Source organism: Phoenix dactylifera, chromosome 1 (assembly GCF_009389715.1).
Source record: "Phoenix dactylifera cultivar Barhee BC4 chromosome 1, palm_55x_up_171113_PBpolish2nd_filt_p, whole genome shotgun sequence".
NCBI classification, from domain to species: Eukaryota; Viridiplantae; Streptophyta; class Magnoliopsida; order Arecales; family Arecaceae; genus Phoenix; species Phoenix dactylifera.
The window spans coordinates 13,407,341-13,477,477 of NC_052392.1; the positions used below are offsets into that span (position 1 = coordinate 13,407,341).

Here is a 70,137-nt window from a genome sequence, read left to right on the forward strand (position 1 = left end):
ATCTCGGTAAGCATGGTCTCGGCGAACGTGATCTCGGTAAGCATGATCTCGACGAACATGGTCTCGGTAAGCATGGTCTCGGCGAGCGTGATCTCGGTCTCGGCTAAGCAAAGCTTGATTGACCTTGAGGCCAAAAAAGACCTAATCAGAAGCTGAGACCAACCCCAACTCCACCGAAAGTCAAGCTTGTCTTTAAATCGGAGCGTCTGCATAAAGAAAGGGTCACCAAATCCACCATATTCAGGATCAAATCCCACAGTCTCCGCCATAACAGCTGTCAAATTTGAATCTTTACAATCTCAACCGATTGCCAGCTTGTCTGAAATTCCGTGCCATCTAAGGTAATTTATTTAACCCCAGATTTGCGCAATCACATCCGATGGCGAATAACCGCCACACCTTCTCCTATAAGGAGGGGAGAACTCCGGGGAGAGAGGAACTTCTCCTCCTCGATAAAAAGATTTCTCCATTAAAATATCTATAAATCCTCTTTGACTTAAGCATCGGAGGGCTTTCGCCGGATCTTCCAGCCTGGGCTTCTTGCAGGTCTGCCGAAGACAGCCATCCGCCACCGCCTGTGGCAAAAGCTCCTCCTTCTGGTTCGCAATCACCCCGGGTCCGATTTTCAGCAATAACACTATTTATAATTAATACAATAGGGAGGGGGTCAGAAGTATAAAATTAGTTTAAAGAGTGGAGGATATTTGGCTGTTTATATACTATCTTTCCATGTTAAATGACTCAGCTTCATATTAGAAGGCTTTCATTATGATGACTGGCACAACTTTACAAAGAATTTTGAAATACTTTCTCTTCTTTGTTAGAAAACTTACTTGTGGGTCTAGCTACAATTAATATAGGGTAGAAAACCGGATGAGTAAAAACATCTAAAAAATAGATTCTTATGTTTGTTTTCATTTACTGCCATATTAAGCAACTCAATTTACCATGCAAGGATTAATCATGATGACCGACATAACTACGCAAGATAACAGTGGGAATTTAAAGCAATTATTTTTTCATATCAAAAGTTTACTCTTTACTCTAGTTATAAACAATATGAAATGGCAAGTGGCACAAGGATGACCCTATTTAAAAAGTTATGTATTTTTATCAATTTTCATTTCTTTTTGCCATGCGAAGCAACTCCTAGCTTTGCAATCAAAGGTTCAACTATCGTCAACATAACTTTACGTAACATTGTCATTGTACGTAGTGGTAGGATTTTAAAGCAAGTCACATTTTTTTTTAAAAATAAAGTAAGAAAGTCAATTCATTCTATTTGGCTAGAAGAACGATCCATGGATCTAACTATTGTTACCAAGGAGGGGGTTTCAAACTTGAAACTGTTTTAAAAAAGTTGAGGATATTTGTCGGTTTCCGTTTTCTTATGCCATGTTGACGGACGCATGGCTTCACGATAAAAGGCTTCATTATGATGATCGCTAACGTGATATCATGATGGAAATGATACATAATGTAAAATTTTGAAATATTTCACTTACTAGCTTGGAAAACTAATCCATGGGTCTAGCTACAATTAATGCACACAAGCATAAACTTATTTAGAGAGTTGAGTGTTTATAATTTGTCTGGTTTCTTCATTTTTTTTTCTTTCATGTTAAGATCCTTAAAGTCTTGCAGTGCAAATTTTTAATAGAATGGTCAATATAATTATGAGAACCCGTGCGGGAGTATGTTTAGTCCCACATTTATTATTCGCCGAGAAGATCTTGGGTACTTATACAAGACTAAAAAATTCAAATAATATCTTGTAGCCAGCCATTTTGGATGAGGTCCAAGGGTTGTTACAGTAACTTAACAAGAAGTTGTTGTTCTACATGATAGCAAAATTTTAAAGTAATTTACTTTACCAGATGAGAATATTGACTTATCCAGACATGAATTTATTCAGGGGGGAGGAAGGCACAATTTTGATCTTATTAAAAAATATTGTATTAATCCATTTTGATTTTTATTTGCCAAAATTAGCAACTTATGGCTTTATGTTGAAAGGCTCCACGATGAATGATGTCAAGACTTCGGTCCCCAGTGCTGAGCTGAAGGCTGCATGGGAGGGTCTTTGATATGTGCGGCGAGTGTTGCAGGCCAGATCCATTATTATGAAGGATGACTTGACTACTAATATAGGGTGGATCCAAGAGGGTTCGAATGTATCAAGGTGGGACCATCCCCTACTTCAAGATATTTGGGCTATGTGCAGGAATGGGAAAGCCTTATTGGCCAAGCATGTTTATTGGAAGGCCAATGGGCCGCGAATTGGCGGTCTCTTACGTGGCTAGTCATTCAAGCGACACTCTATGGATGCCGGGTAGAGAGCTGCCTAGGGCTCCCCACGATATTTTATTTTTAGATTTTATTGGGTGCATCCGTACTCATGTACCGTGAGATATCCACCTAAAAAAAAGAAAAAAAAGCTACCAAGACTTCGTATTTATACACTTTACCATTTTGGAAGTCTAAACTCATTTAGATCTCCACATTGTCAATACAAGGAGAATAGGTTACAAGTAATTTTTAACACAAGGGAGGGGTGGAAATAAAAAAAATCCAGCAATTGTCTACAAAATAATTAATAAATTAATAAATCATATATTAGCAGAAAAATTCATCATTCTTTGTACCTTTTGCTGCCCAAACTCCATCCTTAATTAAAGTATTGTTCTTTTTATTGACAAAGGAGAATAAGATCCAAAGATATTATAATAATTCATTTTTTATATTTTCCAATGAATTAAAAATGTAACCATATTAGATATTCATCCATGCCAAATATTACCCTCCTACTCATAAGTGTAACCTGATTGGCCCTTTTGGAAAAAGTGAGTATTGCAAAAGATTATGAAGCTGCTGGAGATGCCAACCTTCTTTTTCATGTTTCTTAATGCTATATTAATCAAATTTAGAAAAATATTGTCTTTGGTTTCGTGGGGATAAAATGTCTATTTTCTAATAACATTGTAGTCCTGTGCATATTAATTGTAGACGAACGCTTTTTACTGGTTGTAGAAGATAAATTAACTCGAAGCATGTTGATGATGAAGAATCTTCTCCATCATTCAGGAAAAAATGTGGTAGGACACAATTGAGACACTCGATCATATGAAAATATATACATCAAATGGTAGCTTATATAACGATAAGGTCTTTATTTAGTCATGACATACCCTTATAGGGCTTACAGATTATTAACATAAGGTTATATCTACTGTGCAACATAAATTACATGTAAGACTCCCTTAAAAAAAAGATAAGCATAGATTTCTCAAATACAAATCTACAAGCATCATCACCAATGCACTATATTTGATTGTGCAACGATGCAAGTTTGGGCAGATGTCTACATTGCTAAGTAAAATGTTCGGAAATAAGTTTATGCAATACCAACTTTGTGACCGATAATAGATTATTCTTTCTCTATCAAAATATTAGCAGACAGTACTAATAAGATAATTCTAAAAAATAGATATAATATAGTATAATTATAGACCTGCATCATTATTTTGAACCTCTTACTTTTTAAGTTACATGGATTTATATTCCATGCAAATGAAATAGATTCTAAAAATAGTTCTGAAAACAAAATAAAAGTATCATAATTTGAAATAAATAAGAAACTCGCTGTGATATTCAATTGCATATTCCTTCATGATATGTTGTAATATTCGATCGCATTTTCTTTTCTGATATACCATGTTACTTAATGGCATTGTTTTTTAAATATACAATGATATTAAATTGCACCTCATCTTATAATTATATACAAGAGATATTTGATTACTTCTTTTTTTTCAAATACATTATTATATTTTATTTCTTTTACAATTGAGAGATTTTTTTGGAGTTAAAACAAATATAATTTTGTCAAAAAAAAATGATAAACAGAACCAATTCAAGAATATTCGAAAAATTTTAGACTACTTTTCTAATACGTTATAATTTATTTTATTTTCAACTTTACCGGATGTAATTAAGGTAAATGCCGCAATCAGCTGTTATATTCGCCGGTTTGTGAGAGCGGTAACATCTCCCATGCCTCGCACCGACACTGCTCTGGGCACCGACCGGAAGCGGCAGCGGACCGATAAAATAGCTGAAATTTCTAAAATGCCCCTCCCACGTGGGAAAAGACCTGGGCGATATATAGCGTGCGGTCTGTTGTTTCTAACGTTCGGCTCTTCGGACGCGGCAAGAGGAGAGAGCCGGCGGTCTTCTAGAGAGCGGCCATGGAAGAAAAGACCCCAAGCTTCAAGAATCCGATCTGCAGAGAGTACCAGGGCTACAAGAAGAAGGTATGTGGAGCGAAAAAACAATCTTTTCTTGATTAGATTCCTCATAAATTCTAGAATTGGTGATTTCTCTCCCTTTCCTTTTATTTATCGTGGAATTCACGGAAAACCCTAGGGTTTTTTTTTTCTTTCTTTCTTTCTTTCTTTTTTTTCTAACAGGGTGATGTCTTCTTCTAACGGTAAGGTTCACTTGGTGGCGTGGAGTTGTTTGGGCACCAAGCTCGCGTCTGGCTTTGCTGATCACAGCGGCTATGGAAGAGAAGACCCCAATCTTCAAGAACCGGATCTGCAGAGAGCACCAGGGCCACAAGAAGAAGGTACGTGGGGAGGAAAAACAATCTTTTCGTGATTAGATCCCTCAGAAACCCTAGAATTGGTGATTTCTTTCCCTTTGCTTTTATTTATCGTGGGATCCACGGAAAACCCTGGTTTTTTTCTTTTCTTTTTTTTCTAACAGGGTGATGTCTTCTTCTAACGGTAAGGTTCGCTTGGTGGCGTGGAATTGTTTGGGCACCAAGTTCGCGTTTGGCTTTGACGATCACAGCGGCTATGGAAAAGAAGACCCCAAGCTTCAGGAACCCGATCTGCAGAGAGTACCAGGGCCACAACAAGAAGGTACGTGGAGAGAAAAAACAATCTTTCCTTGATTAGATTCCTCAGAATTCAGAAACACTAGAATTGGTGACGTCTTTCCCTTCCGTTTTATTTATCGGGGGTCCCACGGAAAATCCTAAGTTTTTTATTTTTTTTTGCCTAACTGGTTGATGCCTTCTTCTAACAGTAACCCTCCGTTTGGGGGTTCTGGGGAGAAAAGAAAAGAAAGGAAAACTTTAATGAGGAGGGAAAAGAAAAGAAAGGAATAGAATAGACTTTCCTCTTCTCTTGTTTGGGAGTTTTAGGAGGGAAGAGAAAGTACTTTTCTTCCTCTTATTTGAAAGTTTGGAGGAAAAGAAAAGAAAACATACCTTTTTTAACACTTTTACTAAAATACCCTTATTATAAAGGGGCATGCTTATGAGTAGGGGTGTAAATGAATTGGGTCAGACCGGGTCATGAGTGACCCCGACCCACCCTGGATCCTTGTTTAGGTCCTAATTTTAGACCCACACCCAACCCACTAGAAAATTAGGTTGGGTCGGGTTGGGTCCACGGCTACAATTTTTGACCCAAAGAGTCGAAATTTCATTTTCTCTGATTATTCTAGTTATACTAATGTCTATTTGATAAATTTGATTAAAGTAACCCAACGAGAAAGACTGGATATCCATACAATCAAATAAGCATACGAGATCTATACAATCAAATAAGCAAACAAGCATATCAGTTTTTTTAGTTTTTACAACTTTTTCAAAATGACTTGTCCAAAATGAGAATGCTTAACTAATAAGTACAAAGTAAAATAAGAGGTTCATTCAATGCTATCTAAAGAAATTAGTCATTGCTTCTTACTACTACTAATATAGACTTTTTATAATGGGCTAAGAGGTTATACTTTTTTTTCAACCACTATGGGAGTCTTTCATCATCTTCTCCAAAATGTGCTTCCTTCTACTAAATGGACAGCCAAACATGGTTCTTGCACAATCTGGATGTTTAGTGAGAAAAAGGTATGCTTCATTAAGTAAATCACCCTCCATTCCAATGCCCAACAATTCATTAAAAATTTCTTTCTCCGAATATACATGTGCTCGACTTTTCTCCCAAACATAATTTCCTTTCTCAAGAATAGCACTTTCTACTTTGAGGGCATTAGCAACTTCTGTAATTACATGTTTTATACCTTTAAATGGTTCATCACTCTCTTTTATAGACTTTCTTTTTTTTTCTTTTGAGGATGCTTCACTTTGAGAAGGTGCTTGAAATGGCGGGTCCATGGACATCATATCAACTTCATTATCAAAATTATCAAATCGCTCTATTGTAACTTCATTTTGTGAAACAAATTCATCAATATCTTGAATAGACTCTAAATTATTCACACTCTTTGAAGCATCCAATTGTCTTCGTCTCTCCTTAGCTGTGATGGCACCTTCTCCTGTTGCCCTATCTTTTGCATATAACTCTAACAGCTTCTCATAATTCTCAATAGGTGTAGTCATCCACTTTTCTACTTTAGGATTTGCCTAATACAAATAGAAGACAAAAGTAAATAAGCATAATTTGGACAAGAAAAAATATTTTAAATTAAGAATCAAGACAAAGTAATGAATTCCAAGTAACTAGTTTTGAAAACATACTTCTATCAATGGCTTCCAAACTTCAACATCAGCACTCAACAACTCTGTCACTGAGTTCTAAGAAAAACCACTAAATTTTGTCGCCTTGAACACATCATACCACTCATTGAAATGATTTTTTAAAGTTTTCATATGATTCTTCACATGGTTCTTGTTCAAGTCTATCTCAAGATTTTCCTTCAATTCTTTAAGCACTTTATCATATGCAGTTGTTGTGAAAGTTCCATCATCCCTATTTTCCATTCGTTGTTGCTGAAGTAATGCTTCGATTAAGAAGTAATCCATACGAGCAGTCCATTTCAAGTGTTCCTTCTTACTACCTTCACCTGGATTTGATTTATTGTTCATTGATTATATCTATGTGACAATGAACATAAAAGAGAGTGTAATGATACGTGCTTCAATATAATATAAAAAAGAACTACAATCAATTGCATTAATAAAGCCAACATATATAAAATCAAAATAAGATATACAACTAATTCCAATGAGTTTGACATATATGAAAATTGTTCACACATACAACAATAAAATAAATATGTTTGAAGAAAATATAGAATTAATTAGCACATCATAGAGCTCCTATGGAATCCTATTATGTACATAATCAAGCCACATGTTAACTGCTATAGAGTCCCTAATGAATTCTCCTCGTGCAGCATCTTCATTCATGCTTCTTGGAGCGTGAAACTCTTCTTCAGTTGGAGACTGATTTAGAATCTCTTGATCTACTTCATCAATAAGTCTTTGATCAGGATCTACCTCCATTAAGTAATTATGCAAGATGCAACATGCCAAAATAATATTTGTTTGTGTCTCACATGAGTAAGTGGGCTTAGTTGTGCTTCGTATGATGGAAAACCGTTTCTTTAGTATGCCAAATGCTCTCTCAATTGCATTACGTAATGATGCATGCCGAAGATTAAACAATTCTCTAGGATTCTCTGGAGCTCGAGTAGAATACTCTTTCAAGTGATAACGCACGCCTCTGTAAGGTGCGATAAGTGTACTTCTTAGCATGTAACCCGCATCAACCAGATAGTATTTACCTATTAAGAATGAAATTTAGTACTATATGATACTATAAGTATCGTGCTTGTATTTATTTTGTTATATTTAGCAAAAACTTACCAATAGGAATATGCAGCTTATCTTCTCTTGTAAGCGCATTTTTTATTATCCTTGATTCGGATGCAGTCCCTTCCCAACCAGGCAAGACATATGTAAATTTTAAGTCAAATGAACAAGCAGCCAACACATTTTGCGTCGGGTAACCCTTCCTACCATGATATCTCAGAGCATCCTTATTGAACACTTTCACACGGACATGTGTCCCATCAATTGCCCCCACACAATCCTGACATATACATGTTAGATGAATATATGCATATTTTCTTCAAAATTTAGATAAAGTATTTGAAATAAAAAATATTTTATCTTGAAGTATGGATAGAACCTACTATTGTTAAGTATTTCTGAAGGCACTAATGTTCCAATGGGTTAACGAAGAAATTGCTCCTCCAATGATATTAATGCTCTTAATACTCGATGAAAATGATGACTTATGGTATATCCGGAGCGATGGAGAAAGAATGACACTGTACGATTCCTCACATTGTGTGATACTATGTGAAGAAATACAAAAACTTGCTCCTCAATCGTCACTCGTTGAGTGGATTGCAAACCCACATCTTTTTCTAGAATCTCACATAAATTTTTAAAAGCTTCCGTTCCCATACGAATAATATAACGACATCTTTCAGTTGTGTTTATTTGGCACATTATTTCATCTCGTACTAGTTGTCTTTCAAAGCCTACGATCCATAAAATTTGTACGTTGAAACCTTTGGTGCACAATGAAACAAATCACACGAAGATTAACTTGAATAACAGCTTTTTGCCGATTTCTTTGCCAAATGCGAATGTCATGCTGTCGCCTATCCATCTAGGACTTAATTTTTAATTCAAATAAGTTATAAAAATCAAATGAATCTGAATATATAAAAATAAATATATATATATTATAGAAGTTCTATTGAATGGTTAGCCGAACTATATGTAGCAATCTAAATTAAAATGTCAAGAGGTTTCATACATAATCATGTCCAAATTTATTAAAATATTTCAATTGTGCATCAGAAAAAGTTCATAAATGAATTATATATGTTAACCAATAAATAATCAAAATTAATCAAATGGTTCAGATTTTGCTACCCTCGGCGCCGACCTGTCAAACCGGAGCTCCCTCACCCACCGGCTCCCCAGGTCTACCGTCACCACCCGCCCGTCCACCCACAGCACCACCTTGAGATTCACACTCTGGAATCTCAGCGGCCGCGATGCCTCGCGACACACGATCGGCTCCCTGCCCTCCCACTTGTCCCCGCTGTTCGCACCCGCCGCCACAGCGAACAACCCAAGAAGGGTCCACCGGTCCGATGGCCCAGGGCGTGGATCTTCACAGCGGACTCCGTCATGCGTGAGCAGCATAGCCGCCCGCCGTCGGCCTCCCCGAGTTGCCAAACGTCGCCGCACCCGGGGGGCGTCGGGACAATCCGGGCAGCGCCGGCGGCCGGATCGTAGGCGAGCACCGCCGTCGAGGCTGTCCTCCAGCAGGCCATCCTGGCGGCCGAGACGCCTGAGCCGGGGACGATCGGGTCGGTGGGGATAGGCGCCGGGTCGGACCACCATTCGCTAGTCGTGGAGGTGTCGAAACGATAGGCGGTGGCGCCGCCGGTGCCTGACTCGAGAAGGCAGACGAGGTGGAAGAGGGAAGGGGAATCGGGCCGGGAGACGAGGATGAGGGCAGGAGAAGAGAGGAAGGGATGGGGCGGGGAATTGGGATCCAGCACGCGGTGGCGGGGTTGCAGATGTAGTAGGAGGACCAAACCCCATAAATCATCACAAATCCAAACCCCATAAATCAGAAGACAACAGATCAAATCCAAAAGAAGTAAAAGAGACGCCTTTATCACATCCGCAGCAATATAATCATCACAGATCCAAAAGCCATAAATCAGACAATAGATCACATCCAAAAACAAGTTAATGAAAAAAATAATTATTTTAATTTTTTCTATTGAGAGAATAAGCTTACCTTTGAAGCTTAACAATCATTGCTTCTCCAAGAAAGTGCAGCTGTGGAGATGGAGCTTCGTAGAGGTGCAGCAGATGGGTATATGGAGATGGAGATGACATATGAAAAGTTAAAACAAAAGATGCTCTAGGATATATTTGTCCTTTTAATTTGGTATTTCTTTAATTTAAGGGTAAAATAGGTATTATAAAAAATTATTAAGTTTCAATTCCTTTCTCTCGAAATCCTTCCACTTATGGGAGAAAAGAAAGGAGAGAATTGGAGCCCAAAATTTTTCTCCTATTCCCTCCTTTTCTTTTCTTTCCTTCCTCTTGGAGAAAGGAACGAAATGGAAGGAAAAGTTAAAAGTTTTGATGTTTGGGAGGAGAAAGGAATGGAATGGAAGGGAAAATTGAAAATTTTGATGTTTGGGAGTTTTTTAGTGGAGGGAAAGGAAAAGAAAAGGAGGGAATAGGAGGAAAAATTTTGGGCTCCAATTCTCTTCTTTCTTTCCTCCCATAAGTGGAAGGATTTAGAGAGAAAGGAATTGGAACTTAATAAATTTTTTATAATACCTATTTTACCCTTAAATTAAAGAAGTACCAAATTAAAAGGACAAATATATCCTGGGCATCTTTTGTTTTAACCTTTTATATGTCATCTCCATCTCCATATACCCATTTGCTGCACCTCTACGGAGCTCCATCTCCACAGCTGCACTTTCTTGAAGGAGCAACGGTTGTTAAGCTTTAAAGGTAAGCTTATTCTCTCAATAGAAAAAATTAAAATAATTATTTTTTTCGTTAACTTGTTTTTGGATGTGATCTATTGTCTGATTTATAGTTTTTGGATCTGTGATGATTATATGGCTGTGGATGTGATAAAGGCGTCTCTTTTACTTGTTTTGGATATGATCTGTTGTCTTCTGATTTATGGGGTTTGGATCTGTGATGATTGTATAGCGGTGGATTTGATAAAAGCGTCTCTTTTACTTGTTTTTGGATGTAATTTGTTGTTTTCTGATTTTTTGTTTGTTTGTTTGTTTCTTCTTCCGTTATTCGTTTTCTTCACTTATTTTTTTTCTGCTTGTTTTTTTTTTGCAGTGGTAGGTATTGATCTCTTCAAGCTGTTTTGGATCCGTTAAAAAAGAAAGTATGTTTCCTATATCATTTATTTTGAAAAAAATGAAGGATAAGATCTATTTTTTGAACCAGTTTTTGGTTGTTATCCTTGAATCTTTGTGGATCTACTTGATGTCTTCAAGATTGGAGGTCCTGGTTTTTTGAGTGGATCCACTTGTTTCTTTGTTTCGTTTTTAATGAATTATAATTGTTCTTGCTGCTAAGCTATGTTTTATTTGATTTTTTTTGCAATCATACTGTAATAATGGACTTGCTCGTAGATGAGGTTGGATCTTAATAAAGTTTGACTTGATTAGATTCAGTGATCCTAGCAATTATTCGCCTTAAGGTTGTGAATTTATATGTCCTGTATTAATTATCCTCCAAATTGCCTGTGGGCATATATTTATTTTTTCCTATTTTGACTATCTTGGAAGTAATAAAGAGGGTTTTCTGTTCTCTGTTACTCCAATTTTTTTTTTTTTTTTTTTTTAAGCTCTATGTTCTCTTTGATCTGTGCAATTCAGTTGCAGACTTGCTTTTGGGTCTCTTTGTGCGGCCGAATTTGGCACTAATAGAATTTCAATTTTGTATACTCTACTTGTTTTGCTGCCCTTTTCAGTTTGGATGATTTGATGCAATTAGCACACCATCTGATCATGACAAATAGTCGTTATTTTTTCTGGAGAGTCTCATTCGTGTGGCTATCATTCAAGACTTCCTATAAGTTGCATCAGCATTAGTGCATCGGATTAGATGCATCTTTTGCCCATGATTTTGTTTAGTTCCTTATTCTGGACCATGTTTCCACTATGCTCAGTTTTGGTTAGATTGCTCCTTGATCTTCATATCTAATTGTCAAAGAAATCGGCAACAAGTTGTTATTCAAAAATTAGGTCCTAGATGGATAGGCGACAACATGACATTCGCATTTGGCAAAGAAATCGGCAACAAGCTGTTATTCAAGTTATTTTTCGTGTGATTTGTTTCATTGTGCACCAACGGTTTCAATGTACAAATTTTGTGGATCGTAGGCAATTAGGCTTTGAAAGACAACTAGTACGAGATAAAATAATATTGTGCCAAATAAACACAATTGAAAGATGTTGTGATATTATTCGTATGGGAACGGAAGCTTTTAAAAATTTATGTGAGATTCTAAAAAAAGATGGGGATTTGCAATCCATTCAACGAGCGACGGTTGAGGGTTACCTGACGCATACTTCAAGGTAAAATATTTTTTATTTCAAATACTTTATCTAAATTTTGAAGAAAATATGCATATATTCATCTAACATGTATATGTCAGGATTGTGTGGGGGCAATTGATGGGACACATGTTCGTGTGAAAGTGTCCAATAAGGATGCTCCGAGGTATTGTGGTAGGAAGGGTTACCCGATGCAAAATGTGTTGGCTGCTTGTTCATTTGACTTAAAATTTACATATGTTTTGCTTGGTTGGGAAGGGACTGCATTCGACTCGAGGATAATAAAAAATGTGCTTACAAGAGAAGATAAGCTGCATATTCCTACTGGTAAGTTTTTGCTAAATATAATAAAATAAATACAAGCACGATACTTATAGTATCATATAGTACTAAATTTCATTCTTAATAGGTAAATACTATCTGGTTGATGCGGGTTACATGCTAAGAAGTACACTTATCGCACCTTACAGAGGCGTGCGTTATCACTTGAAAGAGTATTCTACTCGAGCTCCAGAGAATCCTAGAGAATTGTTTAATCTTCGGCATGCATCATTACATAATGCAATTGAGAGAGCATTTGGCATACTAAAGAAACGTTTTTCCATCATACGAAGCACAACTATGCCCACTTACTCATGTGAGACACAAACAAATATTATTTTGGCATGTTGCATCTTGCATAATTATTTAATGGAGGTAGATCTTGATCAAAGACTTATTGATGAAGTAGATCAAGAGATTCTAAATCAGTCTCCAACTGAAAAAGAGTTTCACGCTCCAAGAAGCATGAATGAAGATGCTGCACGAGGAGAATTCATTAGGGACTCTATAGCAGTTAACATGTGGCTTGATTATGTACATAATAGGATTCCATAGGAGCTCTATGATGTGCTAATTAAGTCTATATTTTCTTCAAACATATTTATTTTATTGTTGTATGTGTGAACAATTTTCATATATGTCAAACTCATTGGAATTAGTTGTATATCTCGTTTTGATTTTATATATGTTGGCTTTATTAATGCAATTGATTGTAGTTCTTTTTTATATTATATTGAAGCACGTATCATTACACTCTCTTTTATGTTCATTGTCACATAGATATAACCAATGAACAATAAATCAAATCAGGTGAAGGTAGTAAGAAGGAACACTTGAAATGGACTGCTCGTATGGATTACTTCTTAATCGAAGCATTACTTCAGCAACAATGAATGGAAAATAGGGATGATGGAACTTTCACAACAACTGCATATGATAAAGTGCTTAAAGAATTGAAGGAAAATCTTGAGATGGACTTGAACAAGAACCATGTGAAGAATCATATGAAAACTTTAAAAAAATCATTTCAATGAGTGGTATGATGTGTTCAAGGCGACAAAATTTAGTGGTTTTTCTTAGAACTCAGTGACAGAGTTGTTGAGTGCTGATGTTGAAGTTTGGAAGCCATTGATAGAAGTATGTTTTCAAAACTAGTTACTTGGAATTCATTACTTTGTCTTGATTCTTAATTTAAAATATTTTTTCTTGTCCAAATTATGCTTATTTACTTTTTTCTTCTATTTGTATTAGGCAAATCCTAAAGTAGAAAAGTGGATGACTACACCTATTGAGAATTATGAGAACCTGTTAGAGTTATTTGCAAAAGATAGGGCAACAGAAGAAGGTGCCATCACAGCTAAGGAGAGACGAAGACAATTGGATGCTTCAAAGAGTGTGAATAATTTAGAGTCTATTCAAGATATTGATGAATTTGTTTCACAAAATGAAGTTACAATAGAGGGATTTGATAATTTTGATAATGAAGTTGATATGATGTCCATGGAACTGCCATTTCAAGCACCTTCTCAAAGTGAAGCATCCTCAAAAGAAAAAAAAGAAAGTCTATAAAAGAGAGTGATGAACCATTTGAAGGTATAAAACATGCATTTACAGAAGTTGCTAATGCCCTCAAAGTAGGAAATGCTATTCTTGAGAAAGAAAATTATGTTTGGGAGAAAGGTCGAGCACATGTATATTCGGAGGAAGAAATTTTTAATGAATTGTTGGGCATTGGAATGGAGGATGATTTACTTGATGAATCATACCTTTTTCTCACTAAACATCCAGATTGTGCAAGAATCATGTTTGGCTGTCCATCTAGTAGAAGAAAGCACATTTTGGAGAAAATGATGAAAGACTCCTATGGTGGTTGATGCTTTGGAGAAAAAAAGGTATAACCTCTTAGCCCATTATAAAAAGTCTATATTAGTAGTAGTAAGTAGCAATGACTAATTTTTTTAGATAGCATTGAATGAACCTCTTATTTTACTTTGTACTTATTTCAGGTGTGGCTGGATAGTGGTTACTTTCTCTACAGTGAGAATGAACATTTTGCAGGCCGCTTTGATGTATTTTTTGTGGGCAAGTTTTATTAGTTAAGCATTCTCATTTTGGACAAGTTATTTTGAAAAAGTTGTAAAAACTAAAAAAACTAATATGCTTGTTTGCTTATTTGATTGTATAGATCTCGTATGCTTATTTGATTGTATGGATATTCAGTCTTTCTCGTTGGATTACTTTAACTAAATTTATCAAACAAACATTAGTATAGCTAGAATAAACAGAGGAAATGAAATTTCGACTCTTTGGGTCAAAAATTATAGCCGTGGACCCAACCCGACCCGACCTGATTTTCTAGTGGGTTGGGTCTGGGTCTAAAATTAGGACCCGAACAAGGATCCAGATTGGGTCGGGGTCACTCATGACCCGGTCCAACCCGATCCATTTGCACCTCTACTCATAAGCATGCCCTTTTTATAATAAGGGTATTTTAGTAAAAGTGTTAAAAAGGTATGTTTTCTTTTCTTTTCTCTCCAAACTTCCAAATAAGAGGAAGGAAAGTACTTTCTCTTTTCTTCTAAAACTCCTAAACAAGAGAAGAGAAAAATCTATTCTATTCCTTTCTTTTTCTTTCCCTCATTAAAGTTTTTCTTTCTTTTCTTTTCTCCCCAAAACTCCCAAACGGAGGATAAAGTTCACTTGGTGGCGTGGAATTGTTTGGGCACCAAGCTCGCGTTTGGCTTTGTTGATCACAGCGGCTATGGAAGAGAAGACCCAAGCTTCAAGAACCCGATCTGAAGAGAGTACCAGGGCCACAAGAAGAACGTATGTGGAGAGAAAAAACAATCTTTTCGTGATTCGATCCCTCAGAAACCCTAGAAGTGGTGATCACTTCCAACAGTAAGGTTCACTTGGTGGCGTGGAATTGTTTGGGCACCAAGCTCGCGTTTGGCTTTGTTGATCACACTGCTTGCTTTTGGAACATCTATCCTCATGGTCATGTAATCTTGCTCCCTATCTGGTTCGCGTCGCTTCAGTTCTTCTTTGACCCCCACCCCAACAAGTTGTTAGGAGGAAAAATAGAGTTGGATTGAAAAGTTTTGATCTTTCTGTTCTTTCTGGGTTTGGTGCTTCTGAGAACCAAGAAACATATTAAAATTTCAAAATTTTCTTTCAAATTAGTAGTCAACACAGTATTCTAGAAGAAGAAATTTTGATTCTTATGGGGTTATTTCTACAGTAGGATGAAAATTAGACCTAAATTGGCAGTTCCCTTTTCCGTTTTTTCAAATTTTGTGCATATGTGGAATAAAAAGTCATGATGATGTTTTAGGATTTCTTGAACAAGTGATAGTTGGAAAATGGTTTTATGCTGGATAGAGAATCTTGTTACGTGAATTAAATTGCATTTTTGCAGTTTTGAGATTGAGAGATTGGTTGTGTTCTGCTAAACAAAGAAGATAAATGAGGAAAGAAGAAAGAGTAAAGTGTACCTAAGCTTCAAGGTTGTATCTTTTTTTTTTCCTTTAATGAAGGAAATTTTGTAACAAGTGGGTAAACTCTAGTTAACGAGCATAAGCAATATTATAACCAAAATATTGTCTAATAGGAAAGTAGTTAGTACAATAACAGAGTTAGTTATATACCATGCTTGTTCAAAAACCATTATGGGGGAGACATCTGTTCCATGTTCATTTTTCTCTAACAAGTATTTCTGGAGATTGATTGCCCAAGGCCTCCAGTGGTATATAGCACATTTTGCTATGTCATCAAGGTGAAAGCTCAGTCCAACTATGGCCTGCTCATAGCAATTTGTGGTGCTTTTTTTGTTGATCATTTTTTTTAATGAATATTGATTTTATCATTCTACAAATATAATTCTATCCTTAGTAGTGTCAGTATCTGCAGTTATTCATTGGAAGGAATCTAATCTCAACAACATTTAACACTGGTCATACTTAAATTTTAGTGAAGAACCAGATGCTGCACAGTTTCAACCTTGTTGGGCGAATGCCAATTTTCTCTTTATTTTGATACCTCTCTTTCTCATAGCATTGCTATATGAGGAGTTTTGCAAAAGTGACCAGACAGCTGAACTTTTAGACATATCTACCCAATAATTCCATTCGATCACCATCAAAGTAACTAATGCTGCAATGCTTCTCTTTAGCTTTGCACCTTTATATTTTAGTATTACCTATTCTAGTCAAAATCCAGTGATTCATTATCACTAAAATCTCAATTAACCTTCTCCACTCTCCTCACTCCTACGGCATTAGTTTGAGGCTATGGAGGATGGGCAAGGATATAGGATACATAGATGATACGGTATGGATATAACTGATAAAACAAATCTTGAAAAAAAGTAGGATATGATATGACTAGGATGCATATGCATGTATATATGTATATATACATGTGCGTACATATATACATGCGCGTGCAAGTATACATATATACATTTATTTTGTACGTATGTACATGCATATATACATATTTATGTATATAAAAAAGTATCAATAAAGCATATAGTCTTATCAAAATAACAAAGTCCGTACTTTATATGGTAGCATTAACTTCTATAGGCTCATCGTTAGTCGTTATTTAATAAACCATAATCCATGCTTTCTATCTTAATATTAATATCACTAAGCTACAGAATTGACCCTCTCCATTTTTGGAGTTATCATGAAAGTATATAAGGTGTATCAGATTTTTTTTTAAAAAAAAATGGAAACATAAGATATTTAACATAAGTGTCGGACATGTATTTGAGAAGTACCTGAAGAGAATGGGTATCTGATATGGACACATGCAGATTAAAAATATCCGTGATTCCTAGGTTCAAGGCTATAACCTCCATTCTAGGAAAGAACTTTTGTTTTTTTCCCCTTCCTAATTAATAAATTCTTCCCCACAAATTCTATATATATCACTTCCGTGGCAAATGTCTTTTTGGACTTAGGAACACATTCAGGAACTTTTTACTGTCTAAGACTCTTAGTTATCCTTAGCTCTGCAGTATCCAATCCTCATGAGTTGCTTCCATGAATACTCATGAAATTCAATATCACATCCCCTCATAGTGAGCATCCATTTTTTTGATCTGAAACTGTCACTACACTCTACCTGATGAAGACTTTGATTATCATCCACAATCTATAATGGGCATCCAACCATGTTCTAGAATTGCCCTTCCCCCACCTTTGGATATTATACCTATAAACATTAATTTTGGTCATTACCCTGCTATTTCTTATTGCCTACAAAAAATATTACCATAAGAATGCTCAACCTACGTAACGTTAATTAAAAATTATGAACAAGGATAAATGGGGAAATTGGACATAGCGACGTGTGCAAACTTCTTCAACAAGTCTGGTCCCAGCTGAATTTTTTTAGAGAAACATGCCAACCTCAATGTCATTACTAACCCCTTTGGTTCAAGATTGAGACAGTTAAGACATTTCTCTGCTATTTTGTCTGGATAATTGAGTTCCCAACCATTTCTCTGAACATCCTAAACCAAATGACATCACCAACTATTTGATAGGAAGCTCCAGCCATAGATATTTATTTTGATTCCAGTTGAGGTGCTTGTCATGATTAATTGAAGTAAACTAAAGAAATTAATGCATTCACCAATCTCAAAGTTGTACCCCCCCCCCCCCCCCCCCCCCCAAAAAAAAAAAAAAAAAAAAAAAATCGCTCAACCATCTCATTGGCCTTCACATGACCTAATGAATGACTAGTTGATGAAAAAAGACTAACTAGAATCAACTTTCTTAGTCCCTTTCTATTCATTAGTAATCCTTTGGGACCTATACTCTAGTATATTGAGACAAAAAATAATTCTCCAATTCCATTATGACTCAATCAATCAAGCCCCAAAACCATTATGAGCTGGCCCACACTATCCTAAACTCTATGGATTTTAGGATATCTGAGGTACATGCTTTAATTTATATGCCAAATACTAGTAAATAGATATGGAACCATTCAATTTTTCTTATTTGTTTAAATTTATAAGATAAGGAAACATCTGCTTTTATCACATTGATTTTGTGCATTGGATGCTTCCCCTTTCACTCTTAACTAACTACAGATTTTTCCCCCTCTTTTGCTATAATTGAAAAATTTATTGGATGACTGCATCATAACCTCTCAAAGGATCTTCTCCCTTTCCCACTTATTTCTTCCTAAGAAAGTGCTTTGCTACATAAACATTTCCACTATCTATACTATATCAAAGAGAAAAAAATGGTATTTTTGAAATCAGAGAATGTTACTTGTAGATTCCATTTGTCATTTTTTAGACTGGAAATACCCTCCTATTTTTCTATAATCTATAACTTATCCCCCTCATTAATTCCTGTAGTTAAACAAAAAGAAAAAAATATTGAATGATTTTGGATTGTTGAGGGCAATAACCCAATAAAGTGATCCAAACTGACATGAAGTAGAGGGTTTGGGTCTGAAAAATGGATCATATAAGCTATTGGGTGAGGTTTTGGTCCCGAAATCAGACCCTAATTACTCTTGGATTGGGTTTGTATTTAGGTAGATTCATACTTGAAACCGGACCTGATTTTACGCACACGTGAACACATTTTTATCATAAAAAAAAATCAAGTAGACAATAGTCAAACTGCAAATGATCTTGTTACATCAAATTTCTATCCATGGCATATGAGTAAGGTACGTCGTACGGTTCCAATTTGGACCGGTTTGAACCGGTACCGATAGAGTTAAACGCGCGCGGTTCCCAGCGTCTGGAACCATGTAGGTGCCTTGCCCCGCGCACGGGCGCTCTTCCCCGTGGCTGAAATTTTTCAGTTCGCACCGGTACGCAGCGGAAACTGGTCGCCGGAACCGTTTTCCATGGCTGAACTGTACTGGTTGGCATTGGTACCAGTACAGTATGTGCTGAACCGGTCGGTATGGGCCGGTTCAACAGACCATGCATATGACTTCATGGCAAAAATGTTTATGGGCATGTAATGTATGGTTGTGGCTAATAGTTACTGCAAAAAGTTTAATCTTTACTATATATTTGTTGTAACTTAAAACATTTATACTGAGATTGATTATTGTAGATTCTTTTCTTTTTTGTCTCTTTTGGTTGCCGTGTAATAGAAGTAATAACATGGAGATATCCTCTTTTAGATCCATCTTTTGCTCTTTTTTAATATCAATTTTTACCCTCATGTTTCATAGTTCATGAAATAACATTTTGGGTACATGAAAAGATAGTCCAAAAGTGTAACAAATATGTTATTAAACATCGGATGACGACCCAATATATGACCTGATACCTGTTTTTCTTTCTTTCTTTCTTTCTTTCTCTATTTCTTTTCTTTTCTTTTTGTGTGGGGTTGGGTGTCTGGTACTGGGTAGGGACATGGAGTTTTAATCGAATCTAGCTTTGGATCTGCATCTAATACGTATAGTTGGGATTTAGGAATGGATACGTGAAACCCAATCCAAACATAAACCATGGACACCCCTACTTTTGAAAACACAACCTGATAAAAATACAAAAAGACTTCATTACAAAAAAAGAAAATATTCTTCCAAATCAAGTCGTACTTGTGGAGATTTACTTTTTAAAACTGATTTGAAGAAAATAATATTTGATAAAATATGGAAGATTTTCGATTGCTTTTGAAAACCCAATTTGGTGTGTGTGTATATATAGTTAATAATTCTTTCAGATCTAATCCTATTTGTTAATAATCACTTCAAAAATATATTGTCGTTTTTTCTAAATGTTCTCTTTTATAGGTTGTAGATAATGTAGCTTACAATTTTAGTTTCATTTTTTTTCATGAAACATGCATTGCACGTGCCTTGTTGCTAGGAGTTTTATAAAATAAATTTTGACCAAGTAGGGAAAAGGACTATAAAGTTATTCCTTAAGAGCTTGAGTACTTATTGATATTACGCATTTTATGCATGTGTTTCTTTCTACTTCTAACTGGTTTCTTCTTTTTAAAAAAGTCAGAGGACGTTAGATAAGCATATACAAAAAAAAAAAGATATATGAAAACTGGCAATATGGTCACTTTGAATATATCTTCAGTTTCGTACTAGAAAATACTATGTGAACATTCTATATTCCTGGTGATTAGCAACTATACATTGCAGTGTTTCATGGGCTAATTATGCAAGGTGTGTGTGTAGTGGAGGTATACTTTAACAACCTTTTTTGTTCAAATTTCATCATTATCAAGGTATGTTGTCTCGGTACCGGGCCTCGTATCGGTGCCATCCTATTACTTTATCGTACTTCCGGTATGGAGGCCAGTTTAGCGTATCGAGTTTCAGTACGCCCTCTATTTTGTGTACTGGTTTGGTATGGTATGCCTCATATCATCTGGTATGGTACGATATGGCATACCTTGATCACTACATTGTTGCTACGAGGAAGAAATAATGAGGGAATGTAAATTGGATATGGTTTCCGCTGAGGTATTCATGAGTTCCGAACATCTAAATGCAGGGCAAAGTCCAAGATATTGAGTTAAAGGGTGTGCGGACAGCATAGATCAAGTATGCTGGGACCCCAAGCATCCTGATTTACTGCAGCAGGGGACAAGACTGTATGTCTTTGGGATGCTTGTAGTGAGTAAATTTATCGTAATTTCAATAAATCAGACACTATTTGGACTTCTTTATTAGTGTCATGCCCAAAGCAATGCTTAAATTCGTGATTCCTGCTTTGTGCTTTCTGCATCAAGGTCTTTTTTCATATGAATGCAACCTATTTCCATTTTCTTTATCGTTAACTTTTCTTTATAACTTTTGAGTATTAGAGACTAATGTTGTGTATTCACATATGCATTCATGTGAATTTTCTTGTGTTTCATATATTTCTGTATAATCTGTTTTTCTTCTTAACTTTACCATAGTAGGTCAACAGTTCTACCATTTTACATTCAAGGAGTTACTTGAGGTGTGATGTCAGTAAATTTGCTTGATGATATGTTGTATCTATTGAAGTGTTGATAGGTTCTTAAGCAGTGTCTGAATGTAATGTATTAACTTAAATGACTAGTATAAGAACCTTTCTACTTCAGTGCTGAGAATAGGAGCTATTTCTTCGTTGTTCAGGGAACTGTATTAACTTAAATGACTAGTATCCTAAAATCTCCCCTGATAGAATTTTGTTTTCTTTCAGCAGGTACAGTTGAGGTACTGGCTTATCAATCTCTTAAGGTGCTTCACACCTTGGTGGATTATACAGCAGGTTGCTATAATATCGCAACTGATCCCATTGGAAGGTGATCAAGATATTCTTATTTAAATTTTCTTTTATCTGCATCTCATTCTTATATCTACAGTTTGTGACAGTGGGTTTTTTTAATGGATGAAAGAAAATAGAATCATTACAAAAAGAAAAATGCTAGGCACTTTCTTCCTTTCACTGAGTTTATGCTTTGGTCTCATTTCATTTTTCATTCGCATTGAGCAGAACATGCCCACGTTAGTTCTCAGACCAGGAAATACTAAAATTAGTACCTCGCTTTTTGGGGAGGTGATCAAAATATCGCTAGAAGAAGTTCCCATGTTTTGCACGAACATCAGCTGTCTCAAATTCAAAGTAGAGTTGCATTTACTTGAACTTCGCCAAGAAAATGGTAGCATTTTATTCTTCTGAAACTCCGTGAAATAATAAACATATATTTCGTTTTAAAGTCTTGGTTGTATTTCATTTTCTGCTCAGTCGCTTGAGAACTTGAATATATATTAGTTGCCACTAAATTCAAATGTTCATTCTCATTGTGTACACTTGATCCTAAATGAGCTTTCTATTTTAGGTTGCGTCCATAATGAGGTTTTATGTGCACCAACTGCAAACTTTTGGAGTTGGGTTGGAAAACAGTATACAGGGGCAGTTGCAAACCAAGGTTAGGATTAAGATTCCTGGATTCTGATGATCATCATGATTCCATCCCTCAACAAAATTATTAGGCTAGGACTTTAGCCAACTGAAGCAGAAATTTAAATGCCCAGCCGAAAGCTTGACTGTTTAAATTTGGGATCCACCACTTTTGGATCTGTAATTGTTTTGTTTGGCATATGAAATGGCAACTCCACTGTTAAGGCTAAGTTTGCTTTGGCTGTATGCTTTCTTCAGCCCAAAATTCTTTCTAGCCTAAAATTTAGCCCAGGCAAGACCAGTTCACATGACAATAGAATTTAGACTTCCTCCGTCATGGCTTTTAGTATTTGAAAAATAAATGGTAAATGTTTTTAGTCATGGGAAACCCCACTATAATGTTGTACTAGTTGAGATCATTCAGAAAAAGGTAATTGAAATCTGTTGCTTCTCAATGCTATACATTTCTAAGATATCTTGTTAGATTGCTTGGTAAAATTGGGATATAATTCTTGTCATTGTGTTTTTGTCCAGTCTAAAATTTGGAACTTTCATTTCATTAAGTATTCTTTCTATAATATTGTCAATTTGAGCTAAAATTTCCAAACATCTCTTTGTTATTCGACACATCTTAAACTATTGAAGACTAAAGGTTGGCTGTTGGACACTGTAGCAAATTCAGTAAGGTTACTTAACAGCAGTGATTAGAACATACGACTCCCTAGGAGACCATGTATGTGCTTTCACTTTCACAATGAGGAGGCTTGTTTCTAGATGTGTCTGCATATGGCCAGCATCTGTTGAATTTTCAGAAAGGATCCAACACAGCATGAATACGATCCTTTTCAACTATGTCTATGATTATAGAAACTTTTCTGTTGGAAGCGCTGATTCATTGGTCAGCCTCTGGAATATTTCAGAGATGTTGTGCGTCCAAACAATCACAAAGCTTGGGTAAGCTTCTCTGACTCCTCATTTCTTTAGGCATTCTACAAGTTTTTCATCAAAACAAAGCTGCTTGAACTAAATATTAATTCAAGCATTGATATCGGAGCCATCTGGAGTTAAAAACATCTCGTAAACTTGAATTATTATCTACATGGAAGCAAGACAAAAGCTGATGAAGTTCTATGGGAAATTGCTTTTTAGCTGCATGTCATAAGCTTTTCTATATAAGGCAATGTCTACATTTCAGATAGCCTGTGAGAACCGTTAGCTTTAATTACACCGGAAAATATATTGCTTCAACTTATGAAGATCCTTTTATCGATATTGTCTATAGCCGCTGGGAACCTTTGTCTCTTGGCTTTGTTTTTGGAATTTTTGGTTAGCAATAGTTTGATTGATAATCTTTTCCGGTCTCTAGTACAGTGTTCAGACTGGATGGTAGGTGCATTAGATCTTCCGTAAGGCTGCAATGAACAGTGTGGAGTGGAACCCTAAATATAATTTGCTGGCATATGCAGGAGACCATAAGAACAAATACCAAGCTGACGAAGGTTCGCTTTAATGTGTCCTTTTTCTTTTCCTTTCACCTTTTCACTCTGTTTCTGTATGTATTTTTTTTCCAAATCTAGGAGAACGAATGGTTGCTTCTTGAGTTTTCTAGGGAAGAAGGGGAGGGAAGGATGCAAACAAGCAGTGTCAAGCTGAGTATCAGGCTGCTTGGCTCCAGGGGTGCTGGCTCCAGGGGTGCTATGGATTTAGGTCAACCTGAACCAATTTTGTTGGGTTGGTTTTGTTCTGGTTTTAGATGGATTGGGTCATTCTAGTGCTGATTTTTTTTCGAAACCTGGTTGGATTAGGTCTGGTCCAGGTTGAGGGGTTGGGTAGCTTGACCCAACCTGATCCACGTATGCAAACTATTTGTTGGATTGGAGTTTGTGAAATTGGAGAATTTCCTTCATTATTATTCTCTTTTACTTTCCTTTCCATTTTGCATGGGTTGATGATTAAATATGTGCTTGTTCTTGTATTATACATCTGCATAATCTTAGGGTCATCTATAACTCTTCCCCTGTATATCTCTGAGATTCTCTATTGACTTTTTGTCGTATAAAAATAAGGTTGTGGTTAAATTGATAGACATGGAATTTTTCTTTATTTGTTAGTTTGTAATTTGTATTAGACAGTTTATAACTTTATATATTTTTTCTGTTTTTATAAATTATTAGGTTGTTAGTCTTGGATTTTTTTTTTTTGTTATTTTTTTTTTGCTAAGCTAAGCAATTCACACTGTTTTAATATGAATGCATCCACAAAAAAAAAAAAAATGTCCCGGAAGGCCCCTAGAGCAAGCATCAAGTCGAATTGGCGTATATAATCCGAGTAATGAGTCACGAAGGATGCCATCCAATTCGTAGCTCTGATCGCTTCGTGGTAGGTTTGTCTTGTAACGAATGAGGTGACCCCTCTCATTAGACTCCAAAAGTCCTATACCAAATACCTCATCCCCTCGGCCTGCTTCTGGATCCAACTGGTTATCGTAGCAGAGGTGCCCCTTAACTAAGTAGAGTTAGCTCACAGAGTGCGCTGCATATAGTTGATGCCTGCTCAATCAGCCTTCAACTTCGCTCTTGGGATTGAGGTGTTAAAAATTGGACTTCCGTCGGCTGCTATGAAACTGAAGTTCGAGCCTTTGACCATAAATCCAGCTTCGCCTCTGCAACTACTGTCCAATGCAGTCGTCAAAGTTAAGCTTGAGAAAATTCGGAGGTGGTGGGTTTCCAAGAGATGAATACCATTTGGGATGCTGCAAGAGTTGAAGAGTTCCATGTGCCTCGAGTTGTTAAAAGTTTTTTAGCAACATATGAATGGGTGATCTTAGTAGCTTAGACTGTGGCTCTCTTCAATATGAATTTTGGCAGCTGACAGCTCTCTTCGAATATCTAGATATTCTGGGTCAGCCATATATATGATAGGCCACATGAGTAGTTGTAATAATGACAGATTTGGATGGCATTATGATAGAACTGAAGCACCTCCTAAGGGACGCCGGCCAGTCTCCACACTCAAACTGCTCTCACATTGAAAGAGGATATTGTCGATACACCACCTCGCAGTTCGGGCAAGTTGGTGGAATGCTTGGCCTCAGTCTACTTAGAACATCCTTGGTTTGAAGACGATCCCATGTTAGCTTTCAAATAAATAGGGCAATTCTCGGATGGACACCAAGCCTCTAAATTCAAACGTAATTCCTTTCGCCCCTGTGCAGGCTTTCCCTTGGAGAGATGATCCTTAGTCTTGAGTTGCAAGTAGATGTCTAAACCCTCTCACTGTGCCCGGGAATCACGAGAGGCTTCATCTGTTATTTTTCCTTATCATATTCTATGATAACTTCATCTTTTCCATGTATTTTGGCTAAGCTTCATTTTTGTTATTGGGTTGGGTCGGGTTGGGTCCTGACATTGGTTGGCTTGGTTCCTATTCCAAAAATAAAGAATCAATTGGGATTGAATCGGGTCCCTTTAAGCCAAACCAACACGACCTATGTGTACCCTAATTGGCTTGGCTTTGTATATTTGAGCAGCTGCTCGAGCTTAAGTCGAGCTTCAGATAAAATGATCAACCTCAGCTTGGCTAATCTCTGAGCCAAGTGACATAAGCTGGAGGGTCTAGCACAAACTTTAGAATCATCCAACGGAACTGCAAAAGACTCAAACAAACTCTATAATAAAAGTACATCTAATCATAGAATAGAATTTTGAATGTGATTATCAATTTGAAAACTAAAAATTAAGAATTTGGATGCTAAGAAAAACTAGAAGGGATAAAAATGGCTACACGGATGTCTTCGAGACAATATGACTAAGGACTCTACCAAGTAGCTGCTGCATTGCCAATCCCAGTGTTGGGTAGAATTCACCGTATAGAAAGAGAGAACAATAGAGTAGAAGAGAAGCTTTATTGATTTTTCCATTTTTATCAAAAGAGAGCACACGGGGGTATTTAACTATTTATAGTGATGGTTCCCCAAGACACTGAGAAATCTTATTTTCCTATGGAATCAATTTTTCTAAAAAGAAAATAAAGGATAATAACAAAAATATGTTTTCTATGTTCAACAAATTAACAAGTGTTTTGAAAAGAGAAATGAGAAAAGCTGACCAAAAATCTGAAAAATCATTCTTAATTCTATAAGACTGCGGAATGGCATTTCATAATTAGGTGAAACTTCAGCAGCAGCACATCATCACAACAGGAATTCAAATAGAATGGTAATTTAAGATGCTTTGGAAAGCAATCTTGATGTCAGATATTTTGGCAGTGGTTTGAGCTTGGAAGATGATTGATGTGTGATGCACTGCAACTTTGATCTATTATTGTCTTATTTGCAAGACACTTACAAATCAAATGTCACATCTTCCATTATTAAGCCTGAGAGATGTGCAGGAGGCCGCCAGGCTGACTTGTGGTTGTGGAGGCCGCCAGGCGTGTTCCGGATAGGGATGAAATAGCCTTCAACCGAGCATGTATTTAAATAAAATAAATAATACAATATATAAATATTTTAAAAAATAAATAATATCATAAACCATTTACGTGGCGAATCACTCTGAATGTATCATGTAGGCCAAAGAGAAAAAATTGCTTCGGACATTCTGGGACCTTTTATGTTTTAATTTTATTAATTATATCCATAATCATATAGTATGAAATACCTATTTTAGTATTATAAAAAAAAAAAAGCTGACCTCATCAAGTCATGCATGTAATTTTTCCCTCTGAGGCATGGATAGCAAAATAGTTCAATTTCTGTGCTTCTACCACTAAGATTTCATTCTTGGCATGTGCTTCTGGTTCTATCATAATATCTGTAATACATTTAAATCTTTATTCAACTAGCTAAGTCTTAGACTTCATATAATTTAATGTTAGTACTTTTTTTTTTTTTTTTGGTGAAAACGGCAATTCATATAGCTCTAAGTTGAGTACATCCAGTCATATCAAAATAAAGTAAAGAGTGCAAGGTGGGAGGAATATCTCCTAACGATGTCCAAATGACCTCTCCGGAGTGCCGAGCGGCAAATGAGGCGACCCAGTCTGCTGCACTGTTCGCCTTCCGAAAAACATGTGAAGCCTGGAAAACGCTCGACTCCTGAGCCAATCTCCGAATCTCACGGATGAGAGGATGATCATCTCCATATCTGTCCACTCTCCGAATCCACTCTATCACCACAGAGGAGTCTCCCTCAAGGCATATGTGCTCAGCACGAAGTACCCGCCTCGCATAGGATATCCCCTCCCAGGCTGCCCGCAGCTCCGCACCGACTACAGTCAATCCCGGCGCGCGGCAGCCACCGGCTGCTATCAAACTGCCGAGATGGTCCCTGATAACAAAGCTAACTCCTCCTGACACCCCGTCCGCCGGCCTACTACCATCAAAATTCACTTTGAGATGACCAAGGGGTGGGGGTACCCAAGAGACTAGGGCAAACCTGGGCGCTGTGACAGCAGAAAGAGTACCCCAGGTGTCCCTGGCCATCTCAGAAGAGAAAGTAATAGCAATGGTAGAAACCTCCCTGGTAAGACGCATGGCTCTGTCCACCACCATCCGCGGGGATAACCGCCTGCCCTCAAATATACCCGCGTTCCTGTCCAGCCAAATAGAATGAGCCAAATATGCCCACCGGATCCCGGCCTCAACAGTGCTGGGCCGCCGCATGGCCACTCTCAACCAATGAATCAAATCCTGTGTCGACTCGACTGAATGGGGCAGCAATGTGGGCGATCGGCTCCAAATGCCCCTAGCTCTGGGGCACTGCAAAAGAACATGATCCATCGTCTCCTCAGTCTCCGTACACTCATCACAACACTGAGTGATCCTCACCCCTCGCCGTGCTAGTAAGCTCCTGGTCGGTAGGCAACCCCACGCTACCTTCCAGATGAAGAGCGCCACACGCGGGTGAATCCGCATCCTCCAGATCCATCCTCCCTCTATCTGTTGGGCTGGCTCTCGGCTCAATAACATGTGGATATCCCTTGCTCGCACCTGCGATCGCCCTGTCGGCATCCAGACTAATCTATCCGCCCCTCCCTGGGCAAAAACAGGTAGGGCCAGGATCCTCTCCGCCAACTGCTCCTCGAAAGCCTTCCTAATCAGCTCCACCCTCCAGCGGTCCCCCCCAGGCTCCATCAAGTCACTGACCCTGAGACCGGCTAACCTCGATGTGTCCACTGTAACCGGAAGTCTACTCATAGGCTGCTCCGTCACCCAACGGTCCTCCAACACATCAATAGATCGACCATCACCAATGGCCCATCTAATCGCAGGAAACACCAACCCTGCTCTAGCACAAATCTCCCTCCAGATCGGTGAGTGGCGCCGCCCAGACCGGGCCCCCGGCACTGGATCGCCATACTTGGCCCTCATAAGTGAAGACCACATGCCATCAGGCTCCAACACCACTCTAGCGGCGTGTCGTGCCGCTAGAACCTCCCGCCTCGCCACCAAAGACTGCACACCCAAACCACCATATCTCGTCGACTGACATACAACCTCCCATGCCATAAGATGGATACCCCCTCTGCCTCCAGTCCTCCCCCAAATAAAATCCCTAAAGATCTGCTCAATATTCCTAACTGTCGCTGCCGGTATAAGAGAGTTAGATAATAGGTAAATCGGGATCGAGGAAAGAACTGACCGTACTAGTATAATCCTGCCCATCATGGAGAGAGAATGTATCTGCCACCCCTCCAACTTATGCCGGATACTGATCTCAAGAGAGGTGCAATCACTGCTACGCAGACGCTGACCAGAGATCGGGACTCCCAAATACCTTAACGTGCCCTCCTGCTCTCCCACCCCCAAAATCTCCACTATAGCGGTCTTCACATCTGGTTTGGTCTTCGGGCTAAAACAAATTGCTAACTTAGATGAATTAACCCGTTGACCAGACATAGAACAATAATCCCGCAAGATCGTCTAAATGATCCCTGCTGCCTGTCTAGTCGCACGGACTAACAGAAGACAATCATCGGCAAATAGTAGATGAGAAATCGGTGAGGCATCCGGCACAGGCCTATAAACCTCCAGCTCCTGGGTGATCACTGCATGCCGCAAGGTCCTGGAAAGCGCATCTGCACATATAATAAACAGTAATAGGGAGAGGGGACAACCCTGACGCAGCCCACCAGAGGACACAAAATACCGTGATAGCGTTCCATTTACCAAAATGGCAAAGGAAGAGCCTCTGATACATCCCATGACCCATTTGATCCATGCCTCGGAAAATCCAAACTCCTGCAGAGACTGCTGTACAAAATCCCATCTCATCCTATCGTATGCCCTCTCCATGTCAAGCTTGACCCCCATCAAACTCCTCCTACTCGACGTCCTGCCAAGATCATACATGAACTCCTGGGCAATAAGAACATTATCTGTGATACTCCGTCCTCCCACAAAAGCCCCCTGCTCCGGACTGATCAATTTCGGAAGTATATCCCTCAATCTGACAGCTAGTAACTTCGCCGTCGCTTTGTACAAGGTAGTACAGAGACTGATCGGGCGAAAGTGACCCAGGAAAGAAAAAAAAGGAATTATAAAATATAAGTTTTAGAAAGGAACCTGTGAAACAAGATATTGCATACGAAGCCTGCTTTTACAAAAAAAAAAAAAAAGGAAAAAAGAAATCCACACTCACACGGTAGTTAAAATAATAGAGAAATGGGGGAAGGAATACAAGAAAGAAAAGACTACATGCAGTTTGGTGGAAGAAGAAAATTAGAAACTGATGTGGATGGGAGATTTTCCATGGATAGAGGCCGAAATCCTTCTGAAGTTGAGTTGCATGATAAAATTTCAGAGTGCAGGGATGAACCTTTGGTGGTGTTTATGGCCAGTACTTCAAACCGTTCTCGAAACATTTCAGCATCCTCAAGCCTTGTATCCATGCAAATGCTTCGCCCATCGTCGTGCCATGAACGGGTCGAGGTAGTCCCATCGCTCAACACAGCTGCTCCTCCTCCCTCCAATGCTCAGATCTCTCCCACCCAACTCACAACCTACATGGCTTCTTTCACTCTTCTCCCCTATCCCTACCACCACTTCCCCTGTCTTCAGCCTCTCATCTGCTCCTCCTTCGATGAAGCTATAACCAACAGTGATGAACCCACAATCACGCATCAAATCCAATGGAATCCTTTTTTCTTCCCCACCCCTTAGCTCTCCAAGCCTGACCACTCCTCCCTCCCCTCCTATCCTCACCTGGGTCTCTCTGATCGCGCCTCCAAGCAATCTCACCAAGAATTCTTCGAACTCGTGCATCACAAACCCATTCGACATCCCAAACCCAAGCCCGACATGGAACCGGTGGATTGGGACGTTGACCTGCAGATCATTGGCTCGGGTGGGGCTGTCCGAGAGGTGCAGGATGCAAGAGAGTGGATTCTGGTGCGCCCGATCCTCGAGTATCCTGATCCCCTTGCGAAGCCCTTCATCGGGGTCGGCTTCACCTAGGTAGTAGAGGCGATCGATGACCTGAAGGGCAGACCGCTTTCCGTGCGACGTCATCCGCCTCAGGGGGAAGGCACGGGTGGCGGCAGCCGAGTTGGTGACGATGGCCAACCGATCAACGGCACGCAGCGAGAAGACCACAAGCGCCATGGACTGCTTGAGGAGCCTCAGATGAGGCCCGTTGGGGCTCGCCACCAGCACGAGATCAGTAGCTCGCTGGTGCGATAGCTTTACCGAGAGGTAGACCCTCTTCTGCTTGCATGGCGACGTACCGGGCGGAACCAGCACGGAAGTAGAAGGGCTGGTGAAATGATACTGGTGGTGCAACGACATCAAGTGCCCGCATGGAGAATGAGCGTGGAGACCGTGGCTGCACGGCACCGGGGCCGCGATGAGGGCGAAGAGGAGGCGAGGGTGGGTGGATTCGGCGACGGTGTCCGGATCGATGGGGTCGTCGTCGTCGTAGCGGGTGGTGCGGATGGAGGAGCGGCGGTTGATGCGGGATGTGGCGATGGAGTCGTCGAGGATGCGGATGATGGGATCCGCATGGTGGGAGGAGGGGATGGTGAGATCGCGCGGGAGCTGGGACCAGTGAGCTCGACAGATGGGGCACGTCACGCTCCCATGCCGGACATTGGATGCGATGCACACGAAGTGAAACGCATGCATGCACTGGGCTGTGAAGATCGCCTGACCACCGCTGTCATCGCCGCCGCCGCCTCCACCTCCGCCGCCGCTGCTGAGAGGCTCGAGGCATATGGCACATAGACTCTGCAATTAGAAGACGCGGCAAGCTTCAATACTGCCGGGCTCAGGAAGAGAATAAAAAAGGAAAAGAAAAGAAGAAGAAAGTAGAAAGAAGGATGGGAGTGAGTGATCTTAGTTGTCTTTGCAGATGCAATGCTTTTCTAAGTTCAAATCGTATGTAAGAAGTAGGCTATTTTCTAGTGCCAATTATGATCTGGACAACGTTATCTTGAGTTCTTGACCAAATGATGATGGCTATTGTCTATTGACTTGAATCATTGAGTTGCTGTATAAAGCTATGGCTGTTATGAGTCCTAATACCATGTAATGGCTTATGATAGTAGTATAACGACACTAAATACACATACTCGGATATATACGTATGTGAGTGTACTGCATGGATATGTAATTGTACTTATAAATAATAATATGGATTTTTTACATAAATATCTTCTTAAAAATTTAAATTTGCGTAAATATTCTCTTAAAATTTATATTTATTTCTGCAAACATTATTTTTGCACAAATATTTCTAATATAACAGTTCTTCTAACATCATTAACCATATTTATGCTAATAAAAAATAAAATAAAATATTTTCTTCCATCATGAGCTTCTTTTTTTTTTTTTAGCATATACCTATTAAAAATATTTTAGCTATTTAATTTATAACCGTTAATTTTTTTTGACTATACAAAAATAAGAATAAAAGAAATATAATAGTACAATAAATATTTTATGAAGGTATATATATAGATATTAATTTAAAGAGGATATACATGCAAAATTTTATATTTAGAAGAATATTTATGAAATTTTTTAATAATATTAAATTGAATGCTGATCTAAAAAGTCACCGAAATATTTGTAAGTAGTGCCGCCATACATCTGTTGACACGTGAGAGAGTACCGGGAAGGCGGGAATATTATAGCCCACGCGTAATCATTGCCTTTCTTGATCCGGTATAACGTATACAGTGAGTTTATACCGCAAGAGCCGTGAAAACCGGGAACGCTCCATCTTCCTTTTGCGACGAGGCTGTTCATCAGAACCGTCCAATCGAGGGGGATGAACCGTCCAAAGGAGGACTATTTCTGGAATGGAAGGTCGGGATGGTCCGATCCCATGGTCCCACCGAAAGGACTAATTTTGACTCGCACCACGGCTGGGGCGCACTGCAAGCGACCGTGGGTAGCAGCGGCTCAGTGCGGGGCCCACCACCAAGTGGAGACCAACTTGGTAGTTACGAGGGTGGGCCCACTCTCTGTAGGCAGCTGCCTCCTCGTCCCTCGCGTTCCAGGTCTGATATTACCTTGTTTTCGGTTTTTAATCCACGGTGGTTGAGACCCTCTCATTCTAGAGGAGCTTTTCTCTCTCTCTCTCTCTCTCTCTCTCTCTCTCTCTCTCTCTCTCTCTCTCTTTTTCTTTTTTTTTTTTTTTTTTTTTCGCTAATAAAAAGGGGTAGGGGAAGGAAGGAACAAGCCCACCTCCACGTAGCAACCTCCATTGGGCCTCCGCTCCACTAAGAGAATGTTCGATGCAGGGAGAAATGGCCGTGTGTTGGGCAACCCGACCGGATTTACTCATGCCTTTCCCACCCGTGGGCCCGGCTCAGCTACCCCTCTGGGCTCTGGCTCGAGTCCCACGTGCGTTACACCTGGCACTATCCTGGCGGTCTAAGAACGGTCCTATACCTCATGTCCAAGCAGTGGCCGAAGCCATATTTTAATCGTCGCCGCAGCGACTCGAACTTGGTGGCCTCGAGAGGAGGTTTGCGGATGGATTAAAGATGCCGGCCACGTGTCCCGCTGATCAACGCGGGAAGATCAGGATCAGAGGGCCACGGGCTTGCACTTATTGAGCTGGGGGCGGTCCCCGGTACCGGAGCACTAGCATTATTAGCTGTGTGATGCCAAAGTCCGGTCAGTTGGTTCTCGTAAATTATCAGATAATATTATTTATATTCTTATAATCTCAAGCTAGATTGCGTATTCTATCTATCACCTTGTGTTTTTAAGTACATGGCAGATCAATCCTCTAGAGTACATGACTGTTGAAATTCAATTGTTATATATTTATTTTATTTGCAATTTATTTATAGTGCTAATTCACTTTAAGTATATTAAGTTTTAGATATATTGAGGCGGAATACTGATATTTTTGGTTTTTTTAGTAAATGATGATAATTTTTATCTTGTAATATGAAAAAACTAATTTTTTTTATAAATATTTTTTTTAATATCAAATTTTGTATGAATATCTTTTCAAAATAAAAAAATAATTAAAATATTTTTAATGAATGGATATGAAAAAAATTATTTATAAAACGTTCGCAATAAAAAAATAATTTTAATCTTTTATTTTATTTTTTATTAAAATAAATATGATTTTTATTAACAGGATTATAAGATTGTTATGTTAGAGGCACTCATGCAAAAAATAATATTTTATAAAAATACAAAAATAAATATAAATTTTAAATAAATATATATATATATACAAATTTGAATTCTTAAAAAATATTTATAAAAAAATAAAAAATTATTTTCTACGCTACATGCAACAACCACCATTGCAGCCTTGCATTCAGGGAATAACTTGCATGCGGCAAATCACAGCCGTTGGTTCTTATAACGGTGCATGAAGATACACACTTGATGAATGAAACCTAGCCGCTGTGGCTGTGGGGGGCCTAGCATGAGGTTTCTTTCTGAGAGAACCAAAAACTAATTAATTTAGTATTTATTTATTTTTGAATAATTTTTTTTTTGCTAATATTTTTACTTCCACTATTTTTGAATAAAATTTTTTGGGTTGCAAGTTGATTACCCATATATAAAACTAGTATATTTTTCTACAGGGCATTGTCATCGAGTTTGAACTCCTTGAATATATTAAGTCAATTCCAGGAGCCCTAAAAATTAAAGGGGCGTATCTGCAAGATTCCTAATTAAACTGAAACATACCCTTCAGCATCAGCGCCAGAAAACCCAATGAGGATTTCCAAACCCCAATAAACTACCATACTATGTATCAGTGTGAAACTTTGATTTGTCGAAGAGGTCATATATTTTTAAAGCTCATAATTGTAGCGCCAGGCTTAGGGGTTCGAATAAAAAAAAAGCGGTCAGAAAGGAGGAGAATTGAATACCTTATCAGACACCGCGGTGGGTCCGGATTCCTCCGGTTTTTCTTCCGTCTTGTCTCCTGTTACACTCACCGCGGAGCACGAGATCTGCATTTGCATGCCATTGCCGGAAAACTAAATTAAATTTAGAAAAAAGTTGGGAAACGTTAAGGAACCCAAAAAATAGTAATGGAGCCATTGCTAAAAAAACAGTAAATTTCTTTTGGTAAACAGTAGAAATCATTTATGAAAGGTAGGAAAGGGGCGAATTTAAGAAAAATCTAGGTTTTAGAAATGGTTTCCTTTATTTTGGGAGCAAGTAAGCAAGAAATCCTTGAGAAGGAATTTAAGAAGAAAGGAACCAAACACAGACCATGGAGGAAATTTAAAAAAGGGAAAAAATAAAAAAAACCAATTTTTTGAAAAAAAAATCACGGGGAGGAAAGTTACCAACCAACTTGAAAGGAAAGAATAAAATTTAAGGCCAATCATTCCAAAAAGAACAGTTTTTTCTTGGAATAATTTAGACAAAAATGTGACTTTCTACCAAAAGAGTTTGTGAAGAATCCAATTCGAAGCTCAGCAGAGGAAATGGCAGCAATGTCACTTAGATCAGACGGAAAAAAAAAATACTTTGGTAGAAATCCATTGAAAAATTTAATCTTTTTGGAGAACCGTGAGGTTAGAAACAGAGGAGGAAGGGCAAAATAAAAAAAATAAAAAAAATCGAAGCTCGGCAGAGAAAATGCAGGGACTTTGCGACTGTAACAGGAGAAAAAGACGAAGAAAACGAAGAAGAGACGAATTTAACTGGGGAAAGCAACAAGGAGGAAAAATGGGAGGAAAGAGAAGTGTAGCTTACGGTTTTTGAGGGGCGGCGAGTGGTGGGGGTGGCATCGACGGAGAAGGAGGCGCAGGGGAACCCAATCCTCTTGGCTGCTCTCCTCCATCTCGACGCTCCACCCCCCATTTCCCAAGCTTCCAACGAATCCCCTCTCTAGGAAAACAGCTCCTTCCTCTCCTCCTCTGCAACCTTCCTTCCCTTCTTCTTCTCTTCAAATATCCGTCCGATGTTGGCTTTGGGGTTTCCCACGAAAGTTCTCTCTCTGTTCTTTGCTTTATGGTTCAGTTTCCACACACACAGACAGTTTCCACTTTTCCTTTTTCTTTTTTACCGAAAAAGAGCCAATAGGATCTCTTAAATAGAAGGGTGTAAATTTTTAGGTTGGTATTTTTTTTTCACTTTAACGTTTGGTTAGCGAGATCCCAAAGGAGCAAACAACATCATTAGGGTGAATGGTTCGACTGTGATATCCCAAAAAAAAAAAAAAAATCATGCTTTAATGTTTTTGCCCTGTTTTACTTATTTATGGCTTTACCTTACTTTATGTCAAACCAAACAGGCATCAGATGCTGTAGAAGATCAGAGAAGTGATGGACGTGCAGGAATGTCGAAAAAGTTATGAATAGATCAGAGAAGTGATGGATTAGGTGGGAATTGAATGGGGTTGCTAATAGATTATGTTCTTGGGGCAAGAAATTGGACTTAGAATTATGCGTGAAAATATTATGAATAAATGGGTAGAATTCAGTTTTATGTCTTAATGAATTAAGATCAACTACATTGTAAGATTCCATGCGATGGGAAATTTTTAAAGAGCGATGTTGGGGTTGCCCATTATTCATGCAGAAAAAAAAAATCTTCCACATGGCATGAGGTGGTTATAGTGTAATTTGTGAGAATTGATGTAACGCATGGGGGTCGTTGGATTCTAGGGCATCATGATAGCCTTAATGTGTCTAAAGTGTTCTTTATTTGCACAAAACAATCAATCAAAAGTCTGTCCCTGTTTTCAAAATCCAACTAATATCGAAGGCTGATTCATATTGCTTAGAAAATGAAGAGGAAGAAATGTACCAACTTATCAAGCTACTAAAATCCTTAGTAGTTGGATCAAGTAAGCTCCTTTCTAATTGTGTTTCATAGTGAAATAACTATAATTGTTTGAACTCAGGTTTTCAAAACTAATACATGCAAAATTATGGTGGTTAAGGCTGCAAATAGGTCGGGTTAACTCGTAACCCGACTCAGCCTAACCTGCTTAGGCTCGATCCGACCTGATTTAAAGAATCTAAGGGGCTCAATTGGGTTCTAAAATTGGACCTATTTCATTTTCTGGATTGGGTCTAGTTTTACTAAATCTAACTCAACTAGACCTATTTGATTTTTGTGGCAATTTCGAGTTTTCTACCTTATGACTTGTCGCGACACGATTCGAATCCAGTCCACCATTGGTTTCGGAAGGTTCGGAACTTAGGTCCAATTTTGATGCTGTAGCCCGTACTGCCTAGGCTATGGTGTTTGAGTATCATGAGCCTATTCAAATGCAGCCACGTAGGCCCGCCGAGTTACTATATTAATTGCTGTTAGGGCGATGGTGGCCCAACAGAGAGGTTACACCCATATAGTGATCAAATGTGACTGCAGAGCTAAAGTCTTGGAAGGACAATCCTAAATACATCTCTACCTGGCCCTCTCAAATGCAACCCCTACTCCTTTTCTTCACCTCACAGCCCTTTCTTTTATATTTCTTTCTCACTCCACTGTCCGCCACCACCCAAAACCAAGCCCAATTAATCTTAGAATAAAATTAAAAAAAGTTAAGTACAAGGAATGACAAGCACATGGATCCGTTGGGATCAGGTTATACAGGAATCCGATCCGACCCGAATAATCCGTTAGATCAGAAATTTTAGCCGTGGATCCGATCCAATCCGATCCGATCTTCTATTGGGTTGCGCTTGAGTCTAATAGATTGGGTCGCTTATGACTCGGTCCGATTCAATTCATTTGTATCCCTGATGCTCACCTACCAAACAGGTTTCAACTTTCAAGTTGGGGAAAACAAATTTTCCCACATTACCGTCGCTTTCTTGTATAGAAATGTGCATGAGTGAGTGAGTGAGTGAGAGAGAGAGAGAGAGAGAGAGAGAGAGAACTCCCTAATCTAACTAGATTTAATGCCGCTAAACTCTTGCTTCTTTGAATCCAAGAGCAAGTGCAAAGCACATTGAGAGGATTAGCAAGTGGAGCTTTTGTTTGATTTCTATCATGCATCTTAAATGTTTAAACATTAATTTTCAATCCTTAATTCCTTACCATATATAGACTTGTGACATTGTAACTCTGTAGCAATAGCACGCAGTTCATGGAACACACAGCTATCTGCACGATTAGCTGGTACGGTGCTTTGACAACCAGATATTTCGCACCTCCGGTTCACATCATAATAAATCTCCTTGTCGCTATTTCCATGATTGGTGAGAGGTAACTACAGAGCCGCAGGGTCAAAGCCGCTCACAAATGATACATGATTAAGGGGGAGCTCTCTAGTGTTTTAATTAATGTACTCCTAATTAATTAGGGACTAATTAGTCGTAATGCTTTATGTCCAAGAAGATACTTCCGAAATCTTTGAATTAGTCTCAACTCTCAACGTCACGCCAACCAATAGCTATTTCCTCGGCAAAAACTCGCCGAACTCGGCTGCCCGGGAAAACCGGCAGCTCGCTCCTTTCCGTCTAGTGTTGTGCCGGGCTTTAGAGAGCCAAAAGAAGTGGAGACTGGCCGAAGAAAAGCAAAGCATCATTTTGGCGACCCCGCGCAGAAGCGGCTATATTAATATGTTCCCCTTTTTACCCCTTATATCTCTTAACAACCACCAGGATGCCCAAGGCAATGCTGATCTGATGGCCAGGATATGCTCCCCAAGCTAAAAATTTAAATTAAATATTAAAAAAAATATTTGTAGAGAATTATGAGAAAAAAATAATAATGAAGAAAAAATTGTGAAGAAAAAATAAATTTATTCTAAAGAAAATAAAAGTCAAAACAATGAGTAGATTTTTTTGCCTCACAAAGATGTTTAATAAAAGAAATTCTCTTCTTTATCACAAAATACATCTCACGAAACTTTCCCTCGGCTCTTCACGTAACTAAAAACAAACTCAAAGCTTTGGGAGGCCTTGGCATAATTTATCTTTACCTTGCAAACAAAGAATGGTGGTTCAAGTTCTCGAGCGAACCCGACCGTCCATGGCGATACTGGTTCACAAGCTACATTTCAATGGAAACTCACCTAGTGGACTATCCACCCACCGGGCTTCTCATGGTTCTCCATCATGGAAGAGCATAAGTAATCTTCTCCAATTATTCCAGTAATTCTCCTTTTCTGTGATCAGAGACGATCAACAAACTTGCTTTTGGCATGACCTCTAGGCTGCTAGCTCATCATTCTCTTGGACTCAAGTTCCCCTCCGGATGCATGCTAGCTAATAATCAATTTGATTCAGTGGCTGAGTTTATGGCGTCTCAAAACTAGTCTTCTAAATTCAGGTGGCGACTATCCTCAGCAGCAAGACGCTCTCTAAAATCTTGCCTCGACAACATCCAGCTTGCTGACAGCAATGATAATAGTTGGAGATGGCACTCATCTCGAAACTACACTGTTAAATGATGCTACTTCTTCCTCTTGCATGGGGGGATCAGGTCCTCCTTCGGCTCTATTATTTGGAGACACTATAAGAAAATCAGACATTACCGATGTGTTTTATTATATGTACCGATGCTTTATAAAGTGTTGCAAAAGCATTGACAATGTGAGTGTTGAAAATTGATTTGTTAATAGCATCGGCCATTAACAATGCTTTAAAGTATCGTAAGAGTTAAGTTTTTTTGAAAAAAATTATCTAATTTTTTTTTAAAGCTCTGTATATACCAAACACATACACAACAAAAGGCATATCATTACATATGTCACAATCAAGCAGATTATTCGAAATATTCATATTATCAAATATGATTATATTTATATTGTCAATTTATATTTACAATGTGCTTCGAAAAATATAAAAAATATACATATAAAACTCCTAAATAAATTGTATAAGAGCTAGCAGGGGTCGATGGCATCATCATCATCTCTACGAGTAGAGAAAGTATCGGAAATCTACAAGTAAAAGATAGAAACTTTAGAGGTTAAGAATACAAGAATCATTATTCTAGTACAAAAATATATGATAATTATATAAAATATTCAAATGAATGTAGTTACTTATTTAATGAGGGACAAATCTATGCAGCATAGATGCAATCTTGTCAAGCTAAGCCCTCAAAGATTATATCTCTGTTTGATGACTCTACCTCATCTTCTTTATCTCTATTTGATGGCTCTGCATCAGCATATGTGTCGGCAATTTTCAAATTTTCTGAATGAGGTGTTCTAGTCTGTCCCCTCTGCCCATTGTGCTTCTCCCAACCTGAAAACTTGGACCATCTCACGTTAGCATGTGATTTCTCTAAAAATTTTTGGCACCACCTTCTTCTGGGTCGGCATGGTCCCCAGCTCCTTGATAACTTGTTTGAACTTTGGCATGATTGGAGAGGTGGCATGTCGTGCAACACAACCTCTCTAGCAACTAATGCTCTTCTCTATCTTGGCTCATGGTGCCTCTGGAAAGAACGCAATAATAGGACATTCAGGTTAATTTGAAGCACTGGTGAGCAGGAAAGTGGCTAAGCAGGCATTCTTCTTATTCCAGGATTGTACCGAGGCTTCCGAAAATAGAACAAGCAGTGCACGACTGTTTACCATCCACAGATGCTCCCCCTCGTCTTCTTCGAACTCCCCTTTTGGCCTCTCATTACAACACGGCATTAGCAACCGCTGAAACTACGACCCATGCAAGAACTGGGGGCCAAGGCTGTGAGGCGATGATACGTAGGGAGGCGCGCGATCCCATGCAAACCCTACGATTTTGCATGGGCACTGTAAGCAACATCGCTTAATTTAATGCCACACCAGGGTCACTTCAGTTCGTTTCTTTTTTTTTTTTTTTTTGTCAAAACGGCAAATTATATAGCTCTAAAGTGAGTACATCCTGCCAGATCACGATAAAGTAAAGAGTACAGATCTGAAGAAATATCTCCTACAGATGTCCAAAGGAACTCCCCAGAGTGTCGTGCGACGAAGGAGGCGACCCAGTCTGCTGCCCTGTTCGCCTCCCGATATACGTGGGCTACCTGGAAGCCACCGAACTCCTGAGCCAGTCTCCGAATCTCTCTAATGAGGGGATGACCATCCCCATATCTATCCACACCTCGGATCCAATCAACCACCACAGAGGAATCCCCCTCCAGGAGCACCCACTCGGCACCAAGGACTCTCTTCGCAAAAGACAAACCCTCCCATGCAGCTCGAAGCTCAGCCCCAACAACTGAAAGACCCGTCGTGCGCTGCCCCCCTGCTGCCACCATCCTACCCTAGGAATCCCTGATCACAAATCCAACCCCTCCAAATCCACCATCCATCACCATGCTCCCATCGAAATTCACTTTGAGATGACTAAGGGGTGGGGGCACCCAAGAGACGAGGGCGAACCTGGGCGCTGTAAAAGCGGGTGAAGTGCCCCAGATGTCCCTAGCCATCTCACTAGTGAATACCGCAGAGGCTGCAATAACCTCCCCAAACTGTAATAGAGCTCTATCAACCACCATCCTCGATGATATCCTCCGACCCTCAAAAGTGCCAGCATTCTTGTCCAACCAGATATGGTAAGCCAGATATGCTCTAAGAATACCCTCCTCCCACGAGCTGGGGCTCCGCATAGATCCTCTCAATAAAGAAATCAAGGCCTGAGCCGACTCCACCGACTGGGGCAAGGGAACCGGCGATCTACTCCAAATCTCTCTCGCCCTCGGGCACTGCACAAGAACATGATCAATAGTCTCCTCCACCTCCGTACACACCATGCACCACTGTGTGATCCGTACTCCTCGCCGAACAAGTACGCTTCTGGAAGGTAGGCAACCCCATGCCACCTTCCAGATGAACAAAGCCACACGCGGGTGAACCCGCATCCTCCAAATCCATCCTCCCTCTATCTGCCGCCGGACTCCCTCCTAAACAGGGGAAGAAGATCCCTAGCTCGGACCCGCGTCCGTCCCGACCGCCTCCACACTAGCCTATCTGACTCCTCCCGCAAAAGAGCCGGTAAAGCCAGAATCACCTCTGCCAGCTGCTCTCCAAAAGTCTCCCGAACCAGCCCCTCCCTCCACTGACCCCCAGCATGGTCAAATAAATCACAGACTCTGCATCCATCCAATCTCGCCGAGTCCACCAGAGTCGGCAGAAGACTGATCGGCTGCTCAGTCACCCATCTGTCCGCCAGAACATCGATCGACCGTCCATCCCAAATAGACTGATCGGCTGCTCAGTCACCCATCAGTTCGTTTCTTTCCACTCTCTTTCCTCGCAATTAGTAAGAGTGACTCTTTTCACTTCCCACGGTGCTTACTTATCATCTTTGTTATAACCACTGTTTCCCTTGATAATATTTGTTACAAAGGAAGGGCATTACTTCCATCATTTACACTTCAAAAAATATAAATAATAATAAAATAAACTAGAAATAGAATCTTTATATAAGTAGGACAAGTAATGAACTTCTAACACAAATCCAATAAATCTAATCACATGTACCACAAATTCAATCTAGATTTGTGCTGCAATATCCTCTATTCCACATGAACTATGAGCCAGATTCGCTCCAATGCATAACCTTATTTTAAAAAGCTATTTTAGAAAATATTATTTGAGTTTTTTGATCATGTATAAGTACCCAAGATCTATTCAGTGTATAATCAATATGGAATTAAATACATGCTTACATGGATCCTCGTATGAGTATATGATTATATATAGGAACAAAGAACACTATCAAACACTAATTTGAAAGAAAAAAAATGTTCCCAAGCCCATTTCTTGCATCTAGTCTATGCTTATCATATTCTGGCACTTGTTTGAAAGGACCACCAATATATAGGGCCAGGGGCAGTTCGTGTTCTATTATTCAGTCTATTTAATTGTAGTGCATGTCACGGAATTAATAGCAGACCATTATTCAGTCCCCCACTTCCATTTATTTCTTTTGAGGTAGTCTATCAAACAATAATTAAGGTCATCCATTGAGTTTTTTTTTAATATTAAAAAGGGCTATCTTTAAGCTTCATTTAATGAAGAAATGAAATATAGGGTGAAAAGCAAGAAAAATGTTGGTATCCAATCTACACAAATGTACTTAAGAAGCATCCATACTGAAGATTTTTTAGACTTGTTTATCTTATCCATAGGAAATACAGGCCATCATGACCCAAAAAAAGATATAGGCAACCACACCAAAGAATATAAGAGAGAGCAAAATTTTCTATTATTCGACCGATCGAGGATTGCACAATCCTTGGAAGCATGGACACTAACTACATAGATCACAAGAAGAAATATATAATCTATATTTCAGGAATACCATGGATGGTTGTATTTATTCTTTTCTAGCCTCTACTATTTCTCATATAATTGGTGCACAAAAGGATCAATTATTTGCCAAAGAATCTTATTTAATAATTGCAACTCAAAAAAATCACTCAAGAAAGTTACTCAACTGTCTTCACCATTCACAATTGTAATGTCCGGGCCCACAACCTACTAGGCCCAATAAGAAATGGGCCCAGTTAAGGGTTTGGGCCCAAATTTCACTGTAGCCAGTATAATTATAATAATTATCAGGAAAAAAAAAACGAAGGGATAAGACCGACAGGGAAGGGTGACCCTCACCCCTGCTGGCAGCCGATGCCGGCGCACTGGAGACAGGGGGGCGGCGGCGGCCAGTCCCGGAGAGGGGAGGAATGGAGCGGATGGGACCTCTCAGAGGGGGGTCTCATCCTCTAAACAATTATTAAGCCTCTGCCGGCAACCCCAAGTCACAGACCCCCAAGAACACTGAACGAGAGAGAGAGCCGAAGCCCTGGAGCCGAAGGCGAAGGAGCCCTAAAGCTCCAAGAGGAAGGAGGGACTACCACGGGAAAGAACTGCCCAACGGTAACTAGCAAAAGAGGTGTTGGAGAGGAGGCACCGCAGGTCATCCCCGGAAATGGTAAGCTCCTGTTTCCAAAATAAAATAGAGGAGGGACTCCGTACACGGTTCTCGACTGCGGCCTCTGCCGGCTCTCGGCCGGGGGGGGGTTGCAGTCGGCCGGAGCCCCATTCCCTTCTTCTTCTTCAGTGGGATAGGGAGTCTCGGTGAAGAAAAGAAGGGAGGAAAGAAAAGAAAAAGAAAGATGAGAGAGGGAAGAGGGGACTCCCGTGTGCGGCCGCGAGCGTCGCCGGCGCCCTGGAAGCTAGGTAAGCCCCTTCCTCCCTATCTTCTAATTTATTCAAGATAACAAAGAAAGAAACAAAGAGAGAAAGGAAGGGGAAGAAACAGGGCTCACCGCGTGCGGCCGCGAGCATCGCCGGCGTCGCTGGCCTCGGCCGCGAGCACCGCGGCGTTGCAGCCGGCCGTGAGCACCACGACCATCGCGCGGTGCGGCCGTGGGCTCAGTCGCGGGCATCCCGTGACACCGCTAGCTCTCCCGGCGCGTCTCTCCTCCGTGGGAGAAGGGAGGGCCGCCGTAGGCGTCGCCGGCCTCGGCTAGCCTCTCGAGAACTCCGTCACCCTCATCCCGAGCTCGCCTTCCTCCCTTCGCAGGAGAAGAAAGGGGGGAAGGAAAAGAGGGATCGGGAGAAGAAAAGAAAGGGAGGAGAACAGAAGAAAGAAAGGAAAAGAGAGAAGGAAAGGAAGGTTCGGGAAGAAACAGGGAAGAAAAGAAAAAGGAAAGAAAAGAAAAGAAAAGAAAAAAAAGAAAAGGAAAAAAAAAAAGAAAAAAAAAGAAAGAAAAGAAAAAGAAAAGACCCTATCGGATCAGATCTGGGTTCGGGTCCGAAACCCGTTAAGCCTAATTGACCTATATGAACCCCATCTGGTTTTAAACCGAGCCCAAAGGTTCCAAATTGGGTAAATTGAACTTGGGCTAGATCCTTGGATGGGATCCAGGCAAGTAAGTTCATAGTGTGATGAACTGAGAAATTATATAATAAATAAATGGGGAATAATGTAAACCCTATGATGTTGTTTTAGGTGATTAAGGATTTGTCACCTGGACTTGAGCAATTTGGAAAGCGAATTGAGGTAAGTAATCTGCCTTAATCTTATCGTAGATCCTGTATTACGTTTTATAAGATGAACCAGAGTTTTTCATACAATTTGAATTGTATACATGATTTGTGAAGAAAGTAAGTAACTTGTTTTAATCTTGTTGTGAATCATGTATGTAAGTAGCCTGCCCTAATTTTTATGGATCATACATGAAATTTAACATGTTATGCATGTACTGTAGGCTAAGAATGATATGTGTATCCGACATGCTCTAGTTACACAAGATATGATGATATATGTTTTATATTCCGTTATGCCTACAAAATACTGGGATTACATTACATGCTAAGATATGAGTTATGAAATATGAACATGGGTGGTACATGTCAGTCACATAATTCATAGTTGTGCACATATTATGTTTTCATAGCTCTTGTGATACATACAAAATGAATTGAATTCCATATTATGATTTTTATTAGCATGAGTGTAAAGAATGATAATGATTTGCTCTAGCGGCATATTGCTTGTAAAGGGGTACCTAAGAACTCCTATTGCTACGGGCCGAATGCAACTGAGCCGGCCTTGCCAGTGGCCGATAATGACTGAGCCAGCCCCGCCAGTGGCCGACTAATAACTGAGCAGGCCCCGCCAGTGACCAATAATGAATTCGCCGTAGCATCTATGAGGTACTACCTATACGAAGCATTATTTACTCTTAAGAGCTACTGACCCAATGTAACTGAGCCGGCCTTGCCAGTGGCCGAGAATGACTGAGCCAGCCCCGCCAGTGGCCGCCTAATAACTGAGCCGGTCTCGCCAGTGGCCAAGAATGACTTCGCAGTAGCATTTTAAGAGCACGACCACGGCATGCCAGGGGCACGGTTTCATATGCATACTTTATGAAAATGATATTTGAAGCATGATCATGAGGCTCGTTTCAGAGCCTGGGTATATGAGGCGGGTGCTTTCAAATCCTGCAGATGTGTTTTTGGGGAGAAGCATAATCGGTGAGGGGTGAAGGATGCTTGCGTGAAGCCCCGGAACCGGCCAACATCTGGCAGGGGAGCCCCGTGTTTCCCCCTCATGTGGGCCCGATAGTCACGTGCCCTGCGCAGGCGGGCCATGACATTTATGAACGTGCTTCGCCAAAGCATACATTATTTTACAACGGGTTTTTTTGAATATATCCTTATGAAAATTCTGTTTGACTGAAAATACTGCTTTGTTTTCGAAGCATACATATTTTGCCATGATAAATTGTGAGATAATACGCATGTCAGCTTCTCAAACCCTGATATACATGTTTAGCCTACTAGTCGATCCGGTAAGATTATGTATGATTACTTACTGAGCCGTGTAGCTCATATCCGTTCGTTTACTTTTTCTTTCAGATCCTTACCACTGATAGCTGCCAGAGACACGTTAGTTTGGTATCAGGGCTTCTTTCTTTTGGGGTAAAGCAAGTATACTTTTGTGTATATAAACTACATAGAAGCTCTGTATTTGGGTACTGACCAGCAGGTTGTACTAAGAATGCTTTCATATGAAAAGATTTGGTTGGTTTGACTACCCTATTATCCAGGTATGAGGCTGCGTGCTATTGTGGGCGGTAGTCGGCAATAGCACGGCCGTGTCACGGATCCGGGTCCGGGGCGTGACAACAATGCTTTATTATATGGCACCTGATTGACAATCCAAATATAAAGGGAGCAATGAGAGAGCAAAAGACACCAGCTGAGCGATTTTTTTTTTTTTAGTTGCACTTCAGATTACTAAAGCATTTTTGTTTTTATACAATATCCAGTAATTCTTTTCTAAGTTTGAGCAATGCTTAATGTATAAACACCCTTGGTTAACGTCCAAGAAAGCGTTTTCTGATTGGTGGAAACTTTTTGCCTCAGAAAAAGAGCGCAATTTTTTTCTCTCGAGCTTTTCCTCTGGTTGTCTTCTCCGGGGTGGCCTCTGAGACGCCTGCCGTGGAAGCAGAGGGTGGGGTGAGTATTCTGAGAAAACGAGGGCCGTTACGTTTGAATTTCAGGTGCCCCACTGAGGATGCTGCTTGACGTCGTTGCTGTTTGACGACGTGGCAGGCATCCAGTGATTTTTAAACTGGGACCCACCAAGCACGAGTTGCTAAAATTTTATGGAGGAGATCAGTGATTTATCGGACAGCATTAATTGCTGGTTGAGGCGAAGTAGCTGATCGGACCGGGTGGGCGCCTGGATCAACTTGAACTTCCATTCCGTTTGTTGGCTTCTAACAGGTCTTCAGGCCTGCACTCAAAAGTGAGCCCCAGCGAAGACTTTGATGAGGGGTACAAAGCTAACGGAAGGAATCGCTCAAGGAAATTCAAATTATTGGACATCATCTATACTACAAAAATATCTGAAAACTAAAGTTTATATATTTTGGCGATCTCTAAAATATGTATGAAATTGATATAAAAGTGAACAATATGAGTTGCGTTAATATTGTAAAATGCAATAGTACATGATGAGGTATATAAATTAAAATTTATTCTATAGATTATGATCGACATATTTTAAAATATGAATAAATTTAAATTTATGAGATTTTGTTTAGTTCATAGTGAAACATAGAATCATGCTTTTAAAATTGTACGTTTAACATGATATTAGATTGGAGACAATACAAAATATATAAGTAAAATCCTAGAGTTCTACTCGAACCCAGATTGCCTAGATATCTTTGATTTTAGCCGGAATCGGAGAAGGAAGAAGACTCCAATTGCGCGTCTTCTCCTTCATCCATTGCGAGCAACAGGGCTCACTTCAATTGGGTCTGGCCTCTTCAGGCCGGCCCACTAGCCCAGTTTGAAAACGGGCTGCAGCTTAGGATTGGCTTGGGCCTAGCCTCTTCGAGCCGGCCCATAAGCCCAAACGACTGGGCTGATTTATTACATGGATAGAGGTAGTATCACAATAGCAGCATATGAGCATTTGCATCTTTCTGTTCTACTAGAATTCTGAGCTCCAAATCTAGTGACAACTTAGCCAGTCCAAAAATAAAAATGGACGAGATAAAGTTCCCAAATAATTCATAGCCACATTATTGGTTGCTCAACGCCCAATTGAACCTCAGATAACAACTTTCTTGAAGTGCTGCAATTTGGATTTTCCAGATAGTTGGAGACATAAGGTAGATAAAGTGGACCATTGTTCAAATCCTTCCAAGTGATAGAAAGCCTCCATGTCATTAGCTCTAATGTTGACAAAATCGTGGCAATCTTAATTCCCTCAGGTAACTAGTCTACTAGGTTTTGTGATAGGCTTTTCTCTTGTCCCAGTATGCAAAGATATGTTAACTGCAATATTAACCATATAATAAATAGGACATGAAAGAAAAATAAACAATCAATGTAGGCAAGACAAAGCAATTTATTTTCCTATACCATGATCTATGAGTACATGTTATGCCCGGATAATGATAAGTGGCAGCAAATTCCCTTTTTTTTAATGAACAAAGATTGATTTAAGGAAAATTTAAGCATAGGACTGTCCAAACATCCTATAGATAATACAACCACAAAACCTTTTCTCCTCAGAAACCCTAGCACTTGATGCTCAACTCTATATTAGGCCATCAACATTCTTAATTCAAAGCTAGTAATTAGCAGCCTTGAAGAGGGTGAAAATATTGATCCCGTAAGATCCAAGAGAAATATCCATAGAAGAAAAATCTTACATTATTAAAACTAATATCAAAACCCACCATGACCTTCAATGTTGACACCAAACCCCAATTCTTAATAACATCAATCTTCACCTCACAAGTAATCAAAATTAAAGATCTTTGATCACAAGGTTAACTACAAATAATATAAGAAGACTGCAGGAAAATCAAAGAGTTTGATATGATCAAATGCTTAAAACACCAGAACCTCATACAACCTGTGTTGAGCATTCATTTCCAATTGTGATGTAAAGGGTTAGCCCCAAACCCTAAACTTAATGCTTATTGAAAATTACTCTCTATTTAACATCATTGGGGCGTTTGGTATGGGGTGATCGTCCCGGAATCAAGGGTGATGTGGGTGGAGGTGATGACATTACCGCATTTGGTTGCACCACGGTGATTCTACGTGGCAGTGATCCTAAATCACGTCCACTCCTTAAATCACCGCCCAAATCGGTGATGGGATACCCATTCTTGAGGTCGGAAATTCAAGATCACCCCAGGATAGTGATCCTGAGTTGAAAGTTAAAAGACAAAAATACTTCTTAATTTAGCAGAAAAATTGATATATCAATATACCATCAATATATTATGTCAATGTTATATATATATAATATTATGTTGATATTATATATTATATTAATGATATATATTATATTATAATATATTACTAATCATATTATTATCATATTATTATTGAAGGATAATTTTAAATTATAGTAGAAATATATTATTATATTTTATATTTATTTTAATGAAAATATTTAATATATTACTCCTATTTACCTTATTTTTCTAATCAATATAATTATTAGTATTAAAAAATCTATTATAAGTGTAAATAAAAATATTAATTCTATAATGAAAAATAATATATTTTTATAAGATTAATAATTTATAGGAGTAATAAATATATTTTTATAGAATATATTAATAATTAATATATTGATAAATATATTAATATTTTGTTATAATATATTTTATATGATTAATAAATATATGATAAGGGTTACTAAAAGTAAAATATGTGACAAAATTATGGAGCTATTATAGGAATTAGCATATTGACTTGCATTTTTAAATTATGAGAATTAAATACACAAAAAATCCATCTAAGATATATCAGGGATATTTGTGGTATTATGTGGTCGGTGATCTTGGATCCCGGTACCATACCAAACAAGTTACTCATAGATATTATGAAATTTTTAATCACTGGATAATAGTCTACCAAACACATTGATCTTAGATCACTGGGGATCATCCTAACATTCGGATCACTAGGGATCTTAAATCACCGTGGTGATCCCGTTGGGGTTACCAAACGCCCCCCATATGGTGCTGAAGATAATGTAGCGTCCAATAGCCAAAAAAAGTTCTGCAGTCTCCCAAAACTAAAGAAGAGACTACATAGTGCAATATTCCTAGAAACTAATGTAAAATGAGGTGTGATCGTAATCTGCGGTCTAAGAGACACCATAGAGTGATCAATTCCATTATGTATAGTCTTTTCAGAAGGCTGGTATATGTATGTATACATGCATGCATGCATGCATATACATATATATGTATATGTGTATCTATATGTAAGTACATGTGTGTGCACAAAAGCAAAAAAGATAGCATTCTAGCTTAAAATGTTGAATGGATTAGAACTTTATGCAACAAAGAGGGCACAAGCACATAATATGAACACCATGTGGATGCTAATAGAGCATGAAACCGTGGAGGATAAGGTCAGAAATAGAAATACTCTGGCGTAAGACTTGCACCAAAATAAAAAAAGGGGCTTCAAGAGAACAGACTATGATGACAGCACTAGCATGTGTAAAGAAGAGCAAAATCAGAGGTTACCGCAAGAAAAGCAGCAAGCTATCCAAATCCAAAGGTGGAGATCGGACAAGGATGAATTAATCACCCATGAAAGCTCCGAAGTCATCACAAAGAGGTTCGGACCGTCGTCGCATTACGATGCTTGAAGACAAATTCTTTAAGAGCTGCAATAATACATGCTATAAGGAACATGCCACAATGTACAAAAACTAAATTCTCCATGTTTAAAATGCATATATGATCTAATTCTTTTATGGTTCAACTCTAGTGTTGCACTGGGAATGAAAGTGCCTGTCTAAGAAATTGGATCCCCACCTTACGACTTGTTTGGTTCGTAAAAAAAGAAGGGAGAAAAGTATGGTCAATGAAAAAACAAAAAAAATGCATTTTATTTGGTTGGAGTTTTCAAATAAGAGAGATGTGAAAGTAGCATTACCATGAGAATAAGATTACAATATTTGATGGAAAAGAAAAATCTATATGGAACATTGAAAAGCTACTTTCCCGCCGATTGAAAATTGGAGTCTTTTTTTCTTCCAAAAGTACTTTTAAACTATCAAAATTTATGGCTTTATTAAGAGTATAATAGGTATTTCATATAACTTTCATAGAACATTTTTCTATGATCAATTAAACATGCCAAAATTATTTCTCCAAGCATCATATTCTCAGAAATCATCTTCTCGGGAAAAAATATTTTAGTGAGAAAATTTTTTTTCCGCAAACTAAATGAGTTCTTAGTCGTTACAATTTTAAGTATCTTGTTGCGTTAGAATATATAAATGTCACCATACGAGCATCCGACGAATCCTATGGCCCCAAGTGCAATAGCAAAATGATGCAACCCCTCTTAAATATTTGCTGAGACGAGTTTTAGGTACCACAAATCTTCCTCTCTAAGGCAAGCTTTTATTCTACATATGAGAGAGAAAAAAAATTAATACAAGAAAGCCTAAGGTTTCATTGTCTTCGAACTATCTAAAAGCAAACTACTCTAACATTTGTCATTCATCTCAAGAACAATGTCTTGAATCCACACCAACCCAGGAGCAGCTGCAGGTCTTCTTCCACTTGGGAGCGGGTTGGCTCTCTTACATAAGGGATCGGGTTGTATCCTTCACAAAAAAAAAAAGATTGATCTTTCTTTGGCGATATCAACCGTCGGATCGCGCATTGCACATATCTCGAAGCATCCCGAAAGCTTCCTCTCTCCCCTGCACAGATCTTAAAGGGGCACTATGCGATCGAACGGTTAATGTCGCGAAACAAGGTGCATCGTTCTTTCGCGCGAAGGATACAACCCAACCCGTTTACTTGGGCGAGGCTCGTTCTGGTGATCCACAGTCAAGCGTTAACCAATAATGCACCTGTGGCTCCCTGAATTCTATGCGGATGCATGATCTACCGTCCAAAATAAAATTATGGCCAAAAAATTCATTTCCCCGTCCGTTCCGTTTCGTTCCGCGCCCATCGTAAGCACCGACTTCGCTCCGGTTGTTGCGTAATTTTCTCCCAAATCCGAGGGTAAAGTGGCCTCAGACATTCAAATCCCCGGAGACCGCCCTCCTTTTCTCCGAACTAGCCGTTACAAGCTCCACGACCCATTCGGCCACTCCCACGTTCCCCACTTCTCTCTCTCTCTCTCCACCAGCTCGAGAGTCTTTTAAAAACCCTAGTTTCCCTCAGTCCGCTCGATTCCGTTCCACTGCCTCTTTCTTTCATTCTTTTGTGAATAAATCCCTAGAAGATGTTCACCGAAGGGCTGGACGAGAAGGCAATCAACTGGATCAAACAGGTGCGAACAAGCCTAGCTCCTGGCTCAAAGCCCTAATTTCTTTTTTCTTTTCCTCATAGAAGCTGAAGTTTTGGTCTTTCTTGATTTCTTTTGGGGTTTCTGGATTTCTTTTTGTTCCTGATAATTGAGTTTCTTGCGATCACTTCTTTATTTCTTGTTCAGGTTTTCTTGAATTTCTTGTTTCCTAGAGTTCGCTAGCAAGGCGCTATTTTTTCCCTTGAAAAATGGATTTCTTATATCTTCCGAGCAGGAATCTTTTAATGGGTTATCTATGCGACTTAAATGATCTACCAATATTCCTCTTCAAGTTTTTGTCTCTGTTTCCTTTTAGTTTGTTTTGTATGTTTCTTTAATATAGCTCAGTTACCTAGCGCTTCTCAGTTTCCAAATCCTAAAATCTTGGTGATTTCTTTCTTGGTTGATTTTTTTATTTCCTTTATTTTCTATTTGCTGTAGTTTACATTATAATCTTGATTTTTGATTAACAATAACTAAGTTTTCTATGTATTGATGCTGAAGGTATTGGATGCATGGTTTCAACTAGATATTTAACGTTCTACTATTAAAGAACATGATTTTTTGGGTTCGACGTATCTGACTGTAGCAAATAAAACATGTCCGCTCTCTTTTAATGCCTTGATTTGAGCGGATTTCTTGGTGCAGTCATTGGAATTTGTTTTTTGGACCTTAACAGAAAGGCGCATAATCTAGTTCTTGTAAATCTTTTATTAATCTGTGCAGGGATCTGATGCCGATCCACAGCCTCGTTCTCCTCTGATAGAGAAATATCCCCTGGATTCGGTGTCGAACCAACCCTTGCTGTACAAAAGCAATAACTTTTTATCACCAAAAGTTTTGCCACCAGTAAAATTCCATTCTGGTTTGCTAGGGCCTCGCCCTAACTTATGTGATTCAGAAGATGACGAGAGTGTGGCTTCCATTCCAGAAGACTCCTACGTTAATTACTCGGACACATTTGAGGAGGATGGTTTAGCCTCTAGTGACTCTGATCTGTTCGAGAAGCCAAAGTGCCAAAGTTATGAGGACGAGATTAATTCCGGTGTAGTATTGAGCCATGAGCTGACAAGAGGATCAGATAGCACGCTTCGGCGAACATTGCTACCTGGACTTTCCAAGGAGAATTTGAGGGTTGAAGTCGGAAGACATGTCGCATGTACACATGGTGCTAGGGGGATTGCTGATAGAAGTTCCATCTCAGGTGATATTGCTCATAATCATTGGCAAGATGGGCTCCCAAGTTCACATGTATGCATTACTATATCCGCTACAATTAAGAGTTTGCTGAATGGGTGAAATATGTGTGATATAACTTGCATTCAGAAATCATCAATGGTCATGAGCACTAGTGTCATAAATAAATTTACTGCTCAACTAGCTTGTTTTTTTTTTTAAAAAAAAAACGGCTGTCTCATTCCCGTTTATTAGTATAAATTGCTCTTTTGACTGCAGGATTATCCTTTTAAAGACTCTACGGCTCAGAGGTTTCAAGGAGGAACGCCCAGTGCACCTCCCATTGAAGGAAATGGAGCAGACGAAAGTAGCATAGATGCAGAGGGTAAGCATGTATAGGTTCAGGTCATGAGACTCAAGCTTGGTTTATAGCAGAGACAAATCAAACTAACAAATAGATGCACTAATCAGATGGAACAAAGTTGAATATTGAAAGCACTGAGGTCCCATCAGATCTGAGAGAAAAGTTGCAGAAAGTTGATGAGGTGCCAGAAAGGTATGTAAGTTTGCCTTCCTTAGGGAACACGAAGTACTGGTTTTATGTGACCAGCACTGTGCATTATTGACATTATTTTTTATTTATCAATGGAATTTGAACTCAGATCCATTTCGGGTGAGGGAAATGTGCAGATGCCTTCTTGGCAAACAAATTTGGCAGCTCAGATACCAAGCTACACTACCAGGTGCTGTTATTTAATCATGATATATTCCAATTGCTCGAGCCATAACAACTACTCTATTAACTTTGGTGTCTTTGCCATGTCATTTCTATTAAAAAAATTAATTATGCCTCTTTCTTTTTGGTTTACCTGTTTATTGTAGCAGTGTTCAGAGCGCTTGGCAAACTTTTATAGCTTATGATGCGTGCTTCCGGCTGTGTCTCAATGCATGGGCAAGGAACTGTATGGAGGCTCCAGAATTCCTTCGAGATGAATGCATGGCTCTGCGCAATGCCTTCGGGTACTAGTTTTTAGTTGCTGCACTATCTACTTTATGAAAGTCCGTTAGTTTGGTTGTTCTTTTTCATTTATGTAGTCCTAGATAATAAGAATTAACTTTTTTTTTACAGAATACAGAAATATTTATTGCAACCTCATGGTCAAATTCTTGAGGAAGGAAGGCATGTGGATAACAAAGAAGTAACTGGCACTATGAAGGGGAGGAAAGTGATTGGACAGATTGAGGTGGAAGGTAAGCCTCTTTAACACACAACAATATGCATATGCTACAATCTTGGCTTATTTTTAACATGTTCGGCTTAAAATGCCAAACCAAGTGGCCTGCAATGCTTTTATGCCTTTACATTATGATCAGGGCTACATGCCTACAACTTAAAATGATAAATGAATCAACCATCGCAGCAAGCATTCCAGGAACTTGTAATGCTGAAGCCATTAAATTTGACTCTTTTGTAGATAGTGCATTATTTACATTGTTTTATTACTTTAGGAAGGGGAGCAATTCTAGAATTCTTGTCAATTTTCTTCTTTCTAACATGTGTTATCCAACCGGATACTAATATGCGCTGTTCCTCTAATATACATATTCTCAGAGTTTTAACAGCAATATTCTCACTGTTTGTAACAGTGAAAAAAATTCGCATCATCCCTCAAAGAAAAAAGCTTCGGGCCACCTCTTCTTATAGATCGATATATATGCAAGTCGGAACTGAGTATGTTAGACATGTTTCTACAATGTTGAAAAGTCACATTAATTCATTGAAAGCAACTTCATTTCCAGTTGCACCTGAAGGTTTGAGGCTGAACTTTTCAATCTAGTTTATGCTGATCCTTTTGATGGCTACTCTTGCTTATATTTCTTTACTCCATATTTGCAGAAGTTTTATCATGCTTGTTACAGTTGAAGAGCTCCAGTGAAGACGCACTCACAGGCCCCAGTTCTCAAGTCTGCTTGAAACCTGGAACTGGTGATTCACATGTCTTGTAAGTTGAATATTTGAACTCTAATGCTGCTGTGCATGTTAATAATTTGAGGGAAAATGACAGCCTAAACATTCCCATCAGTAGCTATACAAACTGTCTCTTTCACATATCAAATTATGGGATTCTGTTATGGCATAATTTGTTGTTTAGGGAACTACTAACTTGCACAGCTGTTTTCAGTTATCCAGAGAGTCAAGGAGATGCTCTTCTGGTAGAGGTCCAGGATATCAACACAGTTAAACAGGGCCATGCTATAATTCAAATGTCATCATTGATCAATAGTCATGTATGGATCTCTTATTTTTGACTGGCCATCTCCTGATATGGTGATTATGTTAACATCACTAGAACTAAGTGCAGTTATTTAATTGATGCTGTAAATTAAGCAGGGAGAAGTAACAAGGTGGTGGCCGTTATACCAAGATGATCATGGATGTGTAGGAAATGTTCAGCTCTCCATCTGTATTTCTGGTCCTTCTGAAAAGATGAGCTCTACAAAGGTTTAAAATAGCTTTCTTTCCCTTTCATGTCGAAACACCGAGGTTCCCTAGAGCCTAAATTATGAAAACAACATACATTGAAAGCATATGCAGATATTTATCAGCATTAAGCTTTTGAAGTTTTCCATTTATCATAAGTACTCATTGTGCAAGGCTTATTAAAAAGTTTATGTTTTCGTTAAGCTTTCTTCACCTAGCCATGATGGATGGTCATGCCATTTGTTGCAGGGAGGCCCTGTCGTGGAAACAACCATATATGATCTAGTATTGGAGGCAGCAATGAGAGCACAGCATTTTCATCCAAAAAATTTGCACATAAATGGTGCATGGAGGTGGCTTTTGAATGAATTTTCTGACTATTATGGAGTATCTGAGGCATATACAAAGCTGAGGTACTTAGTATATGAACTGCAACCTAGCTGTGTAGGGTTGTATGCAATTAAAGATCCTAATATTCTTTTTATGTGGCAATTCTCTCTAGGTATCTTTCATATATCATGAATATTGCAACACCGACAAAGGACTGTCTAGAGCTTGTTTATGAGCTGCTCTTACCTATCATAAGGGCTCGTGATGAAAAGATTCTAACAAGACAAGAGGTTTTCCCCTTTTTTCTGCCTCTGTGATGCGCTGATAAAATCTGTCGTCCTGATTTTTTTTTTTATTGATTCTTCTGTCTAGTAACCATTGGACATCTATGAAGGAAATGCAATAACTATAAAACTCCTTATAGACATTCTACAATTTCAAACAGTTCTCTTCATCTCTTCAAACATATGCCCATGATTGGAATTCAAACATAGTATGTCTACCAATATGTTTGCACCATCATGATATTGATGCAACTTAACATCACTGATCGGAAGTTTAACTTAGTGTCCTTATTATGACTAACCCATGGGATGATTTATGAGCTCAAAATTATGGAAATTATCATTCGTGGTTAAAGATGTGTGTTTTCTGTGAAGAATTTTTTGAAAACTGCAACTTGTGTTAACAGTCATTCAATACTTTATGCTGTCATACACAACAAGTGTCTTAGTTGACTCTCTCTTTGCTGGCATTTCCTAAATCCTCGTAATGCATATTCAATATTAAACTCACACAGTGCCTTCTGGTTTCATGTTCTGCAGAGAAGCATATTATTAGATTGTGAAGAACAAATCAAGATGCTATTAGCAACTACATTTGAAAATTACAAGTCATTAGATGACCTCTCCCCTACAGGACTGACAGACATGTTTGATCCAATATTGGAATCTGCCGCACCAGCTTTAATTCCTGCTGTGCAAATATTTACCCTTCTGCATGATATACTCTCTCACGAAGCTCAAAATACATTGAGAAATTATTTGCAGGTCAGTTATCAGATGGATTTTATTAGCTTTGTAATTTTCTTGAAAAATAGAAATTGCATCTCTTATAAGTTTTCCATTATTATATAGTAATTTTTAATATAGTTATTCACCTTTTACATTTTAGAATACCTGGCATATATTATGCTTGTTACCTCAATTAAACTTCTACCCATGCTATGTAGCATGTAATGTAACATTTTCTTTCCTTTGTTTGTTGTTCCCGCATGAAACACATTATCACTTGTTATATTTTGCACGAACATAAAGTCAACTTGTTAAATACAGACAGGGCTACAACGAATAGTTTCATGCCTTTTCAATTATGGGGAGGTTCGTTGTTCGAATCTTGCATGGAGTATCCCTAAGTGTTTCAGCATTGATACAAGAACATTGGCACCTTTTCCAGTAGAATGTTCCGTGTTCAGACCCTGAGTGGTGCTGCCCAAATGTTTCGATGTTGGTAGTTCTTCCTTTATTTCTATGAAATGATTGGTGGAGCTCCCACTGTTATTCTTAAAATAAAAATATTCAAATTGTTATTTATTGATTTCTTTTCATTAATTTATGAACCAATGTTAAATATGGTAAATTAATTAACTTTTTTTTGGTACCATTGACTCATTGGGAATGATTAAAGTAGCATTTGTAAATAAATATTCAGGCATATGTAAATATCTAGGTCATCTGCTCCATATCATATAATATATGCATGCAACAAGAGATATATTGAACCATTAAATGAAGTGGAAGACAAAATTGTTTATGTTATTTGCAACTGATTGAGACTAAATGTGAAGTGTCTTTCAGCCAAACCCCATAATGTGTAAAACCACGGATATACATAATACATGTCTAGGGAGTGTTAGAAGGGTGTCTAACATCAAGCAGAGCGATAATCACAGAAAGACCTCAAACGAAGACTCTTGTTTCTACGGTTCTACCTGTGAAGCCAACCCAACTAGATGTTATGTGTGTGTATAATGTAAGAATAGGATTTTGGATGTCAAATCTGTTAGAGATGTGGGAATAGTCGCACAATGGAGAGGCAAGGGACTGTTAGATGGCCTAAAATACACATGGGCCCATCCACCTATCAGCTTAAGTTTTTGAGTCGGATTTTAGCATGGTATCCAGAGTCAATCATCCCTTAGTCATCTTCCTTTCACTCCACTCTCTTGTTTTCACGCCTCTTGCCCTTGTGAAGGTCTCGTCTGTGGGTTCTCCATGTGTGTGGGGTGTTGGAGATGTGGGAATAGTCCCATATTGGAAGGCTAAGAGATGTTAGACTGCTTTACATACACATGAGCCAAATCTTTGTACATTTAAGCTTGAGCTTTTCGGTTGGATTTAACATCTCCAATTTGGTCATTGAAATATAAAGAAAATGACAATTCTGACCGGCATCTAATTTTGACACCTGTTGATGGTCTTGTTCTTCATTTTTGTTTACTGCACTTAATTAAGCATATTCACATCAAATTTTCTTTTTCTAGAGGCTTTGCTGGGCAGTTAATTGGTGCTATACACTAATGCTGCTCAGACATGTTAAGTTTATTTTTGTGCTTACCTGCCTACCTCTATATACATGCAGCAAAGCAGAGGATATGCATAGACCATCAAATTCTAGTTTCATTGTATCTCTTAATATGAAATTTCAAGTGTTAAAGATAAACTCAGTGTTTGTACTAATACACATGCTCCAATTTGTAGTGGACCAGTCATATATCATATTTAATTTAGTGCTTAAATCAATTAATTTTTAGATTTTCATTTCATGTTTAGCTACAAAATTGTAAATGCAGCGGGGGACACGAAATCTCAAAACTCACAGATTAAAGACAAAATAATATCTTTCTTTTTTAACTTTCGAGGTTTATATTGCAATAACACACTTTGTTTGACAGATATTAATTTTTGAAGAATTGCAAATCATGCACTTTATGAACAGCACAAAGCAGGCTACAGAATTTATTGAAGTATCAAATCCTTTTACGAGACCTATAAGATTTAACCTGTAATAATAGAGAAAAAGTTTCATTTAGAAGCTTCTGTATCTATAAAATATAAATCGAAGATTTATAAATAACATTGGCTTTAAAAGAACAGTGCCTGTTCATCCATCTGCACATTCATTGTTGGATTTCTACAGAAATTATTTTTTTCATTTTTCTTTTCTTTCTTAATGTGAGGGCCTATGTGGTTGTGTTTTTAGTCCCACATCAGTTATTCACCAGGGAGATCTTGCGTAGGACTAAAAAATCCAAAACAATACCTTCCAGCTGGTCTTTTTGGATGAGGTCCTGGGTTGTTACACTTAAAGAATGAAGAACTCTTATTAACTTAGTAAAAGAAACCTATAAGAGAACTAAACCTGAAATTCTATGTGTCCCTGGTTGAGATTTTGTCTTTTTTATTTTTCGAGACAAAGGTAGATCAAAAGAAAGCTGCATTTGTTTACAGACTGCAGCTGCAAAGAGGTGTAGGCGACATATGGTAGAGACCGACGAGTTCATGTCAGGCAACTCCGATGGACTATACACAGACTCAGTGACCATATCCACAGCATATCTCAAAATGAAAATTTTATGTATAAACATAAGCCATGAGATTCAGGCAGATATCAAGATTCACAATCAGCATATACTTCCCAGGTATGATTTCCCTATCTTTGTAGCCACTCATGATAAGGGAGTGAAAGCAAACATGCAGAACAACTTCTACCATATTTCCTGCTTTTCTTTTTCATGGTACTGATTGTTCATCTTATTTCAGTTCCATTGATCTGCCAAATATAGCTGCTTCTCTTTATAGCACTGAGCTCTGCAAAAGGCTTAGAGGCTTTCTTTCTGCTTGCCCTCCAGCAAAGCCCTCACTGCATGTGACAGAACTGTTGACTGCAGCAGCTGATTTTGAAAGAAATCTTGACTCATGGAATATCAGGTAAGAGTTACGTCAAATGATAACTTCAGTAAATGTATTGTATTGGAACTAGATAGTGGTATGTTCGCTGGATAATTTTCTCATGCTAATGTATGTTATGATCGACGTTCACCCATACAGAAATCTCAGCTGAGCTGAGAGGATCCGTGGGAGTTATTCCTTGTCAAGCCAATATCTAACCTTGTATGCTACTTTGTTTTCCAGGCCAGTTCATGGAGGGGTAGTTTCAAAAGATTTATTCCATAACTACATAATGGTTTGGATTCAAGAAACCCGACTGCACTTACTTGAACTTTGCAAGGCAGAGAAGGTCTGTCTCTCTCACACACACACATGCATAAAAAAGAGATCTTTTTCCATTTCCTGGCGAATTATAAGTTAACTTGAGTGCTAACCAGTTAAAAATTCTATTCATAACCCGTGGCTTGATCTTAGCTGAATGATGGGCGCCTAGCCAATGTAGGAACAAACTGTCTATTTTTCTTTAACTGGAAACTACTCTTTGCAGGTAGCATGCTCTGGAATATCAACAATTTGCTCAACGTCACCATTTGTTGAGACTATGTATGATCAAATCAAGGAGAGTTTACTTGAGTATCAGGTGGTAATCAATAGGTGGCCTCAATACTTGATGAGCTTAGAAAGTGTAAGCAATTTAACTCTATTCATTGCTATCATATCCTCTAAAGTATCAGTATCTTTTTCAAATGCTATCTTTGGTGGTTGGCCAGATTCCTTGAAATGTTAAAAGAATTGTCTCTTTTAGGTTGTCGCTGACATTGAACGGGCAATTATGAAAACATTAGAGAAACAATACAATGATGTTCTGATGCCTTTGAAAGATGGCATCCCAAAAATACTCGAAAAGCAAGTGCAAAAGTTGACAAGGCGACACTCCACAGCTGTTTATCTCGTTCCCAATCAAGTATATAATTTTACACGTACAACAAAATCTGTTCCAGTAAAAGTTCTTTTTTTTTTAATTACATCTGTTCTTGTTTGATCATCGCAGCTGGGAACTTTTCTGTGTACCATGAAAAGAATATTGGATGTCTTACACTGCAGAGTTGAGGATTTCTTAAAATCTTGGGCATTATTTTTGAGACCTGGTGATGGCAATCCAGTTTTTGGAGAGCAGATGAATGGAATTACTGTGATGTTGAGGAAAAAATACAAGAAATATATGCAGGCCATCGTGGAGAAGCTTGTCAGCAATGTCAGTATTGGAAATGTCCAGATATTTCCAAATGACTTCATCACATTTAAGCAATACATATTAGGTTGGTTTATGATCTACGTACTTAAGAGTTATACGTGATTGGTTTTCAGGCACAAGCTACTCGAAACACAAGGCTTAAGAAAATTCTTGGGGAAACAAAAGAGGCCGAGGGTGAAGCTGAAATCCGAGAGAGGATGCAGGCCTTGTATTTGCAGATAACAGATTCAATCCGCAATCTGCACGACGTCTTTTCCAGCAGGATTTTTGTAGCAATTTGCCGTGGTTTTTGGGATAGAATGGGACAGGTATGAAAAATGATTTCATGTGTCAAATGCTATGTGTCCTGTGATTTTTTTTTTTTTTGTCTCATAAAATCCATTTTAATTTTTGATTAGATTGTATTGAGCTTTCTTGAGAGCCGAAAAGAGAACAAAGTCTGGTACAGAGGATCTGATTATGCTCTAGGGGTAGGCTTATGTTGATTATGATATATGCACAAAATTATGGACTAATTACAGTATGCCCATTTGTGCATGGACTAATTTCGTAAGTTGTTTATGAGCTGCAGATCATAGATGATATCTTTGCTTCAGAAATGCAGAAATTGCAAGGGAATTCTCTTCAGGATAAAGACTTGGATCCGCCTCGTTCGGTAATTGAGGCCCGCTCCATTCTCTGCTGAAATGCCAACATGGGGACACCATCTCACTTGGCAGTTGTGATAAATTTCTGACAGTCAATTTTTTTGAAATTTACTTATATATGTCGAGCAGCAGAAGTTGAAACTGAGAGGGAGTTAAGTCTCATTTTGGGCATGATTTAAAGTCGCATATGTGGATTATGTTCGTAAGCAGTCATGAATTGTGTTGTCAAATTTATTAGCAATTCTTTTTGTATTATAATCTGTAATTCTTTTATGAAAAATGTTTGTATAAAATTAAAGAACATGAAAAGTGTCTGTATAAAATTAAAGAACATGTATTTGAGTATTTCTAAAACATGATACCAACATGGTGAATCATACATGAGAAGTGTCAAGATTGTAAATTTTTTATATTGATGTCAAATGAACTTCTATGATCGTTCTAATCTTTTTCAGAAAGTTGGTTGATTCTATTCCTCGGTATTAGAATTTGTTATACTGCAACAAAGGGGAACAGCATGGTTCATCTATATTTCAGACAGATCTCAAGATTTTTTTTAGATAAGAATTTTTTTTTTCTTTTTTATCGCTGAGGTTGTAATTGTGAAGTTGCGATCTACTCTTTTAGCAGTTCTCTTTGCTTTATAATCTGCGATTCTACATTGCCAAGTGTCAGATATGTATTTGTGAATTTGTCTACCAAGGAACAACATGGACGGGTGTCATTCTTTTCGATGTTCAACTGGAATGGTTTAGGTGGTCAAGAAGGGTACACTTGTTCGTCTCCACTGCTTTTGCCATTTTCGATTGCCTACATGGTACAAGTACTATTAGTTATCAAATTCAAGTATATTTAACCCCTCCAGAAAAAAAGAAAAGAAAAGAAGAGGAATCCAACTTAACAGAACCTTTTATGTGCAGAACCTTTTGTGATGCATGCATGTGTTTGGGAGATCTTGAATCCTAGAATGATTTATTCGCTGCACTTAAATTCCAAGGGCTATTCTTTAGCAAAAAAAATTCCAAGGGCTATTTTTGCCAATTAAAATGCCAGTATTTATTTCAAGAAAAGTATATTTTTTTCCTAAAAGAAGGAAAGTGAAATCTTGCAAGTAAATAAGTTACTTCGATGCAAGTTCTGTTGCTAGCGATCATGGCACCTAAAACTATTGAAATTGAGGATCCGATGCTCTATAGTCCGTAAAAATTATAAATGCCCCAATCCATCTGTTTCTTTGTTACTACCTTAACACGTTTTCGGCTGAGATTTCTTTCATCTCATACCTCATTTTAAGGTGCACGACTTAGTAGATCCTCCCTCTTGCAAAGAGCTAATAGCAAGGATGGATGGGCAACTTGAGTTGTGGAAGCTTGAAACCACAGCACATTTTGGACCTTCAAAAGTATGCAAAAAATGTGGGAACGTCTCAAACCTTCAAGGACAGAGCATACTACTTGCAGACAAGGATCCTCACCATGGGAAACAGGAAAATTTTAATAGTCAAAGAATTCAGATGCATCCTTTCCTGATATATCTCTCAGAGCTGCTACTATTACTAGAACAAACTCATGGGCATCCTCACCCCAATTATTCTCAATCCCTGAGCTCTGCTGTTTCATCCTCTAGAATTGTCTCTCTTGTATCAACCTCTTACTATTACCTAGATGCTACTTGATGAAAATAATGGCCATGTTGAACCCAAATAAATAATAGTTTGCATGACTAGGTACGCAAGCATTGCGAGTTTGCGACTCAGCAAGCCTGATGTTTTCATTTTCTTTTTTTATTAATCAGGAATTCTGAATGCCATTACCAATGACAGCCACCAAAAGAAAGGTACACAAACCAAATCCAAGACAAACAGGCCCCAACGATGAAGATGTCTGCTATGTTAGTGCACCCATACACATATTTAAGCAATTAGTAATAGTTCCAAAATTCAACCCATGAATTTCAATGCGCATCATTTTAGGAGAACTCAAAACAAAATCTGTGTTGCACTGAAATCCACGGCTAGAAAAGCTGACCAAAAAAAGTACCAGGTCTGGCTGCTTATGCTATAGCTAGAACATCAACCTTATACACCAGTCATTTATTCTGAAGCTTAAACATTGTAACTCATGTACGTTAATAGAAAGCACTTCGCCAATCATAACTTGAGCCACAACAAAGTCTAGAGTGCTGCTGATTGTGGTGACATGGAAACATGGTGGATGGATAACATTGACAGGAGATGATGCCATCAGCAGACAAGACAATCATTGCGACACCAAACATTGACTCCATCTCAGAAGTTGACCAGGGCTTCTTCAAGATATGCTGCAATGAAATTAGATATAGATTCATTAAGCTTCATAGCTCAACACAAGACAAAAAATTCAATCTAAATAAACACAATAACACTATATGTAAAATTGCATGCTCAATTAAGCGCCTGACTTAACATGGCATGTAATATACTTCCATTTGAGGGCTGAAACAAATTTCTTATTCATTGATTGGGATTCAGGTTTTAAATTCTACAATTTGAAATCTGGTGTTATAATCTGCATTTCGGAATGGAGAGAAATATTTGCATGTCATTGATAAACGGAAAGTTGACTTTCTTTCCCAGTTAGAAGAAATGTGTGAAAAATACATTACGTCCCTGTATTTGCCAGCTTGCCATCTAAATTTCATTTTGGACCTCTCTCTAGTTACCTTAGCCAGGAATTTGCACCAGTGTGATGTCAGGTTGAGATCCATTCATAACATGTTTTCATATGTTTATACTTTATGGATCACTTCTTTAGATTTGAAGCCTGGATAGAGGGATCGCATCTCCACTCACATCCAACCCGGTTAATTAAATTTGTCATGACTAAGACACACCATGACTTTTTTCATTTAACTTGATAAATGAAGCTTCTCATACAAGATATATATGCTCTCTCATAAACCTAAGCACCTGCCTTTTAAGTACATGCATGTATCAGACATGATATTTGTGGATATTAGGTGTGTTAATTTCATGCCTCTTTTTTGCCATCTGAACTTATAAACAGTTGAAATGCATCACGTGGATTTCACTATTCACTTGTGATGAAAATACAACTACAAGAAGCTATCTACTTTCAATAACAAAACTAACTTCTGAAAATTTGCACACCGGTAAATACAGTGGCATAAGAAGAAATGCATAAAAGCAGCTCAAGATGAGAGGAACGTGCACTAATGCATACACCGATATAAAGTAACATTATCCAGACAGCACAAATTCAAAGCTAAGTCCATTTCCCATTCATCAGAGAATCAACAAAGCTAAATCAAAATAAGCCAGGCAGTCCAATTCTGCTGACTAATTCCTCAAGTTGCACATGCCTAGCCAAGCCAGAGGTTTAAGATAACTGTTAGTAAGTGATATTATATCTTTGTGGGAATTCCACCAAGCTTGCAGGTAACATCACTAGGTGGATTAAGAAGAAACTTGGGAAGAAATCCCACCTTCATCAGGATTGGGGGGTTTAGAGGTAGTCGAGGAAGCCTGCCCCTTGTTATCTTAGCTCATACAAAGAGTAAAAACAGAAAGTAATTATCATCTTATGATTCAAGATCTTCTTTATTTTCTCTCTTTTTCCAGATCTCTTTAAAAGTTGTGAGAAGGCCATAGCAAGGAACAATAGACAGACAATACAAGCAGCAGTGAATAAAAAAACATGGACCCGAACCATCAAAAGAGAATTTCTCTACTCATACTATAAATGGGCACATCTTGGACTCAGGGAACTGTCAAATTTTGAGGCATAGACTCTAGCTTCTGTTAACTGGTACAACTGTAGAATACTATTCTAAAGGACCACTAATGTCAAGAGCAAAGATAGTGGACAAAGAGTTACCTCTAGATCTAACGTTGGTCGCCAGTCTTTGACTGCTGCTGTATCTGTTGAAGTAGTGCTGCAGCCAGCTGCAATGTCGCCTGGAGACGCTTCTGGGGATCACCTTCTGTCTCCTCCCGCGTGCTGTTCGGTGCTTGCTGGCTACTTTGTTGCACAGGATTCCCAGTCGGTTGGACCGCAGGAGCAGTGGATGGATGCTGCTGGGATTGTTGCACTTGGTTAGCATGGGGACCTGATGAGCTAGGAGGTGCAGATGCATGGCCGTGCGGCACAGAAGTCTGGGCATGCATAACAGAAGCATGTGCATGCAGACTGGGGTTTTGCAATAGGTTTGGCTGTTTATTGTCTCCATCTGTTGGTAATGCAGGATCTTTTCCTAATTGTTTCTGCTGCCCAAGAAGAGCTGCCAGGTGGGCAAGTTGCTCAGGTTGTAGAGGAAGCGGCATAGATGAAGAGAGCTGAGGTTTAGTTTCTTGTTGCACAGGGAACTTGCTTGCAGGAAAAGGGGCGGTACCTGAAGTTTCAGGTACATAATTGCTTGAGGTTGTTCCTTGTGCTACCCTAGGATTTGCCGATGTAAATGCTTCTGCTGCAGAATGATCAAATGAATGTGATATAGCACCTGGAGCTGGGAGGGGGAAATCCCCAAAGCTAGAACTTGGGATGTTCATGTGATTGGACCAGTTTGGTGGCATTGGCAGATTTTGATGCTGAAGTTGGTCATATCTTCTCTCTCCAAGAAAATCAGGCAATTTTTCCATTGAATGAACAGATCCTGAGTAAGGATGAGTGTCACCCGGTTTATGTGGTAGTGGAAAAGCAGAATTCACTGGGGTCAAAGGTCCTGATGATGAGCTGAAATAGCTTTCGCCCTGAGAGGATGCCCTGAAATCAGGTGAATTTGACTTATAGACCAATGGATCTTCACGAACACCAACACCATCATTTGGCTGCTGCACCAAAGGTGGGAGATTTGATTCTGGCACTTCAAGTGGATGACGAGCAGAACTGAAGTCAGAACTGGGCTGCTGGAACTTCAAAATGACACCAGAGATGCTTACTTTCCCAGGTACTTTCAGTACTTGTTCAGAAAAATCTGATGGTGGCACAAGGAATAAGGTAATCTTTTCCCCCAGCTTGGCAACTGCTGCACGTTGCTTCTCGCCCAAATAGTGCATGAATTCATTGTAGAAAGCAATATCACCATCAGTTTCTGGAACAAAAAAAACCACCCAAGCACTAGCTGCTTGATAGTAATGTTTGGCAAGCATATCAAGACCTGTCCTTGCCGTGCAGTTTAGAAACTCAGGCCTGTAATATGACAACTGATTAAGAAACAAGCAACATATGAACTTACCAAACCTCAATAGCCGTTAAGAAGATAACTCAAACTTGGCAACACAAAGGCAGGGGAAAAAAAACAGTGCCTATGAACTACATATGAGAGTTGCATTACGACCAAGCCAATAATCAAGCACTCTAACCTATTTAAAGGCAAGCTTGGCAATTAGAACAGGCATCAGAACTTCCCAAAATGTGAAAAAAAATCATTCGCTGAAAAAATCCCCCAGTAAGGCCACTTCTGTTGCCAATAGTTTCATTAGAAAACAATTTTAGATAGTTAATATTCCTGAATGATTATTCACCAAAAAAAATATTCCTGAATGACAGAAATCAGCTCAATCTTGAACGATTTCATAATAAATTGGCATGCAACTTACAGCATAAAATCCAGCACTTTTCCAACGGGAAAGCAACGAGCTCGACAGACTGGAGTGCCTCCCTTCGCTATAGTTCCCTCCCATTTCCACTCTTCTTTCAGTGGGGGGTGATGAGGTTCTGGATTTATACTCTGCGGTTTGACTGGCAAAGGTAATGGACCAGCACCTGCATTGAAATGATCAAAAATTCTCCAAGAGTCATCACTTTCAGCAGGTGGATGGATTGGGTTCCTTGAATAGTCAGGAAACCCTTTAGGGCCAAAAGGAACAGAGTCAAAGTTTTTATTATAGATATCATGTTCAGGCAAATTAGGAAATAATTTCGGCAAGCTCGGATCACGCTTTTCTTGTTCTAAGTCAGAGAATGGATATTCAGGAAGTTCTTTATCCAAAAATATGTCTGTCCTCAGCTTCTTGGCTGAAGGAAGAGGGCCTTCCACCATGCCCCAAGAATCTTCAAAAAGTGGAGCTCTTCGAGATCTCTCAAAAGGGATATCATGCCATGCTGCACTCCTCTCTGCTGCAGGACTATTTCTGTGGTGCTCATACAGATCGTTGGACGGCCATCGTTCCAATCCAATCTCTTGCGGCCTATTATGTTCAAAAATACCACCTAAATTAGGTACCGGGCCTGCTCCTGGTCTTACAGAACTATTCTTACCAAAACCCATAATACTGGCATCTCCAGACAACCTATCAAAGATCGAAATAAAATGAGGAGATGCCATGTGAAACTCCCCACTAGGACTCTCAAAGCTTCTATCCCCTGAGAAAGTCTCAAAACCATGTCCAATCAAACCAGGTTGATAATTAGATTTGAAAGGTGGAGGGAATGGACCATCTATTTGGTTCCTTCCACGTTCAGCTGGGGCAGCATCACTCTTGGCAAAACATATATTTACACGGGGATTGTTGAAAAGTTTTCCCTGAAGAGCTTCTTTAGCTCTGCAAGCCGCCACTACACTTCGGTATCGAACAAACGCATAGCTACGACCAGGAAATGTAGAAATCTTCTCAATTTCACCAAAGGGTGAAAATGCCCTTCTCAGAACCACTTCATCAACATTCAAGAATGATGGGAAACCTATCCATAACATCTCACTAGGTTCTGCACTCTTGTTTCCCTTGGACTTGTCGTATGACTTTTCAGGACTCAGCCGCAGTGGTCTCGTATCTCTCCGAAACTGTGCTTCTACATGTTCGATGGAACGTCTATCATCACCAAATTGTGGATGTTTCCCATCCTGTGATAATACTGAAGCCCTGTCCTGTAATTGAAATGTTTTTTCACACAAATCAGCATTATTAACTTACCAATGCATATGAATACTATCCGTACTTACCAATTTTGGACACCTGATACAGATTCTCACAAGCTAGTAATTAAATTGTTTACTTCAGTGATCACAGGCGGAGCATGGAAGTCTTATCAGATGATAGAGTACACAATGGTTTAATTGAAATTATTCACTAATTCAACTGCAACAAATTTAAAGAACGAGAAGATTGTCATCATATTAGGGACATTATTTGCAAACAGGTTGTTAAAACACTGAATTGACCAGCTATTTGGAGATCATAAAAAGAATTTTGTAGATTTCTTGAAAAATGGAGCCCGCACCAGAAATACTAATAATAACATTCATAGATAATGTTGCATCAAACTAGCTAACCAACCAGGTAATTTTTGCCTGGACTGGGAACCAACCAGTTAGAGCTGCGAAGTGCACTAGCCAACCCACGTTTTAACTGTCTAACATGATGTCATTTCACAAGAAGACCGACCACTCAGCTCTGGCTAAATGAATCATCAGCTTTTGGTTGTTCGAGCCTGCTTAGGTTTGAAGAGGCCTATTAATTTAAGTTGACCAAAAAGATCTTCGGTTTTTTCAAACTTGCATTTTGTTTCAACTTTCATGTTTGAAGAATCTTCAGATTTGACCATATTTTAATAGACTATTTGATAACAATAGTCAACACCTTTTGGTAACGAATAGACATCACGATATAATGGGTGGGTTAAACAAATCGCTTGCCAAGGAGTTCAGGATGGGAAGATGATTGGTAGAGTCAAATAAAATTTTGGTGATGGTGCTACAGGTGAAAGTAATACCAGGATAACCCACTTTTTTACTTGATAAAGATGATTATGTTCATGATCGAATGTGACAAAGGATGGTGCCTGGTCTATTACTTGTAAGCAGGACTCTCATACACAATTAGGGCCCAGTTAGCCATACTCATATATCAGTGGGGTTCAAAATATTTTAGACTGGGCAAAAAAAATGAGCATTTCTTGGAGAATGTATTACTTTTTTACCATCTTAATAACCCTGGCAATGACTTCAAGGAATGTAAGTGGAAAGACATACAACAATGAACATCGATACAAGTACCAGGAAACATAACGATAAAGAGCATCCAAGCACTCTGTTTGGTATAGAATGTCAATCATTAAGAATCTTTTTTATTCTTTTGCAATGAAAGTGCTTTGAACAAATATTTTTCTGTTCATTCATGAAATGTTTTGAACTTTTTTCCGTTATTGCTGATAAACCAAGCCTTTATGGGTCATTTCGCTGAGCAAAACTAATTCGTGAAATGCTGGCATGAGTTGCTTGGTAACAATATTGAAGCCCTTATTGGAATTGAATGGCATGCAACCTATATGATGTTTGAACCCTTATTTATAATTTTTGTGCAAACCTATAAGAGGAAGGAAAAATTCCTGCAACATGAAAATTAAGTGAAAAGGTGCAATAAAATATCAACATTGCATGGTTAACTGAAGCTTACAGCATTACATAAGTAAAAATGAGCCAGTCCCCACTATTTGCAAA

The 70,137-nt window shown here is 38.8% G+C and overlaps 4 protein-coding genes and 1 long non-coding RNA gene across 7 annotated transcripts in view; 2 read left to right on the forward strand and 3 right to left on the reverse strand.

Annotated features, from left to right (window-relative positions):
* Positions 1–4,053: 4,053 nt before the first annotated feature.
* LOC103710663 lies at positions 4,054–24,090 on the forward strand. Its single transcript, XM_026806071.2, has 5 exons — positions 4,054–4,313; positions 4,495–4,627; positions 4,793–4,925; positions 21,455–21,557; positions 23,528–24,090. The coding sequence occupies exons 1-5, from the start codon at positions 4,054–4,056 to the stop codon at positions 23,544–23,546; spliced, it is 648 nt and encodes a 215-aa protein (XP_026661872.2). The 3' UTR covers positions 23,547–24,090.
* Positions 5,293–10,704, reverse strand: LOC113462963. Its single transcript, XR_003386380.2, has 2 exons — positions 6,548–10,704; positions 5,293–6,433 (listed from the first exon to the last, which is right to left on the reverse strand). It is a non-coding gene; the product is annotated as an uncharacterized LOC113462963 (long non-coding RNA).
* Positions 24,091–29,695: 5,605 nt separating the features above from the next.
* Positions 29,696–35,636, reverse strand: LOC103710661 (E3 ubiquitin-protein ligase WAV3-like). Its single transcript, XM_008796508.4, has 3 exons — positions 35,349–35,636; positions 34,511–34,594; positions 29,696–31,382 (listed from the first exon to the last, which is right to left on the reverse strand). Exons 1-3 carry the CDS (start codon positions 35,454–35,456, stop codon positions 30,033–30,035), a joined length of 1,542 nt encoding a protein of 513 aa, XP_008794730.1. The 5' UTR covers positions 35,457–35,636; the 3' UTR covers positions 29,696–30,032.
* A 16,022-nt stretch (positions 35,637–51,658) lies between these two features.
* LOC103710660 lies at positions 51,659–62,170 on the forward strand. 3 transcript variants are annotated; one of them, XM_039127042.1, is made up of 23 exons: positions 51,659–51,846; positions 52,588–53,112; positions 53,317–53,422; positions 53,509–53,593; positions 53,700–53,780; positions 53,923–54,057; positions 54,167–54,288; positions 54,685–54,849; positions 54,935–55,040; positions 55,221–55,326; positions 55,427–55,540; positions 55,769–55,932; positions 56,022–56,139; positions 56,674–56,898; positions 59,359–59,549; positions 59,671–59,838; positions 60,043–60,148; positions 60,347–60,484; positions 60,605–60,763; positions 60,851–61,054; positions 61,168–61,362; positions 61,453–61,524; positions 61,626–62,170. In XM_039127042.1, the coding sequence occupies exons 1-23, from the start codon at positions 51,799–51,801 to the stop codon at positions 61,737–61,739; spliced, it is 3,447 nt and encodes a 1,148-aa protein (XP_038982970.1). In that variant the 5' UTR covers positions 51,659–51,798; the 3' UTR covers positions 61,740–62,170. The 3 variants fall into 3 exon arrangements, with proteins under 3 accessions (XP_038982970.1, XP_017699171.2, XP_038982977.1); XM_017843682.3 differs by having other exon boundaries at positions 51,660–51,846; positions 55,430–55,540; XM_039127049.1 differs by lacking the exon at positions 51,659–51,846 and having other exon boundaries at positions 52,868–53,065.
* Positions 62,171–63,592: 1,422 nt separating this feature from the next.
* The window catches only part of LOC103710659 (flowering time control protein FPA), a 12,472-nt gene continuing 5,927 nt past the window's right edge, over positions 63,593–70,137 (reverse strand). Inside the window, exons 3-5 of the mRNA XM_008796505.4 lie at positions 67,298–68,565; positions 65,577–66,887; positions 63,593–64,020 (exon numbers count right to left, since the gene is read on the reverse strand). Of these exons, the coding sequence (XP_008794727.1) occupies positions 65,585–66,887; positions 67,298–68,565 (2,571 nt within the window). The 3' untranslated portion in view covers positions 63,593–64,020; positions 65,577–65,584. The remainder of the gene's footprint in view (positions 64,021–65,576; positions 66,888–67,297; positions 68,566–70,137) is intronic.

Coding starts and splice junctions, on each gene's coding strand:
- LOC103710661 (XM_008796508.4), bottom strand. CDS start 35,456: ATGGGGGGTGGAGCGTCGAGATGGAGGAGAGCAGCCAAGAGGATTGGG. Junction 34,595..35,348: donor CTCGCCGCCCCTCAAAAACC/GTAAGCTACACT, acceptor ATGCAAATGCAG/ATCTCGTGCTCCGCGGTGAG. Junction 31,383..34,510: donor CCACCGCGGTGTCTGATAAG/GTATTCAATTCT, acceptor TTCTAATTGCAG/AGTCTATGTGCCATATGCCT.
- LOC103710663 (XM_026806071.2), top strand. CDS start 4,054: ATGCCTCGCACCGACACTGCTCTGGGCACCGACCGGAAGCGGCAGCGG. Junction 4,628..4,792: donor ACCAGGGCCACAAGAAGAAG/GTACGTGGGGAG, acceptor TCTAACGGTAAG/GTTCGCTTGGTGGCGTGGAA. Junction 4,926..21,454: donor ACCAGGGCCACAACAAGAAG/GTACGTGGAGAG, acceptor GTTTTCTTTCAG/CAGGTACAGTTGAGGTACTG.
- LOC103710660 (XM_039127042.1), top strand. CDS start 51,799: ATGTTCACCGAAGGGCTGGACGAGAAGGCAATCAACTGGATCAAACAG. Junction 53,423..53,508: donor AAGTAGCATAGATGCAGAGG/GTAAGCATGTAT, acceptor TGCACTAATCAG/ATGGAACAAAGTTGAATATT. Junction 60,764..60,850: donor TTTATCTCGTTCCCAATCAA/GTATATAATTTT, acceptor TGATCATCGCAG/CTGGGAACTTTTCTGTGTAC.